The 63332-nt window shown below is 44.4% G+C and overlaps 1 long non-coding RNA gene across 1 annotated transcript; it reads left to right on the plus strand.

Annotated features, from left to right (window-relative positions):
* Positions 1–37558: 37558 nt before the first annotated feature.
* On the plus strand, positions 37559–57035 carry LOC139359738 (uncharacterized). The gene is made up of 2 exons (XR_011616126.1): positions 37559–37649; positions 56807–57035. It is a non-coding gene; the product is annotated as an uncharacterized lncRNA (long non-coding RNA).
* Positions 57036–63332: the final 6297 nt, after the last annotated feature.

Raw genomic sequence — 63332 nt, forward strand, 5'->3', positions numbered from 1 at the left:
GCTGAGGCAGGAGAATGGCGTGAACCCGGGAGGCGGAGCTTGTAGTGAGCCGAGATCCGGCCACTGCACTCCAGCCTGGGCGACAGAGCGAGACTCCGTCAAAAGGAAGGAAGGAAGGAAGGAAGGAAGGAAGGAAGGAAGGAAGGAAGGAAGGAAGGAAGGAGGGAAGGAGGGAAGGAGGGAAGGAGGGAAGGAGGGAAGGAGGGAAGGAGGGAAGGAGGGAAGGAGGGAAGGAGGGAGGGAGGGAGGGAAGGAAGGAGGGAAGGAGGGAAGGAGGGAAGGAGGGAAGGAGGGAGTGAGGGAGGGAGGGAGGGAGGAAGGAAGGGAGGGAGGAAGGAAGGAAGGAAGGAAGGAAGAGATTTTAAAACCCGGACACTCAGCACCCCACAGCATAAAGCGTGATACGAAGTGAGATCCAGGATATGTATTTTGGAAATGCTTTACCACTCTATGTACCAAAGTCTGGAAAGTTCCCAAAAGACAGGGACTGGTAAGCTCCACCAAGGCAAGGACTCACCTGCCATCATCACCATTGTCCATAAGCACGTGGGTGTTTATAGAAAAGAAATACTGCGCAGAGCTTGGGGGCACGCACCTGTAATCTCAGCTACTCAGGAGGCTGAGGTGGGAGGATCCCTTGAGCCCAGGAGTTCAAGGTTACTGTGAGCTGTAATCTGCGCCAGTACACTCCAACCTGGACAGCAGAGCAAAACCTTGTCTGAAAAAGAAATCTTGTGCTCCATGGCCAGTTTGTACTGCTGCCCTGCCTGTAGCAGGCACAAGCCGAAAGCAAGTCTGAGAGGAACCATAGTACTTCAACTTACTGACACAATGATTGGTCCAGAGTGTGGTCATGTGACACTCAATGACCCAATCACAGTCCTTGCCTTGCCTTTTAGAAGCAGACTGGGAGACGTTTACTGAGCTCCTATTTTGAGGGACTTGTAAGGTTTTCCTCCAGCTTTGAAATCCACGAACCTATAAAAATAAATCCATTTTTAATTCCTCACTTGGGAACAGTGATTTGTTAAGCACTTATTGTATGCTAAGCAATATGCTCTATGCATTGTCTTTCAACAACCTTACGAGATAGATAATATTTCTGTTGCCATTTTTTAAGTGAGGAAAGATTTCCCAGAAGTTAAACAATTTGCTTAAGGTCAAACAGCTAGAAAGTGCTAAAGTTGGAAGTTTCAATTTCTCTGACTCTAGAGTTCAGAGTCTTAATTAATGGCGAAACTGACTCTCATTGACATAATTATGCTCTGAGCACATCACGAGTTCATTATAATTTCTTTGAAAACACCATTTTTAATGGCCGTAGCTTTTTTTTGTCTTATGGATGTTGTATAATTTAAGTAACTCCCAGTTGTTGAATAATTAGGACATTCACAATATTTGCCATTATAATCGGCATTTTGTTCTAAATCTAAGTCAGCAAACTGCAGCTTGTGGGCCAGATCCACTTTGCTGCCTGTTTTTTTGGAACACAGCCACGTGCATTTATTCCCATAGTGTCTGTAGTTGCTTTCAAGGCAAAGTGAAGTAGTTGCAACAGAAACCTTATGTCCCACAAAGCCTCAAATATTTACAATCTATTTACAGAAAAGGTTTGCCAACCTCTGTTCTTAATAATTATCTACAATGCTGATTCCATCCTTAGGATAAACATATAGAAAGAGAATCAAGGCTGCAAGTGGTGGCTCATACCTGAAATCCCAGCACTTTGGGAGGCCCAGGTGGGCAGATCGCTTGAGCCCAGGATCCTGGGCAACATGTCTAAACCCCATCTCTACAAAAAACAAACAAACAAACAAAAACCACAAAAATTAGCTGGTATGCACTGTAGTCTCAGCTACTTGGAAGGCCAAGATGGTAGTATGGCTTGAGCCTGGGATATGGAGGTTGCAGTGAGCCTAGATTGTGCCACTGCACTCCAGCCTGAGCAACAGAGCCAGACCCTGTCTCCAAAAAAAAAAAAAATAGAGAACCAGCCAGGTACAGTGGTGCATACCATAGTTCCAGCTACCCTGGAGGCTGAGGCAGAAAGATCTCTTGAGCCCAGGAGTCTAAATCCAGCCTGGGCAACATAGCAAGATCCCTATCTCTTAAAAAGAAATTAATTAATTAAAAATTTTAAAGTAAGACCAGGTGCAGTGGTTCATGCCTATAATCCCAGCACTTTGGGAGGCCAAGGTGGGAGGATCACTTGAGGCCAGCCTGGGCAACATAGTGAGACCCTGTCTCAACAAAAAATATATATATAATTATTTTAAGATAATAAAAGTTTTAAAATATTAAATTCTTAAAATTGAGACAGGGTCTTTCTCTGTCATCCAGGCTGGAGTGCAATAGTGCAAACATGGCTCACTGCAACCTTGACTTCCTGGGTTCAAATGATCTACCTGCCTCAGCTTCCTGAGTAGTTGGGATCACAGGCAAACACCACCACACTGGGCTAATTAAAAAAAATTATTTTTTAGATATAGGGTACCATTATGTTGCCCAGGCTGGTCTTGAACTCCTGGGTTCAAGTAATCTTCCCGCCTTGGCCTCCCAAAGTGCTAGGATTACAGGCACGAGTCACTGCACCTGGCCTTACATTTTTTTAAAAGAGAATCAACTCAAATTACTTTTCAGAAAGTTGATTTCAAACAACATTGCCACCAACAGTTTGTTTAAAGATTTCATTTCCCAGGCCTTCCACCTTGGCCAGCCCCGGCTGACATTATGCAAATAGAAACTGAGGTATTCCGCCATTTTAGGGGCCTCTGGGGATACAGCAGTGACCAAAATACACAAGTCATTACCCTCATAGGGCTTGTAATATATGAAAGGGGTGCAGAGATACAATAAACTGCTTGCCAAGTAAATATGTCATTTGTCAGATGGCAATTGGTGCTGTGAAGAAAATCAGAGTGGTTGATTTTCCACTCAAGAAGGTGGAGTGGGGTGCTAGTTTACATAAGGAGTTCACCATCTGTCACTGATGTGATGACATTTGAGCAGAGAACTGAAGGAAGGGCATCCCAGGTGGACAATAAAGCAAACACAATGAACATGATATTTTCAAAATTCAACAGGGAAAATCATTACTTTATCTCCATAGTAGAGTGGTGCTGGGGTGTATTGAGATAACTTCGTCCAGCAGGTAAATCCAAAGGTATTTCTGTTTGACTCTGAAGCCCCTGGCACCTGCCACTGCTTCGCTTCGAGATCAGGGTTTGCTGAAGCTAACACTAAAATTAGTTTTCATTTCCTAAATAAACAGCAGCTGGCAGCACATTTGCGGGTGGAGAGCAACTCGAATAATCAGGGTGACAAAGAAGAAAAAAAAATTGAGGCTCTCACATTTGCTAAGGAAGGAAAGGTGCATATCAGTAACTTAGTCGGGTGATATGTTCAAGCCCCCTGGGTGACGGTGTCTTCTGAAACCGTAACAAGTTAGAAACCTCGCTGTCATCAGAAAGATTTTCCTTTCCCTCCTCCTCCTTCTTCATTCAATCACCAGATCCTGTAATATCTCCCTCAGAATGAGCACATGAGGCTGGGCACAGCGACTCATGCTTGTAATACCAGCACTTTGGCAGGCCAAGGCAGGCATTAGGGCCAGGAGTTCCAGACCAGCCTGGGCAACATGGTGAAACCACATCTCTATGAAAAAGAAATATATACAAAAATTAGCTTAGTTGGTCATGGTGGCACACACCTGTAGTCTCAGCTGCTTGGGAGGCTGAAGTGGGAGGATCACTTGAGCCTGGGGAGGTCGAAACTGCAGTGAGCCATGGTTGCACGACTGCATTCCAGCCTGGGCAACAGAGCAAAACTCTGATTTTAAAAAATTTTTTTTTTTTTTTTTTTTTTTGCTGGGCATGGTGGTGCACACCTGTAGTCCCAGCTACTCAGGAGGCTGAGATTGGAGGATCACTTGAGCCCAGGAGTTTGAGGCTATGGTGAGTTATGACTGTGCCACTGCACTCCAGCCTGGGTGACAGAGCAAAACCCTGTCTCAAAAATAAAATAAAATAAAATGCCAACATGATCATGTCACACTCTTGTATTAATAATGTCTATTCCCAGCTAAAACTCTCATCTTTGGCTTAAATAGACACTCACAACCTTAGCTCCTTTTCCATCCTTCATTCCTGCCACATCAACCCCAGATGTGCTCTGCTCCTACCACACTCACCTCAAATGTAACTGTGATGGCCAGCATCCAAGACGACCATCAGGGATTATCATCTGGCAGTGATGCCCCTGTCTGGTCCCTTTCCACGCTGGATGGAGCTAAGCTAGCTGCAAGATATTGCAAAAGTGGCAACATATGGCTTCCAAGCACAGATCGTTAAAGATGCTGTGTCTTTCTCCTTGCTCTCTCTTGAGCTGCTCTCTTGGGGAAGTCAGCCATCCTGCTGTGAGGACGCTGAAGCAACCCTGTGGGGATATCAGTGTGGTGAGAAACTGAAGCCCCCAGCCAACAGCCATGCCAGTGAACTGCCTTGGAAGCCTGAGGTCCATCTCCTTCTGCATTAGGCTGTTGGCCAATGCCCCTGTTTGTGTCTTGCTGTTTCACTTGGACTGTGACTAGGATTCAGGGGGCAAAAATCACCAATTATGGTGAATTCAGGTTTTAGTTGATGCAGCTCTCATCAGCAAGGGCTTTTACCTTTTGTAATGAAAATACCCACCTGGCATGGTGGCTCACACCAGCACTTTGGGAGGCCGAGGCAGGTGTATCACTTGAGCCCAGGAGTTCAAGACCAGCCTGGGAACATGGTGAATCCTGTCTCTACAAAAAACAAACAAATAAAAATTAGCCAGGCACGGTGGTGTACACCTGTAGTCCCAGGTACCAGGGAGGCTGAGGTGGCAGGATTGCTTGAGCCCAGGAGGCGGAGGCTGCAGTGGGTCATGAGCATGCCACTGCACTCCAGCCTGGGAGACTGAGCAAGACAGTGTCTTAAAAAAAGAAAAGAAAAGAAAAGAAAAAAGAAAGAAAGAGGGCGAGAGGGAGGGAGGGAGGGAAGGAAGGAAGGAAGGAAGGAAGGAAGGAAGGAAGGAAGGAAGGAAGGAAGGAAGGAAGGAAGGAAGGAAAGAGAGAGAGAAAGAAAAAGAAACAAAGAAAGAGAAAGAAAGAAAGGAAAGAAAGAAAGAAAAAAGAAAGAAAAAAGAAAGAAAGAAAGAAAAAAGAAAGAAAGAAAGAAAAGAAAGAAAGAAGAAAGAAGGAAGGCAGGGAGGGAGGGAGGGAGGGCAAGGAAGGAAGGAAGGAAGGAAGGAAGGAAGGAAGGAAGGAAGGAAGGAAGGAAGGAAGGAAGGAAGGAAGGAGAGAAATTACCCAAAGCCTGAGTTGACCTGGTGATTCTACCACCCCTGCAACCCTGATTGTATAATGCAACCCAAATTGGTCATGAATTATTCTCGCATAATTTGAAATCATCTACCACAAGGAGAACAAACACAAAAATTGCATAATCTCACAGTTTTCTGATAAGAACAGAGGGTTTACCAGTGGCAATGAGGGCTTGGTGCTTGCCTTTGAAACTGGAGCTCTCATCTGGAATTTCCATAATAGCCCCAGAGTCAACAACCAGGTTTGTGCCTGAGGGAGTTCAAGGACCATAGTGGCTGCTCTGTGAAATGACAACCCCTGGCTTTTGGGAGGTTTAGAGATGACTTGAGCTCTTCATAACTAAAAACATCCATGGCATTTGAGCCTCATCCAATCTCTCACCTTTGTCATTCCCTGGGGATTTAGGGTGCATCATTGGCTGGGGAACCAGCTGGGTAAAGAGAGAGGCAGTGCACCTGAGACTGTACATGAGCCAGGGCACCTGAGACAGGGAATCTGAGACAGTACTCTCTGTACTTCTGTATCCTCCTCTATAAAATGATTCTAACAATAGCATCTACCTCTGTAGAAGAAAAAATTATTCAATGACACATGTTAAAGTATAGTAAGGCAGACTATTCAGGACCATCGTGATAGGTATAGGGAATATAATAATGACATTTTGCAATGGGAGAGAGATTGGGCTCAGTCTCAAATGGCTGGCCTGCTAAGTGGCTGACTGGGAGGTTGGGTGAGGGGCTGGCTGGGAGGCTGGCCAAGTGGCCGTCTTGGAGGCTTGCCAGTAGGCTGGCTGGCCCGCTGAGGGGCTGGCCGGCTGGCTGAGAGGCTGGCTGAGACGCTAGCTGAGAGGCTGGCTGGATCTGTCTGGATTGGGTGAGGACACTTTGGAGGAGGGAGCAGGAATCAGGAAGATACTCTTACCACCTGCTATGCCCCAGAGCTGGGAGCACCTGGCACTGAGGGTGGGAGGGGTCAGTGACCGGACAGAGCCTACAGCACCTGGCTCCCTCCATGCACCCTGGGACACCAGGAGCACCTTCCCTACGAGCGCTCACCATGGCCCTACCGTGGTGGACTGCTGGCTGCCAGCAGGGGCTGCCAGCAGGAGCGCACTGGCACTAGACTCGCTCATGACCACACCCCGTCTGCAGAGGCCACTGGGGACCCTCTCCCGCTGCCACCATCGCCGCCTCCCAGGACTTCCCTCACAAAGCTGGGATTCCAGTTTCTGGCGCTGACATCGCGGGGGACAGGAAGGGGCACCAAGGCTACCCTTCCTATGCCAGCAGCCTGCTGGACCCCATGAGGGGCCAAGTGCAGGGACCGGAGAGGGGCTGCAGAGCCTGGAAGAACCGGCAAGGCTCCATCCAGCAGCAGCGACAAAGGACGACCTCCCAGATGTTTCACTCTACTTAAAAACTAACAATAGAATGGGTGCACTGGGAGCCCAGTCCCCTCCAGTACCTGGCATACCCATGTAACAAACACATACATGGACCCCCTGCATCTAAAATCATATCAAATCTGATAAAGAAATAAATGACAAAATTAATGGTTGGGCACAGTGGCTCATGCCTGTAATCTCAGCATTTTTGGAAGCTGAGGCTGGAGGATAGCTTAAGCCCAGAAGTTCGAGACCAGCCTGGCCAATATAGTGAGACACCCCCTCATTTCTAAAATAAAAACAAAACAAAACAACAACAACAAAAGCCCAAGACTCCAAATAAGTGTATCTAGTTAGTTACCGTTTGGGAACAAAAAGGAAAACAAAAAATGTATTTGTACGTGTTTATAAATGCCTAAACTATCTCCCTAGAGGGTGCAAGAAACTGGCTACTTGTGGTAGCTCTAAGCGGGGAGCTAGAGGGCCGAGTGAAGGGAAAACTGTAACTGCATGTAGTGCTTGTCTTTTACACTTTGCACTATACCCTCGTTTCACCTCTACCTCTGTCTGTGTGTAGCTTAAAAACATAAAAGTAATTTCCAGCGACCAGCCTGGGCAACAGGGTGAAACCCCACCTCTAAAAGAAAAAAAAAAGGCCGGGTGCGGTGGCTCACGCCTGTAATCCCAGCACTTTGGGAGGCCGAGGCGGGCGGATCACAAGGTCAGGAGATCGAGACCATCCTGGCTAACACGGTGAAACCCCGTCTCTACTAAAAATACAAAAAACTAGCCGGGCGCGGTGGCGGGCGCCTGTAGTCCCAGCTACTCGGGAGGCTGAGGCGGGAGAATGGCTAAACCCGGGAGGCGGAGCTTGCAGTGAGCCGAGATGGCACCACTGCACTCCAGCCTGGGCGACAGAGCGAGACTCCGTCTCAAAAAAAAAAAAAAAAAAAAGAAAGAAAAAAAGAAAAGTAATTGCTGAATATAAATAAAATAATGGCTAAAGAAACAAATGGGGAAAATGGAGAGAAATCTCCTGTGCAGATTTTGAAATCATTTACGTAGATACTTCAAGGACGGAGAGCTTAACTCCCTACTCCTTAAGTGTGGGTTGCCTGTACTGACATCCTTCCAAAGAGTGCAGTATGGAAGTGGTGGTGGAAGAGGGTGGGGGTGGGCTTTACAGTAGATAATACCTGAAAAACACGTCTCAGACAGATGATCAAAGTTAACATCTACATTAAGCCATGTGGATCGTACGTAGTGTGCACTCTTTATATGATGTGATGAGACAGACACTTCTGTGGTCATAAGAAAAATATCAGACAAATTCTACTGAGGGGTATTCTACAGAATATCTGATTAGTACTCCTCAAAACTGTAAAAGTCATTAGAAAAAAAAAAAAAGGAGGATGGACACAGTGGCTCATGCCTGTAATCTCAGGGCTTTAGGAGTCCAAGCGGGGGAGAATGGCTTGAGCCCAGGAGCTAGAGACTAGCCTGGGCAACATAGTGAGACACTGTCTCTACAAAACATTTTTTAAATAGCTGAATGTGGTGGTGCATGGCTGTAGTTTGAGCTACTCAGATCCTGGAACACAAGTTAAAACACATTAAAAACTACGGAGGCCAGGCGCGGTGGCTCACGTCTGTAATCCCAGCACTTTGGGAGGCTGAGGCGGGCAGATCATGAGGTCAGGAGATCGAGACCATCCTGGTTAACACGGTGAAACCCTGTCTCTACTAAAAATACAAAAAAAAAAAAAAAAATTAGCCAGGTATGGTGGTGTGCGCCTGTGTCCCAGCTGCTGGGGAGGCTGAGGTAAGAGAATGGAGTGAACCCAGGAGGCGGAGCTTGCAGTGAGCCGAGATCGCGCCATTGCACTCCAGCCTGGGTGACAGAGCAAGACTACGTCTCAAAAAAATAAAAAAATAAAATAAATAAAAACTATGGAAATCTGAATAAAGTAGGCACTTCAGTTAATAGTCATGTATCAATCTTGGTTCATTAATTGTGAGAAATGTACCATATTGATGTAGGATGTTAATAGCAGGGGAAACTGGGTGTGGACCACATGAAAACTCTCTATCTTATCCTCAAAGGTTTCCTGTAGCTCCAAAACTGTTCTAAAACAGAAAATTATGTGTGTGGGTAAGTAATGTCCTGGCTCAAAATAAAAGCTATTTTGATTGTGGTTAAGGGTAAGGTCACTGGATGGGAACCTGGTTTCCGATTATTTCCTGTGTGAGCTGGACCACATGACACAACCTTTCTGAGCCTGTTTTCTCATCCATAAAATGGGGATATAAGACTAGAGCTTAGGTCCCAGGGCTGTGGCAAGAACAATTGCCTAGAGGCAGCCTAAATTTCCATTGATAGGAGGTGGGTTAAATAAATGTTGACATATCTGTGCAGTAATTACATATCTCTATATGTAGATACATAGAAAAGTATATTTATAGAAGGTATATTATTATTATTATTATTATTATTATTATTATTTGAGATGGAGTTTCCCTCTGTCGCCCAGGCGTGATCTCGGCTCACTGCAAGCTCCACCTCCCGGGTTCACGCCATTCTCCTGCCTCAGCCTCCCAAGTAGCTGGGACTACAGGTGCCCACCACCATACCCAGCTCATTTTTTGTATTTTTAGTAGAGACGGGGTTTCACCGTGTTAGCCAGGATGGTCTCGATCTCCTGACCTCATGATCCGCCTGTCTTGGCCTCCCAAAGTGCTGGGATTACAGGCGTGAGCCACTGCGCCCAGCCTATAGAAGGTATATTATTAAGTGAAAAAGCAGGGTGGAAGCTAGACATAGTGGTTCATGCCTGTAACCCCAGAATTTTGGGAGGCTGAGGCAGAAGGTTCGTTTGAGTCCAGGAGTTTAAGACCAGCCTGGGCAACATAGCAAGACACCCATCTCTACAGAAAATAAAAAAGTAAAAATTAGCCAGGTGTGGTGGCCCATGCTCGCAGTCCTGGCTACCCAGGAGTCTAAGAAAGGAGGATTGCTAAGCCCAGGAGTTCAAGGTTACGGTGAGCCATGCTCATGACACTGCACTCCAGCATGGGTGACAGAGTGAGACACTGTCTCAAAAACAAAACAAGATGCCAGGTAAGCCACCATTTGGGTTAAAAAACCAAGAATATATGTGTATATGTTTGTAAATGCATCATACATCTCAGGACAAGGGCAGGGAAATTTTTACTGATTACCCCTTTTTTTAGTCCATAGACATATTTCTAACACATGCTCAAATTTTTAAAAATGATCTTTAAGTCTGTGGCACAGAGGAAGTGTCAGGAAATGATGACTATTTCTATTGTGAGACAATTCCTCCCTCTTTCTTTCCTTACTAGAGGCCACCTCGCAGCCCCCAGTCCCAGCCTGCAGATCTGGCAAGGGATGGGTGCAACCCAGTTGTTCCACATATGGAAGATGGAATGTGATGGAAGCAAGTAGTGACTGTGCAGTGACCCTACAGAAAAGACCGAGAACTTCCTGCTGGCCTTACCTGGCACCTGGCACCTGGCCCTGACTTGGATCTGCATCCTGAACCAGGCGGACCTCAGTTTTTCTTCCAGGAGCAGAGGAACGAGCCAGGTTCCTGAAGGAGACTTCCCGCTCTCAGAAGAGGAACAATTTTACAGGAGTAGAAATTGGATAATTCTTCAGGAAACAACAGTCTCTTAAATCTCCTGTTTGAAGGAATAGAAGATGACCATTTAGGAGGATGTCTTTGTTCTTAGGGGGTACCTAGAAAAGTAGCTGGGATTGAGGTAGGCTAAAAGATGTCTCCCAAAGATTTCAGACCCTCATCTAAAAAAAAAAAAAAAAAAAAAAGTGTGAACATTACTACGTAGTGAATAATTACTTTACTCACAGAGAGGTCTATCCCTTTGCCCCCAGCTCCTGGGGGGTGAACTCTAAGCGCATGACAGGACATCTTTATTTACCTGGAGCCTTGGGTGACATCAGATAATTTAGCAATGTGATTTGTGGTGGAGCTTTGTGAATTCGCCAACAAATGTATGGTAATTTGTTGCAGCAGTCACAAGAAACAAATACAGGAATGCAGTTTCAAAAAGTCTGTAATTAACTCTCATATGCCTCAGAGAGAAGCAGGAAGCAGCAAGTCTGGTAAAATGTGAACAGTTAGTGAACTTACCTAAAAGGAATGCGGCTGTCTATTCTACTGTTCTTGCAGATTTTTGTTGGTTTGAAAATTTTCAAAATAAAAGATGGAGGAAGGAATAAAAATACTCATTAGAAACATTACATTATAGGCCGGGTATGCTGGCTTATGCCTGTAATCAACATTTTGGGAGGCTGAGGCAAGAGGATCACTTGAGGCCAGGAGTTTGAGACTAGCCTGGCCAACATGGCAAAACCCTGCCTCTACTAAACATGCACAAATTATCTGGGTGTGAGGGCGCACCACTGTAATCCCAGCTACTCAGGAAGCTGAGGCAGGAGAATCTCTTGAATCCAGGAGGTGGAGGTTGCAGTGAGCTGTGATCACACTACTGCACTCCAGCCTGGGTGACAGAGTGAGACCCTGTCTCTAATAATAATAAAAATAAAATAAAATGAAACAAAACAGCATGGAAAAGTCCAGCATCTTCAAATATTGCTGGACTATTAGTGCCAAGCCCAGTGCAGTCAGAAGTAGGATTTGAACATTTAAATGCATCCTTTGCTGATTGGACAGAATGTAACCTTTAAAAATTGTTTTCCTTCTTACACAAACAGCAGGGTTCCTTCTTCGTCACTGAAGAATAAGATGGCATGCTTCAGAACACAGCATCAATGCCCATGCCAGGGAGCTTCACTCTGTGGTTCCTGGGTGATAGGATTTGGCTCTGTGTTCCCATCCAAATCTCACGTTGAATTGTAACCCCCAGTGTGGGAAGTGGAGTCTGGTGGGCGGTGATTGGATCATGGGGGTGGTTGCTAATGGTTTATCACCATGCCTCTAGTGGTGTCTTGTGACAGAGTTCTCCTGAGATCTGTTTATTAAAAGTGTGTAGCACTTCCCCTATACATCTGTCCTCCTCCTTCTCCTGCCGTGCAGATGTGTCTGCTTCCCCTTTGCCTTCTGCCATGATTGTAAGTTTCCTGAGGCCTCCCCAGCCATGCGTCCTGTACAGCCTGTGGAACTGTGAGCCCATTAAACCTCCTTTCTTTATAAATTACCCTGTCTCAGGTATGTCTTTATAGCAGTGTGAGAACAGACAAATACACTGGCTTGTTTCTTGTGCTCAAAGGCCAAGTGTCATGGATATTACAAAGTCACATGTTGGTCATAAACGTACATGATGTGCTCCCTGGAAACTAAGCTAGAAACTCACCAAGGAGGCTTTGGCAGAGTGGGTTGGAGGTCGGGGGATGAAAGGAACTGATGAGAGGCAGGGAGAATAGGAGACCTGGCTTCTTGCACTCTGCCCCCTATCACATTTCTGCTGGTGCTGAGGTTAACTGCACCACCTCTGGGAGAGATTTACTCAGGCTGTGATCCTGACCCCAGCTCTGACTACTTGGTAATTGGCAAATTATTTGACATCTTTGCGCCTAAGTTTCCTCATCTATAAAATGGGTGCAATAATAAGTGCTGTAATTAAAAAATAAACAAATAAAGATAGGGTTTCGCTATGTTGCTCAAAGATTTCAGATCCTAATCTAAAAACGTTGGTCTCAAATTCCTGGGCTCAAGCAATCCTCCTGCCTTGGCCTTCCAAAGTGCTGGGATTATAGGCATAAGCCACCATGCCCAACTGAGTACTCTAATATTTGCTGCATAACAAATTTACCCAAAATATAGCAATCTAAAACAACGAATAAGAATTTATTATCTCTCACAGCTTCTGTAGGTCAGGAATTCAGGAGCAGCTTAGCTTAGAGTTTCTGGCTCTGAAACTCAGGGTCTCCCATGAGTTTACACTTAAGATGCTGCAGGAGCTGTAGTCATATGAAGGCTTGACTGGAGCTGGAGGACCTGCTTTCAAGGTGGCCCAAACACATGGCTGTTCCTCAGTTCCTCTATACACTGGCATTTCCACAGGGCTAACTGTGAGTCCTTAGAACATGACAGCTGGTTTCTCCCAGAATGGGTAACCCAAGAGAGAGAAAAAGGAAGGAAGAAGCAGCAGCGTCTTTTGTGACCTAGTCTTGGAAGTCACATGCCATCATTTCTCTGTTTTCCTTTTTTTGAGACAAGGTCTCACTCTATAGCCCAGGCTGGAGTGCAGTGGCACAATCACAGCTCACTGTAGCCTCAACCTCCTGAGGGCTCAAGAGATCCTCCTGCCTTAACATCCTGAGTAGCTGGGACTACAGATGTGTGCCACCATGCCCAGTTAATTTTTAATATTTTGTAGAGGTGAGGTCTTACTATATTGCTCAGGCTGACATACCATTATTTCTACAATATCTTATTAGTTGCACAGATTGGCCCTATTCACAGGGCATACACAAAAACGTGAATACCAGGAGGGGAGGATCATTGAGATCCCTTTTGAAGGCTGACTACCACAAGCACCTAACTCAACGTGGGGATTAAATGCATTAGTATATGGAAAGAATCCTAGACCAATGCTTATATAGAGTAAATGTTTATAAATGTTAGTTTTTGTTATTATTGGCCCAAAGGATGGCAGTTTCACTATGGATACTGTCATTTTTAAGGTAATAATCTTTCTGTCTTCATTTGTTTGTTTTTATCTAGTTACAGATTAAAATCAGCAATTTTTTTCCCGTCTTCAATCTCAAAATCACCTATGGATTTTTAAGTTGAATATTGTATTTTAAAACAATTTTAAATGGTTTTGAACTTATGAAAATAATAATGCTTGTTCAAAAACTGGACAGAAATATGTATAACATGGCCAGGCACGGTGGCTCACGCTTGTAATCCTAGCACTTTGGAATCACTTGAGGTCAGGAATTTGAGACCCAACTGGGCAACATTGCAAAACCCCATCTCTACTAAAAATACAAAAATTAGCCAGATGTGTTGGCACATGTCTGCAATCTCAGCTATTCGGGAGGCTGAGGCAGGAGAATCGCTTGAACACAGGATATGGAGGTTACAGTGAGCTGAGATCGTGCCACTGTACTCCAGCCTGGGCAACAGATCAAAACTCCATCTCAAAGAAAAGAAAAAAGAAATATGTATAACATATGCTTGTGGCCGGGCACGGTGGCTCATGCCTGTAATCCCAGCACTTTGGGAGGCCGAGGTGGGCAGATCACGAGGTCAGGAGATCGAGACCATCCTGGCTAATACGGTGAAACCCTGTCTCTACTAAAAATACAAAAAAATTAGCCAGGCGTGGTGACAGGCGCCTGTAGTCCCAGCTACTCGGGAGGCTGAGGCAGGAGAATGGCGTGAACCCGGGAGGCGGAGCTTGCAGTGAGCCGAGATCGTGCCACTGCACTCCAGCCTGGGCGACAGAGCGAGACTCCATGTCAAAAAAAAGAAAAAAGAGAAAAGAAAACATATGCTTGTTTTCAATAACACAGAAACAAGCAGAATAAAAAGTATCATCCCTCTTCTTACCTCTTTCGTGCTTCTCTTCCCAGAGGTAACCACTTTTAAGTTTATATTCTTCTGACCACTTTGTCTTAATTTAAAACACATGCTGTACTGGTATTAAATACATGGGATTATTGTGTTTATATGGGTCAGTGATTTAAGAATTGGTCGATCAGTTTATCTTGAAAATTATCCATATTATAACAAGCATTTACATGACAGCCCCAAACCCCACCTTACTCCTGCTGGCATGACCATTGCGAAATATTTTTTTTTTAGAGAGTAGGGGGATGTTTTCATATTTTGGGATATTATGTATGATGGAATAATGGAATTGTGATACAGCTGGATCTCCAAATAGGTTGGTTGACTTCATTTCACATCTACAATGCAATATTGGAGAAAGGGTGTTAGCTCTGAAGTGGAGACTGATCTGGATTTGAATGTTGGTTCTGATGCTTCCTAATAAGGTGAGTTTAGGCGTGTTTTTCTTTGTTTGTTTGCCTGTCTGTATCTCTCAGTTTCCATATGGGCAAAGCCACCTCGTGGAGATGTCAAGTGAGGTCGTGCATGATGTCAGCTGCGAAGTCGACTCCTAGCCTGAGGTGCTTAGTCCAGGTTAGCTCCCTTTCCTTGGTCCAGGTTAGCTCCTTTTCTCTGGTCCAGGTTAGCTTCTTTTCTCTGGTCCAGGTTAGCTCCTTTTCTCTGGTCCAGGTTAGCTCCCTTCCCTTGGTCCAGGTTAGCGTCTTTTCTCTGGTCCAGGTTAGCTCCCTTCCCTTGGTCGAGGTTAGCTCCCTTCCCTTGGTCCAGGTTAGCTCCTTTTTTTTGGTCCAGGTTAGGTCCTTTTCTTTGATCCAGGTTAGCTCCCTTCCCTTGGTCCAGGTTAGCTCCCTTCCCTTGGTCCAGGTTAGCTCCCTTTCCTTGGTTCAGGTTAGCTCCCTTTCCTTGGTTCAGGTTAGCTCCCTTCCCTTGGTCCAGGTCAGCTCCCTTTCCTTGGTTCAGATCAGCTCCCTTCCCTTGGTCCAGGTTAGCTCCTTTTTTTTGGTCCAGATTAGCTCCTTTTCTTTGATCCAGGTTAGCTCCCTTCCCTTGGTCCAGGTTAGCTCCCTTCCCTTGGTCCAGGTTATCTCCCTTTCCTTGGTCCAGGTCAGCTCCCTTCCCTTGGTCCAGGTTAGCTCCCTTTCCTTGGTTCAGGTTAGCTCCCTTTCCTTGGTTCAGGTTAGCTCCCTTCCCTTGGTTCAGGTTAGCTCCCTTTCCTTGGTCCAGGTTAGCACCTTTTCTTTGGCCTGGGTTGGCTCCCTTTTCTTAGTTTTGGTTAGCACCTTTTCTTTGGTCCAGGTTAACACCCTTTTCTGCACCTCACTTCTGGAAAGACTGTGGGACTGTCCACAAGGGGGCGCAGGTACAAAAGGATTGCAGCCGGGAAGCAGAGCACTGTCCCTGCCCGTGGAGGCTAAGGGGCCACCTTTGTATTCATCGCAAGCATCTCTGCTGTGTGCAAACACCATCCTCTCAGGTGAGAGCACAATAAAATGATCTCAGTTATGAGTGCTCCAGAGGTTGGCCACAGCTCTGTTCTCCCTCTGGGGAGCCTGCCTTCTAGTTGCTGTGCAATTTTCAGTCCTTCTCTTCCCAAAGGTGCTGAGTGACCAGGGGCTTTAGTGTTTATCAACTTTAAAGTAGATGACGTCATACTGCCAGTGTTTCTCTACCAGGTTAGCTGAAGAAATTTGGACAGAATCAAACACAATGTAACGTGCTTACGAAACCGACCCAATAGACCCATAGACAGGTTTCTTTTTTTTTTTTAAAACATGGAAATCGATCCTTCTGGTTTTTTTATTTTTGGTTTTTGTTTTGTTTTGTTTTGTTTTTGTCTCATTCTGTTACCCAGGCTGGAGTGTGGGGGCATGATCTCGGCTCATTGCAACCCCCACCTCCCAGGTTCAAGCCATTCTCCTGTCTCAGCCTCCCAAGTAGCTGGGATTATAGGTGTGCACCACCACGCCCAGTTAATTTCTGTATTTTGGATAGAGACGGGTTTCACCACGTTGGCCAGGCTGGTCTTGAACTCCTGACTTCAAGTGATCCACCCACCTCAGCCTCCCAAAGTGCTGGGATTACAGGCGTGAGCCACCATCCCTGGCCGCTTCTGGTCTTAAAGCTTGAAACTTACATTTGTTTTATCTGAGTTCCTTCCTCAGAAAACATCTTCAGGCCTCTCAAAAAATAAAAAAAAAATAAAATAAATAAAAAACTATCAAAGAATTGAAACTCCCCAGATCACCACACCAGAACAATGAGATATGAGACCCCTCATTTATCATGATTGCTTCCTTGTCCCTTCCTGTTTTCTTATACATTGTTACATTTCTTCCCTGCTAGGTAAACCCCTAGATTTAGTCAGTCAGGGAGATGGATTTGAGCCTGAGCTCCCATCTCCTTGGTTACAGCACCTGATTAAAGCCTTCTTCCTTGGCAATAATCATTGTCTCAGTCATTGGCTTTCTGTGTGGGGAGCAACAGGACCAAGACTGAACCCCTGGTGTTTAGGTAACACATTTTTAAAATTATTTTTAAAAATCAGTTATTGTTATGTTCCAGGTCTTACCTCATTCAGTGCTCAGAACCACCCTATGAGATAGGTACTGTCATTATTATTATTTTGAGACAGGTTCTCATTCTGATGCCCTGGCTGGAGTGCAGTGGTGCAATGTCAGCTTACTGCAGCCTCGACCTTCGGGGTTCAAGTAATCCTTTCATCTCAGCCTCCAGAGTAGCTGGGACCACAGGTGCATGCCACCATGCCCAGCTAAATTTTGTATTTTTTGTAGGAATGGGGTCACGCTGTGCCCAGAATTTATTCCTTCCAGTGGGTTCTTGGTCTTGCTGACTTCAAGAATGAAGCTGTGGACCCTCGCAGTGAGTGTTACAGTTCTTAAAGATAGTGTGCCCGGAGTTTGTTCCTTCAGATGTTCAGATGTGTCCAGAGTTTCTTCTTTCCAGTGGGTTCGTGGTCTCACTGACTTCAGGAGTGAAACCACAGACCTTTGCAGTGAGTATTAGAGCTCTTAAAGTTGGCGTGTCCAGAGTTGTTTGTTCCTCCCGGAGGGCTCATGGTCTCGTTGACTTCAGGAATGAAGCCGCAGACTCTCACGGTGAGTGTTACAGCTCATAAAGATGATGCAGACCCATAGGTGAGCAGCAGCAAGATTTATTGTGAAGAGCGAAAGAACAAAGCTTCCACAGCGTGGAAAGGGACCTGAGCAGGTTGCTGCTGCTGGCTGGGGTAGTCAGCTTTTATTTCCTTATTTGTCCCCACCCACGTCCTGCTGATTGGTCCATTTTACAGAGTGCTGATTGATGCATTTACAATCCTTTAGCTAGACACAGAGCACTGATTGTTGCATTCTTACAGAGTGCTGATTGGTGCATTTACAATCCTTTAGACACAGAGTGCTGATTGGTGCATTTACAATCCTTTAGCTAGACACAGAGTGCTGATTGGCGTGTTTCTACAGAGTGCTGATTGGTGCATTTACAATCCTCTAGCTAGACAGAAAAGTTCTCCAAGTCCCCACTAGACCCAAGAAGTCCAACTGGCTTCACCTCTCAACATGATGCTGCTCAGGCTGGTCTTGAACTCCTGTACTCAAGTGATCCACTGGCCTCAGGCTCCCAAAGTGCTGGGATTACAGGTGTGAGCCACCACACACAGCTGGTACCATCATTAGCCCCATTTGATGAGTGAAAAAAATAGGGACAACAGAGAGGGCTGACAACTTTCCCAACATCACACAGCCAGGAAATGCTGGAGACAAGTTTCAAAGTCTTTTCCATCCAAACTCTACAGCTTGCAGGTCTTAACCACTGCACATGCAGACTTTCTGCTCAAGATAAAGACAACTGGACTTGGAATTAAAACACATGGTTGAATCACTGTTCTTTACCACTGAGTAAACTGAGAAAGTGCCCTGGTTTTATCTATTTCTTGATAAAAAACTGAAGTCTGGGGAGAGTATGAATTTTTTTGTTTTGTTTTAGAGACAGGGTCTCGCTCTATTGCATAGGCTGGAGTGCAGTCGTGTGACCATAGCTCGCTGCAGCCTCTAACTCCTGGGCTCAAGTGATCTGAGTTGCTGGGGCTACAGGGATATGCCACCATGCCTGGCTAATTTATTTGTTTTAGAGATGAGGTCTCACTGTGTTGCCCAGACTGGTCTCAAACTTCTGGCCTTAAGCAATCCTCTCACCTCAGCCTCCCAAGTTGTTGGGATTACAGGTGCAATCCACCATGTCTGGGAAAAGTATGAATGTTAACTCCACTAAGAGCACTCTCACAGGGTTGTTTGTCATATGTGATAGTGGGTGTGAAAGTGCTTGGCAAACTGTAAAACAAGGTACACTCATGTTAAGGGTGTGTTGACAAAGTTGAAGCTGATAATCATGATGGCCAGGAAACAGTCAGTCAGGGACTATAGGGTTCTCGTCAAATTTGGGGGTTGCTTTATTTTTTTCTTCTTTCTCACTTTTAGCCCCAGGAACCATATTCATTCACAGATATTGAATACCTACTATGTGCCAGGCACCATCTTAGGCAATGGAGATTCAACAACAGAGAACAGAACAGAGCAAAGTCCCTGCCATCTGGGAGTCCACATTCTAGCAGAGGGAGGAAGACAAGATACACATGCATCTATAATGTGTCAGGCAGGGACGAGTGCTTTGGAAAATAATAAAGCAGGAGCCAGGAGTGGTGGCTCACGCCTGTAATCGTAGCACTTTGGGAAACCGAGGTGGGAAGATCACTTGAGGGCAGGAGTTCAAGACCAGTCTAGGCAACATAGTGAGATCCTGTCTCTACTAAAAATTTTTAGAAGTTAACCAGGCATAGTGGTGCACATCTGTAGTCCCAGCTACTCAGGAGGCTGAGGCAGGAGAATCACATGAGGCCAGGAGGTCAAGGTTGCAGTGAGCTAGGATTGTGCCACCACACTCCAGTGTGGGCAATTTCAGGGGTCCCTGAAGTCCCCTCCTTTTCCAGAATACCTAATAATTATTCCACCCCCTAATTAAAGAAACACCAAATTAAATTAGAAACCCAAACTCTGTTTGTGTGACTCGTTCTCATGAGCCCGCATCCACTTCTCTCTTAAGTGTGGAATTTTGCTTTCCAATAAAAACTTCTTGCTTTACACTTCATTCTGACTCACTTGTGAATTCTTTCTTGTGATGATGTCAAGAATCTGGGGACCAGCTGTGGCTGGGGTCTCACTGGCATCTGGAAACCCTCCTGAGCTCCTGTGACACCAGGATTTGCTGACAGAGTAAATGTGAGGAGAGGCATCAGAATTTCTCTAAGATTTCTGAGCTGAACAACCATCTAGAAGGTTGGAGCTGCTGTATTTGGGTGGGGAATGTTGGGGAAACCAGTCCCACACCACCCAGTGGATACCCTGAGTCTGGTGGAGACAAAGGAGTTAGAAAGAGACAGAATAAGCATTTAAAAGGTGGGTCCAGGGGACTGAAGCATTGGAGGCTTGCTCACAGCCCAGAGCCCTTGGGTTTATTTATTGGTTTACAAGCTCTTTATTCTTAGGGAAGATGGGAGGGGGAGGAAGGGATGAGGAAAAGGATTAATCAGTGAAGGAGAACTCGTGAGTCATTCAATAAAATGTGTAGCAGTGGCGGTTTCTGTGAATTTCCTTGAGCAAAGGCATGTGTCTAAACTACTTAAGGTCTTTAACTTATCAGGACTGAAATGGGTGGGAGCGGATTTCAGGAGGAGCCAAGATGTTTGATTATACTCCACTGCTTCAAGGGAGTGTTATCTCCCTGAGCAACCTGTGGAATTCCACTGAGCGGTTATGCTCTCGGGGCATAAAGACATGAAGGCAACGAGACTTTTCTTCTCAGAGGCCACCCACGGCTTCCCATGGGTGTCTCACACAGGGGAGACCAACTCAGCTGGCATCCCAGAAACTCTTTCCCACATGTTCCCCTTTTTTGTCTTCATTAATTTTTTTTAATTAATAACTGTCATTGCTATCACGGCTCATTCATGGTGTCTGGCTTCTCTCCCAAGGCACCATCTGCATCTGTAGACTAAAAACAAACAACATAAACAGACACAAACCAAAATAAAATCTGCAATTGTTGATCCACCTATGGTTTTAATCCACTTTAAAGGATTGGTATTAGAAAGGCTATCAGCGGCTCCAGCAAGAATATCAGCTCCAGGCATCAGGGTGAGATGAGTCTGAGATATTGGTTTAGCAATATCTAATGTTAAATTATCTTCTTTTCCTTGTAGGTGACATCTAATCATCTCCCACTGGTATTCAGTGGCATTATAAGAGCTAGGAGTAAAACAAAAATCAGAAATATTCCAATCACATTGCATTTGAATTCCATGCTCTAAGCTCATAATCCGATCTCCCATCCAAATGACTGTTTGATGGAGATCATTAATTTGATTTGGCAATTTTTGATCTATTTGGCTTTGGGAATTCCAAAGCTTAGAAGAATTTTTCTGCCAACTATCCATAAAGCCCACAGTTTGAATAGAAGAGCGCAAAGCAACACCAGCAGCAGCAGCAGTAGCTGTGAAAGCTATAAGGCCCATCATCACAGCTATTAAAGTAAATATGAATTTATTTGATCTGTTAAGTATTCCTTTTAGTACTTCAGTGATAATATGTATGGAGGGACAGGCCTCCCAAGGTCTATTGAGGGAAACAGGTATCCAAACTCCTTCTCGGGCCCTAACCAGTAAAATGCTACTATCTTTATTAAAGGTAGAATTAATGCAGGTAAAAAGATGACAGTTGAGGCATGATATGGTTTGAGAGTCAGTTAGGATATTAATTTTTCCCACTGCCAACATAAAAGGAGGTTTAACACAACTCTGCAATGGGACTGTCTGATTAGAGGTCATGGCTACAACAAATTGAAGTTTTTTTACTATGGGTCTCTGTTTTATATTCTTTCCAAATCCGAGTTGGGGTTTGAACCACCATTAATTTCCACAATTCTGGATGTTCTGGACTTATAATTGGATCAGTCATTTTTGGGCTTGGAAGAGTCATACCATTCTCCTCCCACTTAATAGGGTAATTTGTTTCAATTCTTCTATATAATTTTGGTGCATTATCTGGGTAGTTGTTTGCAAAAGGAGGCTCTCTACAATCTTCCTGCTGTCTAGTACAATTTACTGCAAAGCATCCCCTAGGGGCCCAATCAACGAGGATTCCATAGGAATTACTTTGCAGTACAGCAGCGCTATTTGCAATACAGTCTTCCCATGTTAGCACCTCTAGCTTTCCAGACCATTTAGTGGCCTGCCTAGGGCAGGGCTTCTTACTAGGTTTAAATTTATTAATCTGGCGATGTGTCATAACATAGCCATGCTCAAGGTAAATAGTGTCCAAAGATTGAAATGTTCTTCCACTGATTGCATGAATAGAGGCTTTTGATCCATTATGTGCAGGGACATAAACCATCCAACTTTATCATAATTTAAACATCCCACTGCCAGCCCCAGGCAGATGGGAGGAAAGCGATAATCATTGGAAATATTCATTAACATTCCTTCCGCCGGGCTCGTGGCTCAAGCCTGTAATCCCAGCACTTTGGGAGGCCGAGACGGGTGGATCACGAGGGCAGGAGATCGAGACCATCCTGGCTAACCCGGTGAAACCCCGTCTCTACTAAAAAATACAACAAACTAGCCGGGCGAGGTGGCGGGCGCCTGTAGTCCCAGCTACTCGGGAGGCTGAGGCAGGAGAATGGCGTAAACCCGGGAGGCGGAGCTTGCAGTGAGCTGAGATCCGGCCACTGCACTCCAGCCTGGGTGACAGAGGGAGACTCCATCTCAAAAAAAAAAGAAAAAAAAAAAAAAATTCCTTCCTCCTCTGGATGAGTAGGACCTCAGTTATCTGTCGGTCCGGGCATCCAGACACTATCATTAACAAAAACCTCCACCAGAGTAACAGGCCTAATCAGTGGCGGGAATGGAATATAGGCCCAGTAAGTGTAATTTTGATCTGCCTCAGCTACGCGGAGACTCACTGCCAAGGAGATTACTGCCATCATAGCTACCATTAGATTACTGGTGGTCAGTGGCTTGTTCTGAGACCTCAGGTTCCCTTCTGCAATGTGAGCTAGTCTCTTCTTCTGCCCCCAGGTCGATGGAGTTGCTTGGCGAGTTTTACTGGTTTCCATCTGCTCAACAGAGATGTTCCTCTGAGCCATCTGATGAACTGGGGGTGCAGGGACGTTCCGAGGTTTTTTGCTCTTCCTTGGATTCTGGCTCATGGCACAGCTTAAGGTGCCTTGTGGATACCCAGACAGGAAGCTGATTCTCTCCTGGTGAGATACAAGCAAACCCCCGACCCCACAAAATGATTTTGCCCTTTTCCCAGGTTTTGGTTCTGACGTCCCTCTGCCACACATGTTTTCCTTCATAAGCATTGATTTTTTGCCTTGTCAAATGCTGCTCTGCTGCCATTGTAATCTGATCTCTAGACAAATTCAAAAAATGTCAAGTGATAAGAGCCAATTGCAGCTGCATATGGGGAGTACAGTATTCTCTGGTTCCCCACTCCTGTCTTTTGTTTTTGTAATTGAGATTTCAAGGTTTGATGAGCCCGTTCAACAATGGCTTGGCCTGGAGAATTCTAGGGTATTCCAGTACTGTGTTCAATGTGTCACTGTGGAAGGAACACTTGTAAAGATTTACTACAGCAGCCTAGGCCATTGTTTGTTTTAATCTTTTGTGGGATGCCATGACAGTGAAACAGGAAAGTAAACGTCTTTTAACATGAGCAGCCGCCTCACCCGTCTGGCAAGTTGCCCATACAAAACGAGAAAAGGTGTCTATAGTAACATGGACGTATGAAAGTTTCCCAAACAAAGGTACGTGGGTTAGGTCTGTTTGCCACAACATATTGGTGGTTAATCCCTGTGGGTTAACACCAGTCTCCTCCTGTGGCAGTTGCAGTACCTGGCACTGAGGGTAATGTTGCACAATGTCCTTTGCCTGTCTCCAAGTGATCTGATATTTCTGTTTAAGTCCTGCTGCATTAACATGTGTTAGGTAGTGAAAATCTTGGGCATTAGTAAGCACAGTGGAAACTAGTAAATCAGCTTGATCATTAGTCCTTACAAGAGGCCCAGGAATGTTAGTGTGTGCTCAAATGTGTGTAATATAGAAAGGAAAACAGCGATCACTCACTTCCTTTTGTAAAGAAGAAAACAGCTGATAGACTTGTTCATCCACAAGATATTTAATGAGTGCAGTTTCTATGTATTGAGTGGCTTGAACAATATAAGCTGAATCAAAGACAATATTTACAGGTTGCTTAAAGTCTTGTAACACACCTATAACTGCCTGTAATTCAGCCTTCTGTGCCAATTGAAAGTCAGTTTGAATAATTCTGTTTTTAGGTCCTACGTAAGCTGCTTTTCCATTGCTAGAGCGATCTGTACACACAGTCACTGCTCCTTGCAATGGAGCAGTATGGGTAATTTTTGGAAGGACCCATGTTGTTAGCTTTAAAAACTGAAAAATTTTGTTTTTTGGATAATGATTATCAAGCACTCCAATGAAGCCAGCTAAATTTATTTGCCAATTGGCCAAATTAACAAAGACTTGCCAAATCGATTTTTATTCATTGGAATTATAATCTTATCTGGATCTGAGCCACAAAGTTTAACAACTCTAAGGCAAGCTTGCCCAATCAAGATTGCCATCTGATCCAAGTACACTGTGAGGGTTCTAACAGTATTGTGAGGCAGAAAAGACCATTCAACTAAGTCCTCACTCTGAACTATAACCCCTGTAGGAGAATGGAGAGTAGGGAACACAGTGAACCGTAATGGTAAACTTGAGTTTATTCTATTATCCTGGGCCTGTTGTATTTTTTCTTCAATTATTTGTAATTCTTTTGCAGCCTCAAGAGTCAGTTCTCATTTACTATTGAGAGCAGGGTCTCCTCTTAAAATAGAGAACAGATTAGACATAGCATAAGTAGGGATTCTCAAAGTAGGTCAAATCCAATTGATAGCCCCTAATAATTTTGAATATCATTTAAAGTTTTCAGAGAGTCTTTTCAAATTTGAACGTTTTGGGGTTTAATTGCCCTTTCCTGAACCTGCAATCCCAAATATTGGAAAGGAGTGGCCGTTTGAATTTTATCTGGTGCTGTGAGTAATGCAGCATTGGTTACCACCTCCTGTCAATATGAATAACACTGGATAAGTCAGTCTCGATTTTCGGCTGCACACAATATGTCATCCATATAATGAATGACATATGAATCGGGAAACTGATCTCTCACAGGTTGAAAAGCCTTCCCCACAAAAGTTTAACAAACAGTAGGACTATTCAACATACCTGTGGCAGGACTTTCCAATGATATCTGTCTGCTGGTTCCTTGTTGTTCATAGCAGGAATAGTAAAAGCAAATTTCTCAAAATTGGACTCTGCTAGAGGAATATTAAAAAAGCAGTCCTTCAAATCTATAATTATTAATGGCCAATCCCTAGGAATCATGGTGGGGGATGGAAGCCCCGGCTGCAGGGCCCCCATCAGCTGGATGACTGCATTGAGCACTCGTAAGTTGGTTAGCATGCACCATGTGCTGAACTTTTTCTTTATTACAAACACTGACGAATTCCATGGAGGAAATGTGGGCTCAATGTTTCCTAGGAAGACAGGAGACTAGCTTGACCATACTGGGGAGAAGGGATTGAAATTTCTGTGCCCCATTGCTGAAACAGATCTCTCCCCCATAAGTTATCAGGAATGGGCATAACTGGAGGTTGTATTGTGCCTTCCTGTTCTTCTGGACCAAGACATGGTAAGATAAAAGTACTTTGGAAAACTTCTGAAGCAGTTCTGATCCCAAAAAGACCCACTGGGGCCTTTTGTTCGGGCCAGTTTTTTGGCCATTGATAAAGAACTATGATCGACACATCTGCTTCTGTGTCGACCAGACCCTCAAATTGTTTTCCGTCAATAGTGACCATACAAATATGTCTATTGTCAGAGACTTGATTTACCCAATAGGCAGACTTGCCTGCTGAATTTGTGCTTCCAAATCCCCCTGTTCTTTTTTCTGAGCTTTCTCCTAACTTAACATACAGTAAAAGCAAGAGTTGAGCTATTCTGTCACCTGGATTAGCACTGCAGGGAACAGTGGCGGAGATGACAATTTGAATTTCTCCCTGGCAATCAGAGTCCACTACTCCAGTATGTACTTGAATTCCCTTTAAATTTAAGCCGGACCTTCCCAATATAAGTCCCACCGTGCCATTTGGCAATGGGCTGTAAACTCCCATTGTGACCTTCCCGGGAGGTTCCCCAGGAAGGAGGGATATGGCTTTGGTACAGCATAAATCCACTGCCCCACTTTTAGCTGTGGAGGGGGATAATTGCTGTATATTTGTACAGGGATAGACCGGGCCAGGAACACTCTGGTTGGAGACGGGGACGTCCTGTCATGAATTGAGGGTGCCCCATTTTGAATCAGGGCCTAGGGCTGGCCCCTCTGTCCATTTCCCAGCAAGGGCTGTCCACTGTTATCAAACTTTGAATGACATTGACTAGCCCAGTGTTTTCCTTTTTAACTTCTCGGACAGGTACCTGGTTCCCTGCTTTTTCCTCCTGAGTTTTGCCTTTTTTGACTCTTTGTACACTCTTGTTTTGTATGTCCTATCTGTCCACAATTATAGCAAGATCCAGGGCACACTCATGTGTTTTTTGTTACCCTTAGTCTAGCCATTCCCTGAGCAAGGAGGCTGGCCTTATATAAGTGCCCCCCAATGCCATCGCAGGCTTTAATGTATTCTCTTAAAGTTTTTTCCTCATTTGGATCTACCTTTCCCTTTAATAGGTCTAATTGCTGCCTGACATTATGTATTAGCATTTTCATAAGCAAGTAGCTGAATGATCACTTTCCTGGCATGAAAATCCAAAATAGCCTTTTGAGCCACATCTTGCAAATAGGTTATAAAATCTGGATGAGGCTCCCTTGGGCCCTGTCAAACTGAGTTAAAAGAAGGATAAGTAGTACCAGGGTCGTGAATTTTTTCCCAGGCTCTTAGGCATATAGCTCTGAGCTGATCAACAGCCTCATCATCCATTACTATCTGTTGATTTAGAGTACCCCATGCCTATCCAATTCCAAGCAATTGATCAGATGTGATATTAACGGGAGGTTGGGCTTGAGCATTTCTGAGTGTCTGATTTGTTGCTTCATCCGTCCACCAGGTTTTAAATTGGAGAAATTGAGAGGAGGACAGGGTGGATCGGGCTAATGACTCCCAATCCATAGGTATTAAATGCCAGTTATAAGCCACAGATTGTAACAAGGAATGAACATAAGGAGAATTTGACCCATATTGTCCAATTGCTTGCTTTAAGTCTTTTAATATTTTAAAAGGAAATGGCTCCCAGCGTGCTTGAGCATGTCCTCCAGGCTCCTCAGCTGGCCAAATAATTATCGGAAACTGCCAAGCATCCAAATCCCCCATTTCCCATGCCTGGTAAATGGATGCCTGGATTGTCCCTGTGCCATAATATGTATTTGGGCCGGTTCACGGCATTCCTCTACCATAATTAACAGGTGGACAAGCCTGAATCATTCTCTCACCGTAATTGGCTATTGGGCAAGACTGAAGCTTCCCTTCACCATAGTTAATGGAGGGCGTGCAACAATGGGAGCGCAAGCAGCGTCTCAGGCTCCCTTTCCAAAAATTCATAAGGCTGAGGCAGGAGTGGCCATTCCAGATCTTCCCCTAAAGGTGCAGTAGGTGGCACTGTTTCTGCAGTAAGTAGAACTGTTTCTTTCATAAGCTTTTGGAGGTCAGCATATATAGCTTCTCATTTCTCCCCCTTTTTTAAACTAGACTGTGATGGTTCACTTTGCTGATCATCAGACTCATGATTATTAAACTTTTCTATGTCACCCTGAAACTTCTCCTCCTCCTCGTCAGTGGAGAAGGTCTCCAGTGCTGTTTTAATTGCTGACCACACAGACCAAACGGAGAAGGGAATGTCGTAGCCCTCTTGTTTTGCTCGTTTTGAGTCTTATCTGGCCTTGTCCCAATCTTTTACATTCATGGCTCCATATTCTGGGAAAAAAGGAGTACACTTTTCTATGAGATGGAACAAAGATGTGAGATTTTGGGTACTCACAGTTACACCCCCTCACTCCCCAGTGGCACAATAACTGCTGCACCAGGCTTAAGGAATTAGCAAACTTACTTTCAACCTGACCCATATTTTCCCGAGGTTACCCTGGAATTCTCTGAGCACCCTACTTACCCATAGAACCTGAAGTGAAAACGTACTCGGGTGTCCTTTGTCAGTCATCCTCCACTTTCCACACTCCAGTGTTTCTTCACCGGATTATTTGTAGAGATTATGGGGAGCCCCATGTTGGGCACCAGTTGTTGGGGAAACCAGTCCCACACCACCCAGTGGGTACCCTGAGTCCGGCAGAGGCAAAGGAATTAGAAAGAGACAGAATAAGTGTTTAAAAGGTGGGTTCAAGGGACCAGAGCATCGGAGGCTTGCTCATGGCCCAGAGCTCTTGGGCTCCTTCCAATTTATTGGTTTACAAGCTCTTTGTTCTTAGGGAAGATGGGAGAGGGAGGAAGGGATGAGGAAAAGGATTAATCAATGAAGGAGAACTCGTGAGTCATTCAATAAGATGTGTAGCAGTGGCGGTTTCTGTGAATTTCCCTGAGCAAAGGCGTGTGTCTAAACTACCTAAGATCTTCAACTTATCAGGACCGAAATGGGTAGGAGTGGGTTTCACTCCTTGGCCCTCAGAGGAGCCAAGATGTTTGATTATACTCCACTGCTTCAAGGGAGTGTTATCTCCCTGAGCAACCTGTGGAATTCCGCTGAGTGGTTATGCTCTCGGGGCATGAAGACACGAAAGCAATAAGGAGAATTTTCCCTTCAGAGGCTGCCCATGGCTTCCCATGGGTGTCTCACAAAGGAGAGACCAACTGGCACCCCAGAAACTCTCTTTCCCACAGGGAACTTGTGGAAGAGCAGGTTAGAAGAGTAACCCTCAGGGGTCAATTTTAGTTTTGCTAAATTTGAGATGTACCCAACTTTTTTTTTTTTTTTTTTTTTTTAAGACAGGGTCTTGTTCTGTTATCCAGGCTGGAATACAATGGCATGATCGTAGCTCACTGCAGCCTCTGCCTCCCAGGCTCAAGCAATCCTCCCACCTCAGCCTCCCAAGTAGCTGAGACCACAGATGCATGCCACCATGCATAGCTAATTTTTTAACAAAAATTTTTTTTTTTTTGGAGAGATGGGGTCTACCTAATGTTGCCCAGGCTGGTCTTGAACTCCTGGGCTCAAGCAACCCTCCCCTGCCTCAACTTCCCAAAGTGTTGGGATTACAATAGTGAGCCATTGCCCCAACCTCTGAGATGCACCCTACTTTTGAGAGGGATGATGGATTGTGATCCTGCAAGATCACATTGAAAAGGATATGTTTAAAGGGATGGGAGGACTTTGTGATAGCATGTAAAATGGTCAGCATAGTTATTACCATGTAACTAAATTTCTTTTTATTTAACAAGCAGTTACACACCTTTATGTGTGGCAGGCACTATAGGTATAACTCTTTATATATGCTACTCATTACATCCCCATTAAAGCCCAAAATGATAGGTCCTTTTGTTGCAGTACTTTTCTTTAGTTCAGCTAAAGATGGGTTTTTTTGGTCTCACAGCCACAAAAATTCAGGCTCACAGACAATTTGAATGGTGAGCAAGACACGGTTTTATTGGGTGAAAAGGGAAGAAAAGGGGGAAACAGGGACCCTTGCTAGGCTAGAGTCCCTGCTAGAGCACTTCTCACCTGACCATTTAAATCCCAGGTTCCACACAGAGAGAGGAGGGGCCAGACTCCTCCCCACTGCAAAGTCACAAACTTGTATGGCTCCTCCCAGTGTGCAGGCCAGTTGGAGAGGTTGGAGGTTCTCCAGGGGCCCCCTTCCACCTAGCTGTCTCATTCCCACCTCTAAAAAAGTACATCTAACTGCCATTAGATTAAGGAAAAGGATGAAGACTGATTTGAACTGCTTCCTGCTGACAGGAGACACTGTTTTGGGGAAACAACAGTCAGAGTTCCCTCAGAGGCCTATGTAAGGGTTCCCGGCAGAAGGGACCATCATCCCAGGCTCCAGTTATACGATTGTTCGGAGTTTGATGGCCTGAAGGCAAGAACAGACAAACTAGGTTATTAGAAAACATGTATCAAAGTGAAACAAGGGGAAGGGGAAGGACAGCTCAAAAATTCCAAGGCCTTTTACTAGTTTGCACAGGGAGAGGGAGGCCAAAAGCCTGACTGGCAAAAAAAGCTTTACTTTTGGCCGGCATGTTGGGTTTCTGGGTTCCCTTCCCTTGAGGCCAATCCTAAGCCCACCAGTTTAAGGTTTGGGAAATTAACTCTTTCCAGTTTGGAGGATGCATCTGAGTGGAGTGTCCCATACTACGGAGACACAATTACCTATCAGTGATGGGAGAACAGAGGAGGAGAAAGGAAAAAGAAGGCATTTTTCAAAGGAGTCCGAGAGCTTCAGGATGCATTTGAAAGGGGTACAGTTGGAAGATGAATGACTACCCATCTAGAAAGAGGGGAACAGGCATCCTTGGTTCCCTTGTCTTCCTAGCAGATACCTGAGGTACATGAGGGAGAGACGGAAGAGTGTCTTCTTTCCTCTTCCATCCTGCATTCCTGAGTCCCCGTGACCTTGGCAGGCATGGCCATGAGTGCTAAAGCAGCTTGCGAAGCAGGGAGGGCCTAGAGAATAGGAATTATTCTCTTTCAACTATGCCTCTATCCCCTCTACTGTCAGTAGCCTTGGAGTTCCCTAGACTCCATTTATGCCATGGATTTTATCGTGGCCCTTATACATGAAACAGGAAGCTGGGAGTTGGCTTAATCATCAGGAATCAGCCATGCACATCTGTGCTGTGCCTTTTAACTGCTGTTGTCATTTGCCTCTGGATCCCTCAGATTCAGTTTTCCTTCCTTGGGCTTTGACATGAAGCTTGGAATTGAGTTTGGGACAAAAATGTGTCTTGGGGTGTTGCGTGGACTCCTTATCATAAGCTGAATGCTAAGGTGAAACTGGAACTGAGTCCTCCTCCAACAAGGGAGAGAAAAGGATGTCTTTTGTGACATGCCCAGATAACTGGTGGCTATAGTTACATTTGCTAGGATTTGGGTGCATTGTGTTCGACTTTGATTAGCTCCTTTGGTCTTACTTTCCCAAAAAGGAAACCTCCGGGTGATGGGCACCATCTTTATTCCCATCACCCGGCAGGATTTGCAAGATAATTGCTCAGAACTAGAATATTAATCAGACTGTTATATTAGCTATCCCTTTTGTTCTTTCTGAGTTGCAGCTGAAGATTACTGGTCGGTTCACAGGAACAAGCAGAGTTAGTCTAAAATGTAGGTGAAAACTTAAAAACAACTAGTGAGTTTAGAATTTAATGACAAATACGTAAGTTTGACACATGATTTCTCTCTCTCCAGTCCACATGTTTGTTAAAAAAAAAAAAATCATCATAGGACTGAGTGGTTTGCAAAATAGACTTTAGTCTTATACTTGGCTCCTGATCATTTGTATAAAGTGCAACAAGAATAACTATTTCTACATAGGCCTTTTGGATTTCCTTTGCTGGAAGTTTGTTCCACAGGAATCTCAGATAAGACCTTTTAAAGCCAAGGCTAGCCATGAGTTTATCCTCAAATACCTGTGAGTTGGGTGATCCTAAGGTCCCAAGATAAAGTTGGAGATCCTGGACCTGTTAGAAAGTGACATTCTTTACTGTCCCCAAGTCAGGAACCCTGTACAGGGACTGTGTAATCAAGAGTATGAAGCCAGTTTCCCCTCTGGGCTTTCATTGGCTCTGCAAGTCGAGATTGACTCCTTAAAGGGAAGCATACCCTTCCAGTCAAAGCCTTGGTAAAATAACCACTTTTTCCAATTGTGTCCTGTTGCAAAAGAAAACTGCATTCTTATTGCACTGATGCAAACAACCATATTGCCATAACTTGAGAATACTCACACATAGTTTCCGAATTCTAGAGGAACCAGGTGGAGAGAAATAAACGTGCTCCAAATTTTGTTTCCAGGAGTATACCTTGCTCAATTATTAAAGGCCATAAATAGTTCAAAATAAGTTTCCTTGACTCTGAAAAACAAAACAAGGACTAGCAATGTTCCAAGTCAAAGTCAGAAAGCTTGCTTCAGCTTTTTGAGTTCAGTCCATTTAGTTAATTCCTGTTTTGCTTGGTATTTGTGAACATTTCAGCTCTTTATGAGTCCTATACGTTTTCCTTTATTCCAATGGTACAATCTCTAAAGTTATCAGAAGTTTGTATTTGAGAGCTCCCGTTAAAGTTCTATAGCTCATTATAAACTGTCTTTGAAAGGACTAAAACAAGACAACAATTGTCTGTGAACAGCAAAATGTCCAGGGTAGTTACAGTTAGAAACAAAATTGACAAAGAAGTTTGGTTACCTCCATGGTTTACAATAACTTAACATAAAAACCTTAATTATGATTGATAGCATATACTCAGACACAAGAATTTTAGAAATCCCATACAATTTTGGAACATATATTAGCATTATTTAGCAAAAATATAATCTGAAGAAGATTGAACATCATTTTGGCAATCCCATGTACCTAAACATGTCAAATAATCCTCTTTACCTCTCTTTTCTGGACACTTATGGGCTCTCTGAAACATCCGAAAAGCCAGGTGTCAGGAAAGACAATTTTGAAACTTCAATTTGATTTTGGGATGCCTTTTAAATATGTTTAAAGCACTTGATATCATGAAATAGAATTCCAGATTACCGTAAGTTATCTATTTTGCCAAAATAATGACTCAGAAATTTAAAAGAAACAAAAACCTTTTATAACCCTTTATGAATTTTGCCAAAGAGCAGATTGGCATTTTAAGAATACCTTGTTGTGTTTTTATTTCAATTCTCAATTTACAGAAAAACCATATAATACCCTTTTGAATTTAATTGATATGTTCACACAGAGAATCTTTTCTCCAAGATTAATTTCCACAATTCTTCCACCACTTCTTTGAACTTTCAGCTTTTTCCTATCTAATTTAAAATAAGCCTTTAACCCTAGGCAAAAATTTGTATTTCCATGCCTTCTTATAACCTTTTTTTTAAAAAAAATGTACTGTTCTTATACACCTTGCATGTAAGTCTATTTCCAGTAGTTTCAATTACAAGTTATAATGGTAACTGCTAGCAATTTCTAACTTTAATTTAAAACCTGGTAAGTTGTTTTAATTGTGTACTACGTACAGCCAAGGTTTGACTCCATTATAATTAAGGGTGTGGTTAGTTCCGTAGGTCCCCAGGCCTTACCAATTGTGAAACTGGCAAGTCAAATAGTTCCCAAAACCCAAAAAGCAGTTTGTAACCTCAAAACACTTATCAAACCTAGCATTTGACCTGCATTATTTTGTCCACCTACTCACATTTTAATGACATCTGCTTTTTACCAATAATCTTTAAGACTGTTTTTATTTCCCAAAGATTAAAGTCACATGAACTGAAAGGTACCACAGTTTTTATCTCCCCTTTAAAAAATATAAGATGCAAGCGCTTGTCTTTCTGTAGGCCAAATTAATTAGAGCTCTTTTTACAGACATCACATATAACACAGACACAGACAGAAGAAAACCCAGTCCACTGGGTGGGGCCCTTTAAGAGACAGGGCTAGGAAAACACACAAATAGCAAACCAGAAAGAAATGTATTCCCTAAGGTAGGACTGCTAAACAAAGCCTTGCCACCAAAGTTACAAGCCATGCCCTCAGGATGTAAAACAAGATGGAGGCTTGATTTCACAACCAAAACTTTGCAGAAAATAGAAACAGTGATAGCTTTGGAGCCTGGCCTGGTAAAAACGATTTATAAAAGAAAAAAAAAAAAAACAAAAAACTTTAAAAGTTAACTGCTGATAGGGTGGAGAATAGGAAAGAAAAATAAACAGCTTAAAAATGCCTGGGGAAGAATGTCTTATTCTTATGCAAGTAGGTCCTCCACCAGAGAGACAAGTTTAAGTTTAATTACTGTCTGGTAGAGTTAAACTCCTTGGCTAGGGAAAGGGAAGGCTGCGGCAGTGGGGTGTCGCTGGGAACCAGCCAGCCAGCTGTGTGGGGCCCTTGGGCCATGCATCCCAGCCCCATGAGGGAGTGGGGAGCAGCGGGGAGCTGCTTTCTGGTCCATCCCAAAAGAGGAAGGAAAAGGCCATGAGGATGAAAAGGCTCGGAAGGGAGAGAGAAAAATAATTCTTGATTTGCATCTCACTCACCACTTCTCGGGCCCCACATTGGGTGCCAAAAATGTTGCAGGGCTTTTCCTTAGTTCAGCTAAATATAGGATTTTTTTGTCCCACGGTCATGAAAATTCAGACTCACAGACAATTTGAATGGTGAGTAAGACAGGGTTTTATTGGGTGAAAAGGAGGAAAAGGGGGAAATAGGGACTCTCACTGGGCCAGAGTCTCTGTTAGAGCACTTTCCACCTGGCCATTCAAATCCCAGTTTCCACACAGAAAGAGGAGGGGCCAGGCTCCTCCCTGCTGCAAACAGCACAAACTTGTGTGGCTCCTTCCAGTGTGCAGGCCGACTGCAGAGGCTGGAGATTATTGAGGGATCCCCTCCCAACTGGCTGTCTCACTATTATTGCCCTCATTTTACAGATGAAGAAACTGAGGCACAGAGATTATGTAGTTGGCCCAAGATTATGAAACTAGTAAGGATATAGCAGAACTGGAATTCAAAGTCAAATAGTATGGCTTCAGAATCCCTGCACTTAACTATGTTAATTACGTAATTAACTAATTGAATTATTTATCAGTACATGTTGGCTGTTGTCATTATTATTATTTTTTCACCTTTTAATATTAAAAAAAATTTTTTTGAGACAGGCTCTCACTCTGTTGCCCAGGCTGGAGTGCAGTAGTGCAGTCATAGCTCATGGCAGTCTCAAACTCTTGGGTTCAAGCAGTCCTCCTACCTCAGCCTTCTAAGTAGCTGGGGACTATAGGCCTCTACCATCATGCCCCCATTATCCTTGATTCTACTTACAAAGCAGAAAAGTTCAAATGGACAGATGACTGTATTATATACAAGAAATTAGACTTGCCATGTGACCTCCCCACTTTGACTTTGACTCAGATGCTCACTGAAGCATTATTTCCTTAGGGAAACCTTCCCTGACACTGGGGGAATGCCCCTAATTATCAATTCTTACAGCATTACATACCTCTTCTTGGTTGCAATAATCACAATCACATTTATGTCATTGTAAGGACATAATGACATTTCAATATTGTGGTAAAAACACACCTGATTAAATTTACCAGTCTTAATTATTTTTAACTGTATAGTTCATCAGTGTGAAGTATAGGAAGTAGTCACATTGTGTAACAGATCTTTAGAATGTTTTCATCTTGAAAAACCAAAGTTCTATGCTCATTGCACACGAATTATCTCCCTCCTCCTTTCTCTAAGCCATTGGCAACCACATTTCTCCTTTCTGTTTCTATGATTTTGATTGCATTAGGTACTTCCAATGATTGAAATCATACAGTATTTGCCCTCCTGTGTCTGGTTTATTTTGCTTAGCGTGATGTCCTTGAGGTTCATCCATGTGGTAGCATGTGATGGGATTTCCTTCTTTTTATGGCTGCATAATATTCCATTGTGTGTATATAACCATAACCACATTATCTTTACCCATTCATCTGCTGATGGACATTTAGTTTGCTTTTAACGCTTGACTATGGTGAATAATGCTGCAATAAACACGGGTGTGCAAATATCTTTTTTTTTTTTTTTTTTTTTGAGGCAGGGTCTTCCTTTGTTGCCTGGGCTAGAGTGCAGTGGCATGATTAATGTTCACTGCAGCCTCCACTTCCCAGGCTCAAGCCATCCTCATACCTCAGTCTCCTGAGTAGTTGGAACTACAGGCATGTGCCACCATGCCTGGCTAATTTTTGTATTTTTTTTGTGGAGACTGGGTTTCACAATGTTGCCCAGGCAGGTCTCAAACTCCTGGGCTCAAGTGATCCACCTGCCTCAACCTCCCAAAGTGCTGGAACTTCAGGACTGAGCTATGATGCCCTGCCCAAATGTCATTTTGAGATCTTGCTTTGAATTTTTTTTGCATATATACCCTTCTGTTTTTGTTTTTTTGAGGAACCACTGTACTGTTTTCCACAGTGGCACCCATTTTGCATTCCCACTAACAGTGCACAATTTCTCCACATCCTCATCAACACTTATTTTTTGTTTGTTTGTTTTTGTTTTTTGATAGTGGCCAGTCTAGTAGATGTGAGGTGGAAATGTTGTGGGATTTTTTTTTTTTTTTTTTGAGATGGAGTCTCACTCTGTCACCCAGGCTGGAGTACAGTGGCCGGATCTCAGCTCACTGCATGCTCCACCTCCCGGGTTTACGCCATTGGTGGGATTTTTAAGGAATCAGAGAGACCAATGGGGTTCAGGAGGATATTTATTAATTTTTTAGGTGCACTGGCCCAGTCGGATTAACATCCAAAGGACTGAGCACTGAACAAAGAGTTAAGTTACCTTTTAAGCATTTCGTGGGGGTAGGGAGATCTGTGCAGGGGGAAGCATACTACAGAAGCGAGAAACAAAGGCAGTTCTTCAACTGAGACATGTGTTACATCATTTCTTACTTTTCAAGGAGAAACATGTTTTGTGACTTGAGTTTATCTGTCTAGTGACATTGCAGCTACACAGCTAGGGAATCAGGGGCTTCACAAGGCCTGGGAAGGGAGGAGAGATAAGGCTCACTAGCCACAGAAAAATAGACGTTTTTAAAGGACTCTAGCTCTTTTTCTTTCTCAGGGGGAACTGAGTTTTCTTACATACAGCTGAGTTTCTGCTTACGCACTCTTTAATTTCTTTTAATTCCTGTTCCAATATCTCATTATGGTTTTGATTTGCATTTATCTCGTAGTTAGTGATAATCATGAGAGGACTTGTATTTCCCTTAGGATTAGATGATGTGGCTCTTGGCCAGAGTTTTGGAGAGCGCAAGCCTGGCCCGTGCGCCTGCTGAGTTCTGCAACAGCCCGGCCTGCGCGGCATCTGGTGGCCTCCGGGTAAGGCTGGCTCACGGAAAGAAAGAATGAATGCAGACTATGGGCAGTGGATAGAGGTCTCGGATGCCAGCAGGCCTCCCAACGCAACAGGAACTGGCTCAATTCCCAGAAGAAAGCGATCGGCCCCCGAGGCAGGAAGGCCGTCTCTGGAGCAGGGCGCGCCGCCTGCAGGCTGCCCCAGGCCGGGGTCGACTAGAGGGCCAGCGCACGCAGCGGCAACAGGAGCGCCAAGAGGTGAGGCGGGATCGCCAGGAGTGGGGCCAGCGCCGGGTCTGCCAGCCGAGCAGGGGTGTCTTGGCGGAGCCCCCTCGCCGGCTCCCAGAGAGTCTGGGAAGAACTGGGCGGGGTGTCCCCAGCGCTGGGCCCCCAAGCGTGGCAGCAGTGGCCGGGAGCGGGGAGCGAGCGGGGTGTGGCGCCAGACTGCAGGGAAAAACACCAGGCGCGGGAATCCGGGAGCACGTAGAGAGGGCTGCGGCTCCAGCCTCAGACAGCCGCGTTCGGACCCTTTGCATTTAAGAAAGCTTCCAGGGAATGCACACGGCGGGACCACCGCCCTCGTGCAGCCAGCCCCGCAGGTGCAGGAAGAAAAGAATAATCCATGCCCAATCCGGTGAGTTTTTTATCTGAGCAGCGGCCTGGGTCAGAGCGAACATGAGTTTTGGAAGCGAACTGTTTGTGTGTTGTGCACCTCTGGACAGGTTACTTATCCTCTCTGGGATCCAGTTTCCACACCTGTTTAAAAAAGAAAGAAAGAAAAAAAAATGGTTAAAATTAGACTTCCCTCACAGAGATTCTGTGAGCCTTGTTTGCTTCCTAAATGTTAGATGTTGCTTTTTCTCCTGGGGTAATCTATGAAATAGGGTCTCCTGGTCCTATTTTACCCTTGGGAGATCTAGTTTCAGACCATTAAGTCACTTGCCAACAGCAATTAAATGGAAACTGTGGGATTTGAATTCAGGAAGTCAAACTCCGGAGACTGGATATTATCTAATCCAGGTCCTACCATTTCTCAGAAGGGTGAACTTGGGTTTGCCACTTCTGAGATCCTTTTCCCTATCTGTGAAACAGGTGCAGTAATAGTAGCTTGCCTATGGGGTTGTGAAGATCTACTGAGCTAACCCACATACGTGTCCCCCTACTAATGTGTGCATGCTGGAAGGGTAAGATTTTTTTTCTGTTTTGCTTGCAGATACATCCCCAGTGCCTGGCACACAGTAGATGTCCTATAAATACTTGTTGAATGAATAAGGAGCATATGTTACCTTTTATCCTTCCAATAACCCCTGCTAGTTTCAGACTACTGATTAGGAGACAAAAGTTTAAAGAGGTTGAATAAGTCACCCCATGTTACCTGGGTGGTCTGTAGAGGAGTCTGTGTGATCTTGACGTGCAATCCAGGTTCCATCACCTCCTAGCAGGGTAAATGTGGCAGTTATCTGATTCCTCTGTGCCTCAGTCTCCTTATCTGTAAAATGAGGACAATAATAGCCCCTATCCTATGGGGTTTTTCTGGGATTTTTTTTTTTTTTCTTTTGAGTTGCTGTCTTGCTCTATTGCCCAGGCTGGAGTGCAGTGCTGTGATTATAGCTCATGCAGCTTCAACCTCCCAGGCTCAAGCGATCCTCCTGCTTCAGCCTCCTGAGTAACTGGGACTATAGGCACACACCACCATGCCGAGCTAATTGTTTAAATTTTTGTAGAGATGGGGGTCTATGTTGCCCAGTCTGGTCTTGAACTTCTGGGCTCAAAAGATCCTCCTTCCTCAGCCTCCTAAAGTGCTGGGATTACAGGCATGAGCCACCAAGCCCGACTTTTTTTTTTTTTTTTTAAATTTATTTTTTTGAGACAGAGTCTCACTCTGTTGCCCAGGCTGGAGTGCAATGGTGTGATCTGGGCTTACTGCCATCTCTTGTCTTCCAGGTTCAAGCAATTCTCCTGCCTCAGCCTCCCAGGTAGCTGAGATTACAGGTGCCCACCACCATGCCCGGTTAGTTTTTTTGTATTTTTAGTAGAGATGGGGTTTCGTCATGTTGGCCAGGCTGGTCTTGAACTCCTGACCTCAGTTCATCCACCCGCCTCAGCCTCCCAAAGTGCTGGGATTACAGGCGTGAGCCACCACACCCAGCCTGAGCCCACCCTTTTGTGGGGATTAAATAAAGATGAAACACTCAGAACAGTGCCTGGCACTTAGTAGGTGCTCAATCAACATTAGCTACAGTAAGTGCTATGACCGCCTCTACAAGAGTGGGGGAATGGCACAGTAGTTGCATCCATTTAGAAGAGGCAGAAGGAAGAGTGGGATGTCATGGGGCAGAGGTGATGAAGGAGCTTCCCCGCCTTCTCAGTAGCCCACAGAACCAGTCCCCGAAGAGGAAGGAGTGCCAGCCATATCCCTGCTCTTCACCTGGGGGCCCCAAGAGGCTGTCTCCAAGACCCACCATTCTTTTGTTAAACGAAAGAATGTCCTGTCCCCTCCGCATGCTTGCAGCTGATGAAGCTTTGGGAGGAGGATTTCAGGTGGGAAGGACAGTTGTGGAGTGGTTATTCTGGCTAGAACCGGGTTAACATGTCGTCCTGGAGTAATTCCTAGCTCTGGGATTTTGGCAAATTGCCTTTGGAGCCTCAGTTTCCTCGTCTGTAGAATGGGGAGAATCATAGGACCACCTAGGGCTGTTGGAGGGATGATCTGCATTCATGTCTGGAGAGCACTAGGCAGAATGTCTGGCACATAATGAATGACAGCTATAACTGTCCATGTTATTTGATGCTTGATGCTCCTCTCCATTCCTGGCCTTAGGATCTGTTGCTGTGTAGGTCAAGCTCTCCAAGGAGGGTTAAATAAAGCACCTTTTCCTTGAACCCTTTAGCATCTATTTATTTATTTAGTTTTAGAGACTGAGTCTTGCTCTGTTGCCCAAGTTGGAGTGCAGTGGCACAATTGTAGCTCACTTCAGTCTTAAAGTCAAGCGATCCTCCGACCTCAACTTCCTGAGTAGCTGGGACTACAGGTGCTCGCCTCTACACCCAGCTAATTTTTTAATTTTTTGTTGAGACGAGATCTCGCTGTGTTGCCCAGGCTGGTCTCAAATTCCTGGCCTCAAGTGATCTTCCTGCCGCAGCCTCCCAAGTAGCTAGAACTTTAGGTGCACCCTACCACCCGCTTCTCATCTAGACGGTCTCCTTCCAGAGATCTCCACCTGTCAAAGTTTTGGAGAGTTTTGTGTTCTGGTAGGACAAATGCTGACTTCAAGTGTGCCAGGGCAGGCTGGACACGGTTAATCAATCCTGTATTCCCAGCACTTTGGGTGGCCAACGCGGGCAGGTCACTTGAGTCCAGGAGTTCCAGACCAGCCCAGGGAACATGGCAAGACCTCGTCTCTACTAAAAGTACAAAAATTAGCCGGGCGTGGTGGTGCATGCCTGTGGTTCCAGCTACTCGGGAGGCTGAGGCACAAGAATTGCTTGAGCCTGGGAGGTGGAGGTTGCAGTGAGCCAAGATCGTGCCACTGTACTCCAGCCTGGGCGGCATTGCGAAATCCTGTCTCAAAAAAAAAAAAAAAAAAGTCCACGGCAGTTTCTGGGGACAATAAGGCTGGCATGGGCTGGGAAGGACATTGTGCTTTCCTCTTGCGGGGAGGCACTACATCCTTTAATATGGTACTTAGTAGATGAGGAATCCTAGACCTTTAACATAATCATAGTCTTTAATATCTGTTCTGCTTACCATGTGCCGGGTATTGTGCTAAGTCCCAGCCCTAGTCATCTATAGAACTCAGGCTCCAGAGCCAGACTGCCTGAGTTAAAATCCTGCCTCTGCCACTTTCTTGCTGTGTGACCTTGGGCCAAGTTACTTAACCTCTCTGTGCTTCAAATGACTCATCTGTAAACTGGGATGATTCTAGTAGTACCTAACTCATAGGGCTGCTGTGAGGATTAAGTACAACCCACACATAAATGGTGATAGAACAATGTAGTGATAAATGTTGGTCACTTATATATTATAATGACTTCCATTTTATAGCTGAGGAAACTGAGGCAGGCTCAGGGAAATTCATAACCCATCCAATGACACAGAGCTCTCCTTTCGATTCCAGTGTCTGCTCATTGATTTTCATTTCCTTCTTAATTCATGCCCCCCTCATTGTACCCCCTAATTCAATCATCAGCCTCTATCTAGGGTCCCTGCTTCCTATGTCTGGGGCTCCCAGCATCTGCTGCTTCCAGAAGGTTCTCCCTCTTCCTCACTTCCCAAACTTGAGGGGCTCCCCAGTGACCTTGGAAATAGATCTTTTTCTTTTACTGTTCCTGTTGTTTTCTCCAATTACTAACACAATACACATGCCAGTTATTTTAAAATTGTATTTATAAAAATATTTGCATAGAATGTGAAAAACTCTGCTAATTTACCCCTTGGTGATAATTGCTGCTTGGAGTTTCATGTGTGTTACTCCAGATTTCTCCCTCTCCTCCTGGGTGTAATAATAGAGATTATTTCTACTTATCTTTTAAAAAGATGGGACCATGCTATTCATACTGCATGCAATTCACAGGAGACGATTTTCAAGATTTAACTTATTTTTTTGAAAAAGTTACACTGCCACATGATATAAAACCCCAAAGAGACCAGGCACAGTGACTTGTAATCCCAGAGCCTTGGGAGGCTGAGGCCGGAGGATCGCTTGAGGCCAGGAGTTCGAGACGAGCCTAGGCAACATAGGGAGACCCCCATCTCGACAAAAAAGAGAAATTAGGTGGGCATAGTGGTGAGTTCCTGTAGTCCTGGCTGCTCAGGAGGCTGAGGCGAGAGGATCGCTTGAGCCTAGCCTGGGTGACAAAGCAAGACTCTGTCTCTAAAAAAGAAAAATGGAAAAAATCCAAAAGATGTCTAAGCAAATATTGAAAAGTATCTCCCTCCATGTCTGTCTCCAGCCACCCAGTTTCTCACTCTGGAAGCAACCAGTATTGCCAACTTACAGTCTACCTGCAGACGAAAAACGTATAATTACAGTTTATAGGGCATATATGTATCATAAACCGAAATATGTAAAACTATAGTATAGTTTCTAGAAGAGGAGAAACAGAGGGGAGAAAACTCTATTAGAGAAAATGTTGAGTTGCTGATTTCCTTGTCCCATGCAATGGAGAGCGAGGAGACGCTTCAAAGTCCATGGAACTTGGTAACATTTAGCGCAGTGGTTCTCAGGTGGAGGCAGTTTTACCTCCCAGGGGATATTTGTCCATTCCTGAAGACATTTTTGGTTGTCATAGCTTGCAGATGGGGTGGGGTTGGGGTGTCCTGCTGGCATCTAATAGATGGAAGCTGGGCATACTGCTAAACATCCTACAATGCACAGAACAGTCCCCCCAGCTCCCGACAACAGGCAGTTGTCTGGCCCCAAATGACAACACTGCTGAGGTTGAGAAATCCTGACTTACAGCTATAAAAAAATCAAAATTACTGCTTTGACTTCTTGCCTGGAGCTTGTTCGGCTCAGCTCCACGATGATTGGCAGGCAGAACCCCACGATCCAGGTGTTCCTAGAGTCAAATGCTGCCAGGTACTGTCCTTTAACCCACGTAATGACAGCTCTTGAGGCAAATCAAACTATCTTCTTGGAAACTACCACCCTCCTCTCATTTCCTCTGATGACACAATTTATAACTCAAGTCTCTTCCACAGGAGAAAATTCCATTTCTCCATTGGAAAGCCACTGCTTTGCATTTCGTGCTAATACATCAAAGATTGGGGCTGGGTGCAGTGGCTCATGCCTGTAATCCCAGCACCTTGGGAAGCCAAGGGGGGATAATCACTTAAGCCCAGTAGTTTGAGACCAGCCTGGGCAACGTAGAGAGACCCCATATCTACAAAAATTAAAAATGTTAGCCAAATGTGTTGGTACATACCTGTAGTCTCATCTCCTTGGGAGGCTGAGTGAGGCAGGAGGATCGCTTGAGCCCAAGAGTCAGAGGCTGCAGTGAGCTGTGATTGTACCACTGCATTTCAGCCTTGATTGACGAAGCAAGAGCCTGTCTCAAAAAAAAAAAAAAAAAAAAAGAGGAACAATAACTATAGACCCCAATTCTTTTTGTGAATTATAGAACTATGACATTCTTTTTTTCTTTTAAATGATACTCCCCCAAGTGCAAGTGCCACAGGAAATGGATCTTATTTGTTTTGGCATTTGTAAAAATACAGAAATTTGATGCAGCCCTGGATTGTCTACTTCCTTCTTTATTTCTGTATGAATATAAAATTTCCTTCTCAGAGAAAACCCTTTGTGATGGATTAGCATCCCATCTGCTGGGGTTTATCCCTGGGAATCTGAGTCTTAGGTGGCTAGAAATAATCTTAGTCCGAACTTTCTCAAATGTTAACTGCTGTAGCCCTTCTCAACACTAGGAGGAGGGAGCATAGATAGTTCCCACTTTGTAGGTTAATGGGGAGGAAATTGAGGCTCAGAGGAGTTGAGACATTACAGTCTTAGAGTGCCAGAGTCAGCACTGGAATTCGAGTCAACTGTCTTGAAATGTGGGCTGGTTTTATACTGCCTGTCCTTTGTTTCCAGAAGGGACACACCATTGGTGATCATAATTACAGAGTTAAATCTGTATGGTCCGCATGTTGCCAAAGGGGATGTATCTATAGAAAAATGTGGCCAGGCGGCCAGACACAGTGGCTCATGCCTGTAATCCCAGCACTTTGGCAGGCTGAGGCAGGTGGATTACCTGAGGTCAGGAGTTCAAGACCAGCCTGCAACATGGTGAAATACCATCTCTACTAAAAATACAAAAATTAGGCGGGTGTAGTGGCAACACCGGTAATCCCAGCTACTTGGGAGGCTGAGGCAGGAGAATCACTTGAGCCCGGGAGGCGGAGGTTGCAGCGAGCCCAGATGGCGCCACTGCACTCCAGCCTGGGCGACAGAGTGAGACTCTGTCTCCAAAAAAAAAAAAGAAAGAAAAAGAAAAAGAAAAAGAAAAACGTGGCCAGGCCAGGTGGGGTGGCTTACGCCTGTAATCCCAGCAGTTTTGGAGACCGAGATGGGTGGATCACTTGAGCTCAGGAGTTTAAGACCAGCCTGGGCAACACAACAAAACCTCAACTCTTCAAAAAATACAAAAATTAGTCAGGCATGGTGGCTCTTACCTGTGATTCCAGCTACTTGGGAGGCTGAGGCAGGAGGATCCCTTGAGCCCAGGAGGCAGAGGTTGCAGTGAGCTGAGATCGCGGCACTGCACTCCAGCCTAGGTGAGAGAGGCCAACCCTGTCTCAAAAAAAAAAAAAAAAGTAGCCAGTGCCTGGGGGTGTCTAGTGGAGCACCACGTTCTCTTCTTTGTTGGATTAATGAATTCAGGTAATCTCTTCCCACACCGCTTCACTATCTAGGGTTAAAAAAAACCCCACAAAACGCAACTATTTACTTCCTTATGGTGTCCAAGGAATAAAATAACCTCTAGAAAGGACTTTGATATTTTTATTGAGCTGATATTACAATAACGTTAATGAGAGGGGGAAGTGAGGGCTTAGGAAGAAGGAAATGCACAACTTGGGACCTGAGTGAGCTCTTCATCTTTGCAGACTCCGTGGACAGAGGCCATAGGTACAGCTGTGATGTCAGAGGTGGGAGACTGATTTGCATTTTCACCAGGTGAGACCTGGTTATTCATTGGTTGGTGAGGAAAGAGATGATAGCCAGGGTGGCGTAAAACGGCGGTGAGCTCAGTAAATAACCCCCTCCCCGTGATCTTGGTGGCATCCCGCCCAGCCGTGTGACCAAGACAGCAAGGAGCATTCTTTAAGGCAACACGGCAGAGAGGCAGAAAAAGATGGGCCTTACCGGTTAGTTAAGAAGAAAAGAGGACCTGTTGCCTGTCCCTCTAGCTTTGAACTACAAAGTAGAGGGGAATTTTATCTGGATTTTCCTGCAGAACTGAGGGCAGGTAGGAGAAGGTGCTTTGAAGCAGGGGTGGGAGGTCACGGGAATAATGGGGAACGCTTGGGAACGTGTCAGGGAAGGAGGACAGAAACTGAGGCTGTCCTATTGCTTATTGCCAGACAAGGGCACAGATTTGAGGCACAACAGATATTTGTTAGAGGAAAGAATGACCATGGGGGAAATGGGAGGCAAGAGAGTGTTGATGATGAGAACAAGCCCTACGGTTGTCTGCTTGAGTTGGAATCTGGGCTTCCCCAGGTCTAACTGTGGGATTCTGGGTCAGTTATGGTATGTTTCTGGCCTTGGTTTCCTTGTCTGTTTAATGGGTAGTGTGCCAAAAAGCTCCCACTTCCACAGGTGGATATCAGGGCTAATAAGAAAATACGGTACACGACAAATATGCCATAAATGTGACCCGTATGTCTGGGGGTGTCTACTGGAGCATCATGTTCTAGAAGAATGCTTTGCTGGATGAGTGAATTCACATGGCCTCTCCCAATGCTACTTCATTCTCTGGGGTTTAAAAACAATTTATTTACTTCTTTATGGTGTTCAAGAAACAATAATTTCTCATTTTTCTCATGCTTCTCATTTTTCTCATCCTTCTCTTCTTCCTCTGATAAGTGATTTTTGTGTTGCTTTTTGTTTTTTGTTTGTTTTTGTTTGTTTGTTTTGAGACAGTATCTCACTCTGTTGCCCAGGCTGGAGTGCAGTGGTGAAATGCTAGCTCACTGCAACCTTGATCTCCCGGGTTCAAACAATCCTCCTGCTTCAGCCTCCTAACTAACTGAGACTACAGGCACATGCCACCATGCCCGCCTACCTTTTATGATTTTTAGTAGAGACAAGGTCTCACTATATTGCCTACGATGGTCTCAAACTCCTAAGCTCAAGCGATCCTCCTGCCTCAAAGTGCTGGCATTACAGGAATGAGCCACCATGCACTGCTAACAATGATGTTGTTGTTGATGATGATGATGATCCAAGCCCAGCATATGCAATCAGAGAGGTATGGGTTTGAATCTCATTCTGCCTCTGTTTAGCTGTGTGACCTTGAGTGAGTTACTTAACCTCTCTGGGTCTCAATGTAATCATAAAATTGGGATAATAATACCTCCCCATAAAGTTGTTTGAGCATTCAGTTGCTAATACATGTGAAGGGCATAGCCCTGGGCCTGGCCTGCATATCAGCACTCAATAAACAGTGCTGTCCACATGCTTGTTACTGTTGTTGTTATTATTATTAACTTATTATTATTATTGTTATTGTTTGACTAGATTATTTCTACCCTAGAGAGGAGAAGAGAAGCTCAGTAGAAATGAAGGTTAAAAGTAGGGTTTATTGTCATATTTTGCCAGGAAAGTCCTGTTCCCAGAAGACAGGGTCAAGTTCAAGCTATAGAACATCTTCATAAACACTTAATTAATAACCTCAGTGAATCATATTTGCCAAGATTTTTCAGGATGACGTGGCAGGAGGTGATACTCTTATTGCTCAGGTTATTTCCAGTCACCTAATGTTCATCGTTCCCAGAGATAAATCACAGCTGCTAGAATGCTAATCATCAGAGATGGTCATTTCTGTGAAGGCATTCATAGGGAAAAGAATATTTATAGAGAGTATAGTGGTGTGATCATAGCTCGTTGCAGCCTTGAACTTCTGGGCTTGAGTGATCCTTCTGCCTTAGCCTCCTAAGTAGCTGGGACTACAGGTGTGCACCACCATGAATGATTAAAAATCAACTAATTGGCCGGGCGCGGTGGCTCAAGCCTGTAATCCCAGCACTTTGGGAGGCCGAGGCGGGCGGATCACAAGGTCAGGAGATCGAGACCACAGTGAAACCCCGTCTCTACTAAAAATACAAAAAATTAGCCGGGCGCGGTGGCGGGCGCCTGTAGTCCCAGCTACTCAGGAGGCTGAGGCAGGAGAATGGCGGGAACCCGGGAGGCGGAGCTTGCAGTGAGCCGAGATCGCGCCACTGCACTCCAGCCTGGGCAACAGCGTTAGACTCCGTCTCAAAAAAAAAAAAAAAAAATCAACTAATTTTAGGCTGGGCGTGGTGGGTCATGCCTGTAATCCCAGCACTTTGGGAGGCTGAGGAGGGCGGGTCACGAGATGAGGAGATCCAGACCATCCTGGCTAACATGGTGAAACCCTGTCTCTACTAAAACACACACAAAAAACTAGCCAGGCATGGTGGCACACACCTGTAGTCCCAGCTACTGGGGAGGCTGAGGCAGGAGAATCACTTGAACCCGGGTGGCGGAGGTTGCAGTGAACCGAGATTGTGCCACTGCACTCCAGCCTGGTGACAGAGCAAGACTCCATCTCAAAAAACAAAAAACAAAAAACCTCAACTAATTAAAAAATTTTCTGTAGCCACAGAGTTTCACTCTGTCCCCCAGGCTGGAGTGCAGTGTCATGATCATAGCACACTGCAGCCTCAACTTCCTGGTTTCCAGTCATCATCCAGGCTCAGCCTCCTGGGTAGCTGGGACTAACGGCTGCATGCCACTGTGCTCAGCTAATTGTTAAAATTTTTTGTAGAGTCAGGGTCTTGCTATGTCACCTAGGCTGGTCTCCAACTCCTGGTTTCAAGCAATCCTCCTGCCTCAGCCTCCCAAAGCCCCAGGATTACAGGAGTGAGCCATCTCGCCTGGCTGAACATGGGTATCATTTAAAAGAAAAAAAAGACAGTCCTGTGTTTAGAATTCGCCAGAAGAATTGGAAGCCCATAGTTACAGTTCCCAGCCTTTGATGTGTTAGCACCCACATCCAGTGCAAAATAGTGGCTTTCCAAAGGAGAAATGGAATTTTATCCTGTGTCAGAGACTTGAGTTATAAATTATACAATCAGAGGAAAGGACTTAAAATGAGAGGAGGTGAGTGGGTATCTCCAAGAAAATGGTTTAGGTCACCCCAAGAATTGTCATTCCTGAGGTGAGATAACAGGACCTGGCAGTATGAGACTCATGGACACATGGATCGCAAGGTTCTGTCTGTCAGTCAGTGTGACACTGAGAAAGATCAGAGCCAGAGCCAAAAGCACAAAGCAGTAATTCTGATCCTGTCTGTTTTTAACATGTTGATTTTTTTTTATCATGGGTTTTTTTGGCATTTATTTTTATTTTTAAAAGTATCACGTTAAAATATTATTTATTTTAATGATATGGTGTGTCCCCACCCGAATCTCATCTTGAATTATAGCTCCCATAATCCTCACATGTCATGAGAGGGACACCATGGGAGGTAATTGAATCATGGGGGTGGGTTTTTCTCATGCTGTTCTCATGATAGTGAATACGTCTCATGAGATCTGGTGGTTTTATAAAGGGCAATTCCTTTGCACACGTGCTCTTGCCTGCTGCCACGTAAGACATGCCTTTGCTCCTCCTTTGCCTTCCACCATCATTATGAGGCCTCCCCAGCCATGTGGAACTGTGAGTCCATTAAACCTCTGTTTCTTTATAAATTATGCAGTCTTAGGTATGAAAATGGATGATATACTTGATTACTGGGATTTCTGGCCCCCTTTAAATTTGCATCCCAGCTCAACACTTACCTTACTTCCTCACCCTAGTCCTGGCCCTGCTGCAAACAGCATTGAATCTAGAAACTTCCCAAGCTTGAAGTCATACTTACCCAGCATGGGAGAAAAGGTAGCAGAATTCAAGAGGTGAATGTGGAACAAATCAGAGTTGAAAAAAGAAAATTTGAGCTAGGTGTGGTTGGCATACACCTGTAGTCGCAGCTACTCGGGAGGTTGAGGCAGGAGGATGGCTTGAGCCTAGGAGGTCCCATCACTGCACTTTAGCCTGGATAACAGAATGAGACTCCATCTCTTAAAAAAGAGAGAGGGCTGGGTGTGGTGGCTCACACCTGTAATCCCAGCACTTTGGGAGACTGAGGTGGGCGGATGTCAGGAGATCAAGACCATTTTGGCTAACATGGTGAAACCCTGTCTCTACTAAAAATACAAAATATTAGCTGGGCATGTTGGTGCATGCCTGTAGTCCCAGCTACTCGGGAGACTGAGGCAGGAGAATCGCTTGAACCCAGGAAGTGGAGGTTGCAGTGAGCCAATCGTGCCACTACTCTACAGCCTGGGCAACAGAGCTAGACTCCATATCAAAAAAAAAAGAAAAAAAAAAGAGAGAGAGAGAAGAGAGAATTTGTTATGACTTAAAGATATTTAAAGGGGGGAAAAGAGAGAGAGAAAGAATTTGCTTTTCTGCTTCCCTGAGTGGGGTGAAAAGAGGTACATTTAGGATACCGCATTTCAAAGGAAACTCCAATGCCCTGCTTCCAAACCGCTTTCCAGGTGTCTCCATTTACTTAGGGACCTGGATTGCTCGGAAACCTCCATAGTCATATGCTTGCAGTTTTAAGTACTTACTTAATTTATCTTTTTTATTTGGAAATAACGTTTTTTATTTTCAAAATATTGTAAGCAGCTGGGTATGGTGGCTCACGTCTGTTGTTGTCCAAGCACTTTGGGAGGCCAAGGTGGGAGGATCTCTTGAGCCCAGGCATTAGAAATCAACCTGGGTGCAACTCTGTCTCTACAAAAAAATTTAAAAATAGGCCGGGCCCAGTGGCTCACGCCTGTCATCCCAGCACTTTGGGAGGCCAAGGTGGGTGGATCATGAGGTCAGGTCTGGACAACATGGTGAAACCCCGTCTCTACTAAAAAAACAAAAAATTAACTGGGCGTAGTGGTGGGCGCCTGTAATCCCAGCTACTCAGGAGGCTGAGGCAGGAGAATTGCTTGAATCCAGGAGGCGGAGGTTGCAGTGAGGTGAGATTGTGCCATTGGATTCCAGCCTGGGTGACAGAGTGAGACTCAATCTCAACATTAATTAATTAATTAATTAATTAAAAAATAAAAATTCAGCCAGTCATGGTGACGTGTGCCTGTGTTGCCAGCTACTCACGAGGCTGAGGTGGGAGGATCACTGGAGCCCAGGAGTTAGAGGCTCCAGTGAACTATGGTTGCACCGCTGCACTTATCCCTTTTCCTTTCTCTTCCTTCTCCCATTCTGTTCTCTCCTAATTTTGTTTCATTTTTTATATTTTGTTGTTTCCTTCATAGCGATAAATCAGGATATCTCAACTTTTGTATGACTGACACATTGGACCAGACCATTCTTGGCTGTGGGGGCTGTCTTGTGCATTAGAGGATGTTTAACAGCATCCCTGGCCTCTACCCACTAGATATCAGTAGCACACTCACTGCAGCTGTGACAACCGAAAGTTTGCCAGACTTTGCTCAGTGTCCCTTGGGGGCAAAATCACTCCCAGTTGAGAACCACTGCCAATGATGACGTCCTTACAGTTCCTTAAACTTGGACAGCGTTGCTGACTCTCCATTTCATAAGAGAAGGAATTTAGCACCTCAATATTTTCCTCTAATAAAGTTCTTCCCCCTGCATTTCCCCACTTCTAAAAATTATTTTTTACATATTGTGGTTTACAAACTTGCATTTTGTGTCTTACAAAGTACAATTACATGTTTCTTGCATTGTAGGTTGAATACTAGGAAAAAGGTTTTTTCCCACTATGCTTTCAACAAAGAACACTTCTGTGACCAGATATTGGCGGGGGTTGAGGGGTCCACACCAACCAAGTCTCCAACACCAGCTGGGTGCCCCACAGTTTATTATTATTATTATTATTATTATTTTGAGATAATCTTGCTCTGTTACCCAGGCTGGAGTGCAGTGGTGCCATCTTGGCTCACTGCAATCTCCACCTCCCAGGTTCAAGCGATTCTCCTGCCTCAGCCTCCCAAGTAGCTGGAACTACAGGCATGTGCCACCACACCTGGCTAATTGTTTTGTATTTTTCGTAGAGAGAGGGTTTTGCCATGCTCGCCAGGCTTGTCTCAAACTCCTGACCTCAGGTAGTCTGCCCACCTCAGCCTCCCAAAGTGCTGGGATTACAAGTGTTAGCCACCACACCCGCCACCACCATTTTGTTGAATTCCAACATAATCTGACTGGAGTTAGTGTCAGAACCCACAGGTTAATGGCTCAGCCCCACGAGACTGCTTCCCAACTTTAGACACCAATTTCAAGTCCTGGCCTCGGGAACTTCTGACCAACTGACTGTAAAGTAGAAGTTTTTGGGACTCTTCCACAGGTTCGATTATTTTCTAGAATGGCTCACACAACTCAGAGAAACCTTTACTTACGTTTACCTGTGCATTATAAAGAATGTGATAGGCTGGGAGTGGTGGCTCATGCCTGTAATCCCAGCACTTTGGGAGGCCAAGGCGGGTAGATCACTTGAGGGCAGGCGTTAGAGACCAGCCTGGCCAACATGGCGGAAACTGGTCTACAAAAAATACAAAAATTCGATGGGCATGGTGGCGGACCCCTGTAATGCAAGCTACTTAGGGAGGCTGCGGCAGGAGAACCACTTCAACCCGGGAGGCAGAGGTTGCAGTGAGCCGAGATGGCGCCATTGCCCTCTAGCCTGGGTGACAAGAGTGAAACTTTGTCTTTAAAAAAAAAAAAAAAAAAAAGAATATGATAAAGGATACAGGTGAACAGCCAGGTGAAGGGGTACACAGGGTGAGTTCCAGAAGAGTCCTAAGTTCAGGAGCTTCTGTCCCAATGAGTTGGAGGGTGTCACTCTCCAAGAATGTGGATGTGTTCAACCTGGAAGATCTCTGACCTCTTCAGTGAGGGTTTTTATGGAGGCTCCATTGATTATTAAATCAATCTCCAGTCCTTTTCTCATTCCTGGAGGATGAGGGGCGAGGCTGAAAGTTGCAAGCTTCTAACCCTGGTTTGGTCTTTCTGGTGACCAGCCCCCATCCAGGAGCCCCTGTTGAAAGCTGCCTCATGAGAACAAAAGATATTCCCGTCACCCAGGAATTTCCAAGAGATTAGGAGCTCCGTTTTAGGAACCAGAACCAAAGACCAAATATTAGAACAGAAGATGCTCCCATCACCTAGGAAGTTCCAGCGTTTTGGGAGCCTGTGCGGGAAACCTGGAATAAAGACCAAAGATATATTTCTTATCACAAGTCACACTATCACAGGTAGATTATAAAAGATGAAAGCTACCTGGCTTCGAAGCTGTGGTTATGTGTGCATTAGAGAAGTTGAGTTCCTAGAAAGGGACATCTAATTCTATGTCACTTTATGTCACTTAATCTGAATCATTGGTTCCGGTGAAGTGAGTTTGCTGTTTGTTTTGTTTTGTTTTGTTTTTTTAACTGTGCACCCTTGATTGCGCACAGACAGGTCAGAGTTTAGTTTATTCATATCCGGTTCTGACTTTCTTTACAGCTTTTAGAGGATTGCTTGTTTTGGAGTTTCTATTTGTCTTTGATTTTTTGTTGTTGTTGACAGAGAAAATATACACAGCTTTGCTGTATCTCTGAAGTCACCCCTGTTCTTATTCATTCTCTTTGTTGGGTGGTGTAATTTGGACCAACTGTTTTCTAGAGCTGGGGCACAGCTGTTATCCTGGGATTTCTTTCCATTGTCTCTTGAATATCATTTCTCCCTTTCTCTCAAATGCCTTTGTTGTCTTGCTTTAGCTTTTCCTCAAGCATTTTATGTATGTATGTATGCATGTATGCATGTATGTATGTATTTGTTTATTTATTCCTGCCACCTTTCCCAGACCTGGTGGTAGAAAACAGGGAGGATCCCTAGCCAAAGGGAGCATTAAACTTTATCATTTTTCACTGTTCCTGGCAGGATTCTGAGCACACTGACAGTGGGGAAGGAAAGAAGACAGGTTTCTGTAGCCTACAGGTCTCCAGTAAGCAGACCTGTAGACAGATCTCTGTCATCTAGGTTCAAGTGCAGTGGCATGACCTCAGCTCACTGCAACCTCTGCCTCCCGGGTTCAAGCGATTCTCCCACCTCAGCCTTCCACGTAGCAGGGATTACAGGCATGTACCACCACACTCAGCTCATTTTTGTATTTTTAGTAATGACAGGGTTTCACCATATTGGCCAGGCTGGTCTCAAACTCCTGACCTCAGGTGATCAGCCCATCTTGGCCTCCCAAATCGCTGGGATTACAGGCGTGAGCCACGCACCCAGCCAATAGCACCTATTTCTAAGGCTATGGTGAGATTTAAATGGGCTAATGCTGTCCAGTTCTTATAACAGTGCCTGGCACAGATATATACGTTGTTTTGTTATCATTGGTTTCTATTTTGTGTTTTGCTCTCTGCAAATCCAGAGCAATAATACTTGGGTTGTGTTATATAATACTTGTTTAAGCATTATAGGACTATTATAAGAATCTGAATTAGTCTCATAAAGAGCTACGCTTCTGACCCCCAAGGTGGATCCAGAAGGAGGTTCTTTTTCCTCTAAAAGAGGGAGACTTGATGCAGCCCCATACATGCAGGGTGTGCATAAAAGTCACCCCAGCTTCATTGCCTCCTGCGACCTTTCCCAGACCCGGTGATAGAGAAGAGGGAGGATCCCTAGCCAAAGGGAGCATTAAACTTTATCATTTTTCACTGTTCCTGGCAGGATTCTGAGCACACTGACAGTGGGGAAGGAAAGAAGACAGGTTTCTGTAGCCTACAGGTCTCCAGTAAGCAGCATCCTTTCTTGTCCTAGCAGATCTCAGTGGGTGCAAGAGCCGGGATGGGCACCTTGACTTGTCTCCAGCTGTCCCAGAGAGGGGGGTCCCCCTTCTTCTGGGGTGGGATGCAGCCATCCAGCCAAGCAAGAAGTGGCCAACCTGCTGAAGCACAAGCAACCGACAAACCCACTTTTTGTTTTGTTTTGCTTTAAAAAGCAACTTAATCATCTTAAAACATCTTGTATTGCTTCTCTTTTTTTTTAAATGCTCACCTTCTATGTGATGGTAACGAATCTACTTTTTTCCTCCCCCCTCTCTCCCTGCTCCTTGCTGGCTGATCTGCAGTGATTCTTAAACTTTGTCGCATAAAGGAATCACTTGGGAAACCCGATAAAAAGCTAAATTCTCAGGTCCCACTTGAGATTTAGTGAATGAAAACTTCTGAGAATGGGACCTGGGCTGGGGTGGTCTTCCTGGTACTGATGGGGTTTTAGCACAGAACTTCCAGTGCTAAAACTAGGAAAGTCCTGATAAACTGGGATGTTGGTCACCTGAGGATCCATGTGCCCCCCTCTCCAGCAATCTCCCAAGTGACTCCCATGGGCACCCAAGCTTGATATTGTCAGATGCACCCTCACCAATAATGTCTTAAATGTTGGAGTTCTGGCTGGACACAATGGCTCACACCTGTAATCCCAGCACTTTGGGAGGCCAAGGCCAGCGGATCACTTGAGGCCAAGAGTTCAAAACCAGCCTGGGCAACATGGTGAATTAAATTAAAGTTAATTAAAATTAAATTTAATAGCTAGGCACAGTGGCTCACACCTATAATCCCAGCTACTCAAGAGGCTGAGATGCAGGAATCACTTGTGTCCAGGAGTTCGAGGCTGCAGTGAGCTATCATCGTGCCACTGCACACCAGCCTGAGTGACAAAACGAGACCCTATCTCTGAAAGAAGAAAAATACATAAACAATTTAGTTTCTCAATCTAGTTCCCGAGCTAGCCATATTTGAAGTGTTCCCATAGCTACATGTGGCTAGTGGCTGCCATATTGGACATGCAGGTAGAGAACCATTCCATCAGCATAGAAAGTTCTGTTGGACAGCATTGCCCTAGATCAAGGTTTGTCAACCTTGGCACTCTTGGGATTTGGGGCCAAATAATTTTCTATTGTGGGGAGGCCGGCCAGTCTTGTAAATTTCAGGATGTTTAGCAGCTATCTACTAGATGCCAGCATGACACCCCCTGCTACAGTTGTGACAACCAAAAATGTCTCCACACATTTCCAAATGTGCTCTCAGAGGCAAAATTGCCTCTCTTGAGAACCACTGCTCTAGATCTATAGTTTCTGTCACTGTCTTTCTAAAATAGAATGAAAGCCAGCTGCACACGCTGCGCACTTCAAACAGAACATCAGCACCCGAATGCAAACATTGTACTGCGATTCAATTGCATCCACCAGCTTTACATCTAAGGCCTGTGAGCTTCACCCAGGTTGGGGACTGTCTTAGGAGAAAGTCTTATTACAAAGTAGCGTTAATCAAGTGGGCTCAGAGTTATAGTTAAGGTAAAACTGCTGGGAGGGGTTTAGTCCATGAACTTCCTTCCAAGAAAGGATCATGGTAAAAGAGGAGGAATCTTAGCTAGCAGAAGGAGATCTGACAATCTTCAAACATCCTTGTAAAATAAAAGAATCTTCCTATTCTAGCTTTTTTAAAAACAAATTTTACTTGTGAAGATTAATTGGTGACATTTGCCAAATCTATCTTCCCAAATTTCCCTTTTTTTTTTTTTGAGACAGCATCTTTGCCCAAGCTGGAGTACAGTGGCATGATCATAGCTCACTGCAGCCTCAAACTCCCAGTCTCAAACGATCGCGCTGGCTCAGCCTCTGAAAGTACTGTGATTACAAGCTTGAGCCACCTCACTTGGCCCCAGTTCTCATTTAAAAAATACATTAGAACTCATGTTAATTCGGTGTTATAAGAGGCATTTGTTACTTCAGTAGTAAACACAATACCTTAGACTATTTCCTTGAAGGATTTTTTGCCATAGTTAGGTGATGCCTTTCAAGTGATTAAAATTCATTTTTCATTTTCTAGCTTCTGACTCTTTCTCACTCATTTAACAAGCTAAAAATCTTACATTCTCTTTACATTACCTTTCCTTGGGAATTGAATAAATATCTTGAAAACAGCAAATTCCTTATAGAAAGGAAAACAAGCAAACAAAAAACAAAAAGAACAAGAGGATGTGACTATTTTGCTGTATTTCTATTTTCCTTTTTTGTTTGTTTGTTTGTTTTGTTTCCTTGAGACAGAGTCTCTCTCTGTTGCCCAGGCTGGAGTGCAGTGGCATGATCTCGGCTTACTGTAACTTCCGCCTTCCAGGTTCAAGCGATTCCCGTGCCTCAGCCTCCCAAGTAGTTGGGATTACAGGTGCGAGCCACCATGCCCGGCTCATTTTCTTATTTTTAGTAGAGATGGGTTTTTGCCATGTTAGCCAGGCTGGTCTCCAATTCCTGGCCTCAAGTGATCCACCCATCTCGGCCTCCCGAAGTGCTGGGATTGCAGGTGTGATTGCTGTCTTGAAATCATAGACCTTATTTTCTAAGACCTCATTTTCTTAGGCTCTAAGGGGTCTAAGTGTATGGCTGTGAAGGTGCCTGACACTCTGAAAAGCCAACACGGATCGCACACTAACAAATGTTTACTTACGGGAAGGCTTTGTTAACTGAGTGATGGAAGCTATTGCTCTCACATAGAGACTATTGACATTACCTTTATTTCCTGGTCCTAAACATTACACACTGCAGATAAAGGAGTTCCTAGGCATTTATTTGTCATGGCATCGAGGCTGACAGCCAAAGTAATCATTACACTAATACGGCAAACCCAGAAAGAGCAATGAAGAGCAGGCAAGCAAACAAAATCAACGTCTCTGCTGAAATATGCCTGTGTGTGAGCGTCCCATGACCTGGTGCTCCGGCAACCGCTCGCCCATGTGTGGGGGCCATCATCCTTGTGTTGGAGTTGTCCATCCAAGATCAGGTGCCTGCAGAAAGAATGGGAGCTTCCAGAACTGCTAATGTGAAACTTTGGTTGAAATGAGATGCCTGGGAATGAGCGATTTCTTCTTTTTAAATTCTTTTTCATTGCCTTTCAAGAATTCTTAGAATTAGCTGGTTTTGAACTCCTGACCTCAGGTGATCCACCTGCCTCGGCCTCCCAAAGTACTGGGATTATGGCAGGAACCACTGTGCCTGGCCCAAATTTCCCCTTTTCGTAAGGACACAGTCATGTCGCGTTAGGTCCCACCCCAGTGAACTTATTTTAGCTTGATTACCTCCACCAAGATCCTACTTACAAATCAGGTCACATTTTGAAGTACTGTGGGCTGGGACTTGAACATACCTTTTTGAGGGGATGCAACTCAACTCATAACAGTGGTCATAGTATGAACAGCATGCCCTGGAAAGTCACACATCACATTTATGATAGTGGTATCTTCCAGATAGGGAAGAGGACACCATGGAAAATTGGATTAGGAAGAGGTATTAGAGAGCTTCACCAGTAATGTTTTATTTCCTTAATAAAACAAATTCAAGTCTGGAATTAATATGAAAAGGATTAGCATGAGTTAATATTTGATCTTCTCTATGCTTCACTGTAGTCTAATGTTTCAAGTTTTTAAGAGAAGAGAAAACAGGAAGCCATTTGAGCCCGTGTTTTCTGCTTCCAAATGCACAGGGTTGGGTTGTACAGTATGAGCCCATCTTTTATGGAAGCTTAAGTCCTCTGTCTTCTGATTTTCAGGACATGAGGCTCTGCCTGCAGTCAGCAACTTGAATATTCAGACTTCAGACCAGCATCACGGATTATAACCGTCCGTAAATCACCCACAGCCCAGCTCCCATCAAAAGCCAGCCTGCAAGACCCATGGACACGTGACTCCAGTGTTCCCAACAACATCTTAAGATCAAGTTGGTTTGAGCAACGTGAGCATCTATTTGGGACAAAGCAAGAACAATAAGGGTAAAAAAGTAAGTTTTCATGCAGCTGAATTTATTCAGTTAAATGAACTACCCTTCCTTTTGAGATGGGGTCTCTCTCTCTTTTTTTTTTTATGTCCATAAAATGTTTTATGAGATAATGGTGATAGTCATTTGTGATAGCTGCCATTGCCTTTAATGTCCTTAGATGGCAAAACAGAATTTTAGTGGGACTAATTTCTTTCCCTCTCCCCACTCTCTGCAATAAAAAACAATTTTTTTTTTTTTTTTTTTTTTGAGACAGGGTCTCGCTCTGTCACCAGGCTGGAGTGCAGGGGTGAGGTCTCAGCTCACTGCAACCTCCGACTCCCTGGTTCAAGCGATTCTCCTGCCTCAGCCTCCCGAGAAGCTGAGATTATAGGCACGTGCCACAGCAAAAACAATTTTTTAAAAATTAATTGGTCTGTTTTAAGTCAAATAAATGATGGTTCATTGGAACTAGTTAAGAGCTTCTGTAGAATCATTTTCATAATTTTATCTGTGGGTCTTAAATATGTAGGGATCTTGTATCATTTACAGGATCATCACTAGCATATAGAACGTTGATTTCATTTACGTTGAGAGGTTAATCATGGGTTCTGTCGTGACAAAGTTCACCCCATTAGAAGACAAAACGTGGGGGCCGGGTGCAGTGGCTCACACCTGTAATCCCAGCACTTTGGGAGGCCAAGGCAGGTGGATCGCCTGAGATCAGGACTTCAAAAGCAGCCTGGCCAACATACTGAAACCCAGTCTCTACTAAAAATACAAAAATTTGGCTGGGTGTGGTGGCGGGCGCCTATGATCCCAGCTACTCAGGAGGCTGAGGTAGGAGACTCGCTTGAACCCAGGAGGCAGAAGTTGCCGTGAGCTGAGATCGCGCCATTGCACTACAGCCTGGGCAAGAGGAGGAGTGACACTCCGTCTCAAAAAAAAAAAAAAAAAAAGAAGAAGAAGAAGAAGACAAAACGTACGTCTGAAATTGGACGTTGTGGCTTTGTTTTGCCTCTCTTGGGGCAACTTCCTGCTCTTGGTGCTCGTCAATTTGCTGCTTTGTAAGGTCCTGCTTTCTCTTTCGTGTCTTTCAGGTAATAAATGGCCTCAATTAGAAAAATTAACCTTTGGACAATTTACAGGCTACGTGATCACATGTTCTAGCCAGGCCCGGGGCGGGAGATGGGAAAAGGAGATTAAAGACAAGAATCATAGCTGGCCATCTTCTGCTGGCACCTGTAGATCTAAAGCATTCTTCATGAGAGTTCCGTGGTATTCCACAGTGCAGATGTCCTGTGACTGATTCAGCCCATCCCCTGTTGATGAATTTTTGAATTGCTCCCAGTTTTTTGTCATTATACACAAAGCTTGGCCTGACAATCCTTAGTGATTCTGGCTGAGCGTCTGGGTTTCGTGAGATCATTTTGATGGTGCAGAGCAGAACTCGTGGGTGGCTGACCTGGCCTTATGTTAGCTTGAGGCTGGGAGAAGTGGGAGGCAGCAGAGAGCCAGGTAAATAGCTTGAATGTGACCTCATCCATATTCTAGGATGTAATTGATCCCTTGAAGATTTCTGAATTAGCTGAATGACAAACACAAGATAGTTGGATGACCCATTCAAACCAGGAAGCCTTGCAACATCAAGTAAGGAGTCCTCAATTAACAGCCTTAGAAGATATGTCATTGCTTGGGCATGTGATTGAAAACCATTCAAACAGTGAAGTGAGAAGCCCTAAATGGGATATGGAAAGGAGGACTTGAAATAGATGGTTCAATAGCCCTTATTGAGGAGATGCTAGAGAGACAAAAACTAGGGAGAAAAAAAGTAAGATAGTACCCTCTTGGTGCTTTTTCCAAGGCAACAGGAAACAGTATCATTCCTTTGAATCTGCAGGATCTCTCATTTACTCCTCTCATAGTTAACAGGAAGCTAAGGGTAAGGTTCTCAGAAGGCCACTCCCACTTAATTTGACATCAGTGTGAGACTATTTCCTTATGGCCATTTCCTCCTCTCTCTTCCCCAGTCTTTTTCTGTGGGTTTAGCTCTTTGTTTGTTTAGGTATTTGTTGCAGTGCGGGTGGTAGTGGTTAGAGCATTTGTTCCCAACTGTGAAACAGATGTGCAATACACAAGCTCTTGTCAAGTGACATTGGAACAGAGAACTGTCCAACAGACTTGAAGCTAATTGTTGGCTGATCACATATAACATCCATCTATCTATCTATCTATCATCTATCTACCCATCTGTGTATCTGTTTATCTATCTAATCTATGTGTATTTTTGTATGTGTGTTATACAAATGTGTGTGTATATATAATGTATATCATATATGTAGATGTATTATATATGTAGATATGAGTAAATATATACATAAATTGTATGCATGTCTTTGTGTGCATGCATATACATATAATATACACATATAATACACATATACACATACAATATGAAGTTATATACGTACATACGTATATATAAATTTGTCAAAGATTCAAAACAAAGACCAAAATGATTTGTATCAGTCAGGCTAGTCTAAGCTCTGCTACATCAAAATAAACTTTCTCAAAATCTAAATGTCTTAAAACATAAAAGTTTGTTTCTTGCTCGTGAAAAGCTACTGTGGGTAGGTACGGGTGGGCTGTGATCCATGCAGTCATGCAGGAACCCAGGCTGGTGACTGGGTCCCCTTTGGAAATATCACTGGTTCCCATGGCAGTGGAAGGGGAACTCGAGGGTCTCATTTTGGCTTTTGAATACTTTTGCTTGGAAGTGACACAGTCACTTATGCTCACAGCCCATTGGCCAGAGATAGCCATATGTGAGAGGCAGCCTTATGTGATTGTCTCCCTGCATCACAATGACCTGGAGGGGACTCCAGAATCTCTTCCCAACTCCACTCCTGCAGCCCCTCTTGGAGTTAGAGCTTCTGAGTGCTTTGTTTGATGGTGACCCTGAGTCCTGGTTTCATTACATTGTTATTTGATCCCTTTGAAAGAGTTCTCATGATAAATTATTTTCAGAAATTGATCTTGGGAGGAAGGGTAGTCCTCTTGAAAAATTGATGTAGTTCCTTTTATTCCCACAAATAGTGAGTATTAGATAACTTGTCATTCCCTTTTAGTCTTGGCTAATAAGAAGTTCAGGGCAAAATTTAGTTCTCAGTTATAGTCACCATGTCAGCCTGGGAATTTTGTAGGATTGCTCCTTCCTGTACCTGATTATAAGACCTTCCTTCCTTCCTTCCTTCCTTCCTTCCTTCCTTCCTTCCTTCCTTCCTTCCTTCCTTCCTTCCTTCCTTCCTTCCTTCCTTTCTTTCTTTCTTTCTTTCTTTCTTTCTTTCTTTCTTTCTTTCTTTCTTTCTTTCTTTCTTTCTTTCTTTCTTTCTTTTTGAGACAGGGTCTCACTGTGTTGCCCCGGCTGGAGTACAATCGTGCAGTCATAGCTCACTGCAACCTCAACCTTCTGGGCCCAAGTGGTCCTCCCGCCTAGCCTCCTGAGTAGCTGGGATTACAGGCATGTACTACCATGCCAAGCTAATTATATACACACACACACACACACACACACAGAGATGGGGGGGTCCAGGCTGGTCTCAAACTCCTGACCTCAAGGAATCTTCCTGCCTTGGTCCCCCAAAGTGCTGGAATTACAGATATGAGCCATCATGCCTGGCCCATTTCCTATTTATTTAATCATGTCCTGGTTGAGTATATGACTTTTATTGTGTACTGACTCCTACCTCTTTTGGAAGTTGCCAGGGTTTACACTGTACATCACTAAATATAATGTCAAATAGTAGCTTCCATGCAGTGATGGCTTCCTTGATGTTGGCCGCCTTCTGTGCCTTATCTTGTTCATTCCTTACAACAACACTATGAGATATTATTGCCGGTATTGTATGATTAAGGAAACAGACACAGAAGGGTTAAGTGACTTGCCCAAGTTCACCCAGCCAGCTGGGAGGCAGAGGTTGTAGTGAGCCAAGATCGTGCCACTGCACTCCAGCCTGAGACTCCGTCTCAAAAAACAAAAACAAAAACAATTTCGGAGTATGGATTTACAGAGATGTGCATAACTCTTAAGTGTGAAACCTGATGAATTTTTACAACACACACACATATATGCCTCCCTTTAACCACCACTCAAGATCATCAGCCAGCACCCCAGAGATTCCCTCATGTGGTTCCTAGTCTAGTCATCACTCACCTCTTTCCTTCCTCAAGGTAGCCACTATTTTGACTTCTGTCACCATGTATTGCTTTGCCTGCTCTTGAACTTTGTAGAAAGATTATACAGTGTGAACTCGGTTGTGTCCAACTCTTTTTCCTCATCCATGTGACATTCATCCATGACATCTCATGCAGCAGAAGTTCAGTCTTTGTTGCTTCTCTCTAGCATTTCATAGGATGAATATTCCACGATTCATTTACTCATTCCACTGCTGAACGACATTCAGATTGTTTTCAACTTTTGGCTCCTATGAAAAATAGTTTCTGGCCAGGCACAGTGGCTCACATCTGTAATCCTAGCACTTTGGGAGGCCGAGGTAGGTTTTTACCTGAGGTCAGGAGTTCAAGACCAGCCTGGCCAACATGATGAAACCTCATCTCTACTAAAAATGCAAAAATTAGCTGGGCATGGTGGCAGGCACCTCTAATCCCAGCTACCCGGGAGGCTGAGGCAGAAGAATTGCTTGAATCTGGGGATGGGGGCATAGAAGTTGCTGTGAGCCAAGATGGCGTCCCTTAACTCCAGCCTGGGTGAAAGAGCAATACTTCATCTCAAAAAGAAAAAAAAAAAAAGAAAGAAAGAAAAAAGAAAAAGAAAAACAGTTTCTGTGAGCATTTTTCTTATCTTTTGGTAGAATTACTCATTTCTCTTGGGCCAATACAGTTGTACCTGTTTTCAATTTCTTGAATTTACTAGGCATTGTTTAGCTGGTTAGATATAATAGCTTTGGGCTTTGTTAGGCTGTGGAAGTTTCTGGAGCATAAATATAACTTTCTAGTCTTAGAATACAAGTAAACAAATGGGATCATTTTTCATGTTAGGAAACGTAATTTGCAATAAAGCACAGCATTTAGTCTTCTTAGCACTACAGACAGTTTGAATAGGTGTTCTTATTTGCAAAACTGGCATATTTGTCAGAATTCTTTTTTGTTCATTTGCAAATGATAGACACCCAACTCAAACCAACTTTAGTCAAAAAGAGAATGTAATGACTCGAGTATCCAGCTGCCTTCAGGTTTGGCTGGATTCAGGTGTTTAAACAATGTCATCAACATCTGGCTCCTCTTTCTGTTTATCTCTTCGTTCTGTTCTCCTCCCTGTTGGCATCACTCTTAGGCCCTTCTCCACTGGTGACCACTGGCAGCTTCAGGTCTAAAATTTCCTAACTCTGGCCAGGTGCAGTGGCTAACACCTGCAATCCTAGCACTTTGGATCTGACCTCAAGCCGAGATCAGATCGCTTGAGCCCAGGAGTTTGAAACCAGCCTGGACAACACAGAGAAACCCTGTCTCTATAAAAATGCAAAAATTAACCAGGCATGGTGGTGCACAGCTGTCGTACCAGCTACTCAGAAGGTTGAGGGAGGAGCCTCACCTAAGCTTGGGAGGTCGAGGTTGCATTGAGCTGTGATCATGCCACTGCACTCCAGCCTGGATGGCAGAGTGAGAACCTGTCTCAAAAAATAAAATAAAATAAAATTTCCTAGCTCCAAGGCCAGCAGAAGACAGAGCTTCTCTCTTCCCTACAGTTCTGATGAAACTCCTAGAATTGAATCTCACTGGATTTAACTGGGTCGTATGCTCTGACAGAATCAATGTCGCCAGGAAGCAAATAATTCTGAGGGGTCATATTCCACACTTGGCCCACAGGGACTGACAGTGTGGGAGAGGTGTTACCCAGGGAAAAGTGTTAACCACAAAAGCAAGAAATGGATGCCATGCAGGGACACAATAATGCAACACAGATGTCAACTATGCTGAGAAATATAAACGAGGGTTGGCACGCAGACATTCTGAGACTGCAGGTGTTGGCAGAAATTTAATATTGTCTTAGCTTTGATTACTCAAGTCTAACCCTTGGCATTTACAGAGAGATAAACTTGTAAAAGTTGGCTGAGCTTTAAAAATGTTCTACTTCCTTCTTTCAAAAACATCACTGTTCATCTCATCATGCTGGCTTGAAACTGTAGAGATATACTTGTCTTTTATTTTCCTTCTCACCCTTTCCCTATGGGATCAGCCAACAAATTCTATTGATTCTTTCTTTAAATTTTCCCCCTACTAATTACTTTTTTTCTCTGTTCCCT

Source organism: Macaca nemestrina, chromosome 18 (assembly GCF_043159975.1).
Source record: "Macaca nemestrina isolate mMacNem1 chromosome 18, mMacNem.hap1, whole genome shotgun sequence".
NCBI lineage: Eukaryota > Metazoa > Chordata > Mammalia > Primates > Cercopithecidae > Macaca > Macaca nemestrina.